The sequence below is a fragment of the Oryza sativa genome, chromosome 5 (assembly GCF_034140825.1).
Source record: "Oryza sativa Japonica Group chromosome 5, ASM3414082v1".
NCBI classification, from domain to species: domain Eukaryota; kingdom Viridiplantae; phylum Streptophyta; class Magnoliopsida; order Poales; family Poaceae; genus Oryza; species Oryza sativa.
The window spans coordinates 13356889-13427475 of NC_089039.1; the positions used below are offsets into that span (position 1 = coordinate 13356889).

At 47.5% G+C, this 70587-nt stretch overlaps 4 protein-coding genes and 1 pseudogene across 7 annotated transcripts; 3 read left to right on the forward strand and 2 right to left on the reverse strand.

The window, feature by feature from the left end:
* Positions 1-2354: 2354 nt before the first annotated feature.
* Positions 2355-6070, forward strand: LOC4338334 (uncharacterized). Its single transcript, XM_015782378.3, has 8 exons — positions 2355-2497; positions 3091-3203; positions 4574-4645; positions 4784-4819; positions 4939-4984; positions 5128-5215; positions 5303-5360; positions 5618-6070. Exons 1-8 carry the CDS (start codon positions 2419-2421, stop codon positions 5666-5668), a joined length of 543 nt encoding a protein of 180 aa, XP_015637864.1. The 5' UTR covers positions 2355-2418; the 3' UTR covers positions 5669-6070.
* Positions 6071-27994: 21924 nt separating this feature from the next.
* LOC4338335 (uncharacterized) lies at positions 27995-32372 on the forward strand. 4 transcript variants are annotated; one of them, XM_066310608.1, is made up of 3 exons: positions 27995-28021; positions 29284-30075; positions 30754-32372. In XM_066310608.1, the coding sequence occupies exons 2-3, from the start codon at positions 29326-29328 to the stop codon at positions 32014-32016; spliced, it is 2013 nt and encodes a 670-aa protein (XP_066166705.1). In that variant the 5' UTR covers positions 27995-28021; positions 29284-29325; the 3' UTR covers positions 32017-32372. The 4 variants fall into 4 exon arrangements, with proteins under 4 accessions (XP_066166705.1, XP_015639835.1, XP_015639836.1 ...); XM_015784349.3 differs by lacking the exon at positions 27995-28021 and adding an exon at positions 28131-28348; XM_015784350.3 differs by lacking the exon at positions 27995-28021 and adding an exon at positions 28595-28882.
* A 2981-nt stretch (positions 32373-35353) lies between these two features.
* On the forward strand, positions 35354-36364 carry LOC136356636 (uncharacterized; annotated as a pseudogene).
* Positions 36365-40137: 3773 nt separating this feature from the next.
* LOC9270647 (uncharacterized) lies at positions 40138-42313 on the reverse strand. Its single transcript, XM_015782284.3, has 3 exons — positions 41816-42313; positions 40741-41700; positions 40138-40642 (listed from the first exon to the last, which is right to left on the reverse strand). The coding sequence occupies exons 1-2, from the start codon at positions 41872-41874 to the stop codon at positions 40824-40826; spliced, it is 936 nt and encodes a 311-aa protein (XP_015637770.1). The 5' UTR covers positions 41875-42313; the 3' UTR covers positions 40138-40642; positions 40741-40823.
* Positions 42314-48012: 5699 nt separating this feature from the next.
* LOC4338337 (endo-1,4-beta-xylanase 3) lies at positions 48013-50261 on the reverse strand. The gene is made up of 2 exons (XM_015783415.3): positions 49606-50261; positions 48013-49234 (listed from the first exon to the last, which is right to left on the reverse strand). Exons 1-2 carry the CDS (start codon positions 50194-50196, stop codon positions 48110-48112), a joined length of 1716 nt encoding a protein of 571 aa, XP_015638901.1. The 5' UTR covers positions 50197-50261; the 3' UTR covers positions 48013-48109.
* Positions 50262-70587: the final 20326 nt, after the last annotated feature.

Here is a 70587-nt window from a genome sequence, read left to right on the forward strand (position 1 = left end):
ATCTGTTGCAGCTGCTTGACGATGACTAGATTAGACGAAGAACAGACGTGGAGATCGATCTCTCCAAGACGACGACGACAGCGACGAGGAAGAAAAAAGAAAAAATGGGTGGCCACCCCCGGGAGATCGCTACTCTCGGGGGCAGCGGCGGCGGAAGCGTGAGAGCGGCGCTAGATCGCCCGCTCTGATACCATATTGGATAGTATAGGGAGAGAGGAATACTGCATAACGTGGGACACATTTGTATTGAGCCTCAGGGGTCGAAATATATAAGAGTACATAGAGAGGAGATAAGAAAGGATTACAGATATGAAAGGAATCTAAACAAACCAATTCTATCCTAATATAACTCTAACTACTATATACTTTAACATCCTCCAGCGCCGACCGCTGCTCCGCGTCTCGGAGCAGCCGGAGCAGCGCGTTGACGGACTCCAGCGTCGTCCGCATCCCGTCCAGGTCCCTGGTGAAGTTCCACTGCGCCGTGACCTGGTCCCTGGCGGCGGAGCCCAGCTTCCTGGCCACCTCCCTGAGGACTATCGACGTGAGCACCTCCCCTACTCCGGCCATGGTGCGGCCCAGCCTCTGCTCCTACTTGATACTCTAGATTCTTCCCAGAACGGCAGAATGGACTGGCACTATCCGAATCCATTGCAGCGAAGTGAGAGGAATATCTTCGAGGAGGATAAGTCAATGAGCATGCGCGTGCCGCCGGTAAGATTGACTGGTAGGATCCCCACCCGGCCACCCCACCACGACGGCGACGACCACCACCACCACCGACGGGGCCCGGAGAGGGGAGGAGATCGCAGTCCGATTATATGCGATTACACTAACGGCATTTAGCGGCTTAGCGCTTGTTGATTGCGCTAAGCAAGAACAAGGACACCCCGGTGCCAATCCTCCTCACTTAAAACGGAACAAACGGTCCGTTTGGTTGGAGGGAGTTTTTAGAAGGGATTGGGAGTTTAGAAAGATGAGCCTATTAACTGCTTTGTTTGGTTGGGATACATGGAAATTTTTGCGGAATGGGGATGGGGAATTGTGAGAGGAACTCTCTCCTTTTCAATACTTAGGTAGGAGATGGTAATTGGGGGGAATTCCTCCTTTACTTTGCCTAAACAAAACTCAGCCATCCGTTTTCATTAATGAACTAATCTCTAACTAAACTCCCTATTAATTTCCATCACCTCTACCAAACAAGATACTGGGATTAAAAATTAAATTCCCATCTTAATCTCACCATCAATTTTCTCGTGTAAACTCTCAATCTCAGGATTAATTAAGTATTAGCTAAAAAATTTTAAAAACAAATTAATATGATTTTTTTAAAACAATTTTTTATATAAACTTTTTTAAACGCGCACCATTTAGTAGTTTGAAAATTGTGCACGCAAAAAAAGAGTGAGATGAGTTGGGAACTCATGAGAAAGAACATACTATTAAACTCGCATTTTTTAAAAAATGTCATAATCGCACGTACGATTGTTATGTTTGATTCTCTCGTACGATTGCTCACGGATGGTAAACGTTACTTGTTGCGGACAACGTGACTGGCTTCCGTCGAAAACGTTACATTGACGAGCTTCGTACGTAAAATATTGTTCCTATAGTAGCTCTCTAATCATAATCATAAGAATATATAGTAGTGTAGTACAGCTTAGAGCAGGTTTATTAGTACCACGAGTTACTGGTGACGTGTGTCACATCATCTATAAGAAAATTAATAGCTACACTATAATTTTGGTTATGTACTGATATAAATGACGTATCTATAGGAGAGACTATGATCAACGGTAACATTCATCTTCTCCCGCATATCATTTCATTTCCTACCGTTAATTTCATACTACTTGCGTCCCAAAATACAGTAACTTTTAGTTATAAATATAGACACACACTTATCCAGATTCATAGCTAAAAATACTTATATTTTAGGACGGATGGAGTATTTTTGTTTCACGTAAAATGAGATGTTAAAAACGTGTGATTTAATTATTACAAACTTAAAAAATGGATTAATCTAATATTTTAAAATAACTTTCATACAGAAAGTTTTCACGCGAAACGTACCGTTTAGCTATTTAAAAAACGTATCATTTTAATTCAAAAGTTTATCCTCCACTTTCATTAGAAACGAACGGGCCAATGGCACATTACACGAGAATATATCCAAACTCTGTGAGCACAATCTGCCATTTCATTGCCGCACCATTTCCCTAGCCGTCCGATCCACATCCGTCGATCAGAAATAAGCCCAGTGACGTGATCCCAACGAGAGGGGCATGAACGTAACTACCGACCATTCGCGGGGTGCTGTCCGAAAAAAAACAGAACGCAGTACACGCAGATTTGTTTTCCTTTCTTCTCCCAGCGTTGAGTTCGCCGCCGGGCGCCGGGAGCCGAGGCCCGAGAGAGATGGGATTCATCGGCGATACGGTGGAGTCGATCCGCTCGATACAGATCCGCCAAGTCCTCGCGCAAATCATCAGCCTCGGTGACGCCCTTCATCTCATCCCCTGATTATGTTCGTCGGTTTTAGAGTTTTTCTTTTCGGAGTCCTTCCCGTTCAGATCAGTGGGTTGCGGGGCGCCGCGTAGTTCTTGATTTCAAAGGTAGTGATGGATTTACCGCGCGATTATGCGAAAGCTTCGGTTCTTTGAAGCGTTTGGGAGGTTACGCCTGCAGGATTTGGGGAGGGAGGCTTTAGGGGTTCTTGATCTGTTCCTGTGAGGTTATTAAGGTTTTCCTTTTCTTGAAAGAAAAAACGAGGAATATCTGCATTGTATATGAAAGCCTTAGAGGAATGGATTGTGATTTTTCTGCTCTCGTGTAATGTGGGTTGTGACTTTGGTGAATGCCTGTAGATGATTGTTTTAAACTTAGGGGTTAGAGCTAGTTGTAAATAATAATACTGTTCCCTGCTTAAGATTAGATTGTAAAGTTGTGATATTTAGGGAGGGGAAAAGAAGGGTATTGGGTTTTATCAGTTAATCTGCTTTTTTGTTTGTTTGTTTGAGGTTTTAGTGCTCTTGGATTTGTTGTCTCTTTGGTTGGGGACTCGTTATTGAGATGTTTTTTACTTTGCAGGTATGATTGTTACCTCGGCACTGATCATATGGAAGGGATTGATGGTTGCAACGGGGAGCGAGTCCCCAGTGGTTGTGGTCCTTTCTGGTAGCATGGAGCCTGGATTTAAAAGGGTTAGTTTCCACCTAACAAAACTATGAAATTTGCTTATTTTAATTACATTTATCCTCGTCTTGTCCTGTGGACATAATTATTCGCCTATCTTGTCCTGTTAAGATTTTGCATATCTGCTTTTTTCGAATAAAATGCACTTGCTCCACTTTATATTGAAGCAACATAGTTTAGGGTCACCAGAGCAGGGAAATGGAAACACACAGAAATGAGAGAAACCAGGGTGCAAAATATATCATCCAAAATGCACAGTAATGGACTGTAAAGTGGCAGATATAGTGAGAGCAAAATAGAAGAAAGGCTAACAGAGTTATTTCTTAATTTTCTCGCGAATGCCGCAGTCTATCCATCACCAGCTTTAAAAACACATTCCTTTGCTGCATGGAAGAACCATCCTGGACCTGGAAATAACCACAACAGGCTGCCTGATCCATTTTCCTTCTATCTCCATTTTATTTGTTGGTAACCAAACAGGCCACACAACTGTGGCCAAGCCTAAGATCCAGGGCCCAGCCTCTCGATCAATCTTCATTTGAACCCAGATGTGGATAACTTTTCCAAGCCATAGGACTGCACTCCTAACCAAGGGCTTCATTTTCATTGATGCTGCACTGAAGCCATAATATACCTAAGAAGACACAATTCCCATCTTGTATCAAGCCACACAGAGCATATTTATCCGAGCCACCCATTTCTTATGCACCACCTTTTGGTAGCTTACTCGATAGTGCTTGTGGTAAGTTTAGGCCAAGGAATCCACCACATGGAGAACTGGTCTGGCATTGATTGACGTTCTCTTTTTCTTTTTGATTTTGTCTGTATTAACTAAATAAAAACATAATAATCAAAGGAATTTTAGCTTTCCAGAGATCTTGTAGCTGACATTTTACTCAACCCAAATTGAGTTCTGCGCAAGGAGCTAACTGTGAATTCACCTGATTTCTCTAGCACCCATTTAATTCCATTAGTTCGATCTTCCAAGTCTTCCAAACACGTGATAAAAGCCAATCTCTAGTTTTTTCTAAAGCAAAAGACCTTTGGAGTCGACCTTCCCTCCTCTTCTGAAATGCAGTTTGGAACAAAACACCGAGGATAAGAATACACATTGTATAGTTCTTTTGCATAAGAGTAGATTCCGTTTCATAGTTCGGTTAGTTTGTAACTAGTTGCTGCCTTGTCCTTTTCCCTTCCTTCCATCTTTAACTTGTTATTTCCCAGTCATCACTTTTAAAGGATAATGTTACGTCAATCTGATAATGTGTTAGTGAATATTGTCTATTTAGTCCCCAGTGTTTTCTCCATGTTTCATTTTTGCATCCTTTGATCATCTTTCACACTAGTAAACCTGAATGATGTATTATCTTCTTTGCAGGGCGATATCCTTTTTCTACACATGAGCAAAGATCCTATCCGCACAGGAGAGATAGTTGTTTTCAACATTGATGTAAGTCTTACTGAGTCATTGTAACTTATTATCTGTACATTACTCGCTGAATCATGAATTTATCAATTGGCCCTATAAATCATGCTTACATATGCTCCTGAAATCATTAATTTTAACATTTGGTTGTACCGTATGTAGGGCCGTGAAATTCCAATTGTTCACCGTGTGATTAAGGTAATGAACTCTGAAGTTTTCGTCAATCAATCTAATTTTTTATTAGTTGATGTTAAGTCACCTTTTATTTCGTTATTTTTCCTGGGTATTCATTTGAGTTTACTCTTATCTGTGTATAGGTCCATGAACGCGAGGAAAGTGCTGAAGTTGATATCCTCACGAAAGGTATTAACCATATTTCCTTTTGCTCCATATGTTTCTCTTTCTGGTCAATTTGTGTAGTGCTGGTTGCAATGGACATCTAGAAATGTTTAATGTACAATGGGTGCCAATGAATGTTTTGTCTTAACTAGTAAACTGCTTCTCAGGTGATAATAATTTTGGGGACGACCGTCTTCTTTATGCACATGGGCAGCTTTGGCTTCACCAACATCACATTATGGGACGGGCTGTAGGGTCAGTATGCTCAATTTGAGAACATTAATCTATTGTCATTCCTGGTGAAAATTAACTTGGCCAACCTTATTTTTCTGCTGTCTGCAGCTTTCTTCCATATGTCGGGTGGGTTACAATCATCATGACTGAGAAACCATTTATAAAGGTATGCTCTTCCTTGTTTACTAACCTGGAGATTAAACTACGGTTACTCTAATCCATTATCCATGTGGGAATAGTTTGTAAGATGTTGATAAAAGTTTTAGTCCTCGATTATTATTTCCAATATTGTAAATAGATACTAGGTAGGTCTGTCAGTTATCTATTCCCTAGATAGACTATAACTCAAATTGAGAATATTATTTGTAGCTTAATCGATCTATTGCTGAGAGTATGGCTGACATTTGTTATCTGTTGTTGCAGTACCTGCTCATCGGCGCTCTGGGCTTGCTGGTCATTACATCGAAAGAGTAAAACATCAACTTCACCCAAGAATTTAGCGCAAACATTAGAGGCCAGTGGCTTATACACTCCTTAGGGAAGATACCTTTTGTTTCACCATGTTATTGGGAACAAAAAGACATGCTTGCACCAATGGATGAAAAAAAAACGTTTATTCTGGATCTGATGTAACATCTCCTATAGTCCTAGTTAAAGATTAAATATGATTTATTGCGTTGGATGAAATTTACTTATAAAAAATTCCTTGTATGACACTAAACTAGTACTATGAACTATGAAGTGGTCAATGGTTGTGACCAGTAGGGCGCCTCAGGCTTTTTCACTTGTGGTAGATGTTGACAAGTAACTGATGAAGAGAGATGAGCTCTGTAGCTATTGACAACTGAAGAGTAAAGTTGAGTTTTAGTCACTGTATATCACTGTCGTCTGCAGCCATTACTGACCTGGCATCACTGTACAGCCTTGTCGTCTGTAGCAAACTTGCAATTTAGCAGCCTGTTCTCCATGGACCTTTTGAGATTTAAGAAAGGATTGGCGATATTTTGTAGTATTAGCTTGGCACCTGTCCATTTCAAATAAATACCTGTAAATCGAAAATCCAAAAGAATTGTCCACAAATCCAAATAGTTCATTGAAAACCCAAAAAATTGTCCACAAATCCAAATGGGACAAATAGTTCATTGTAGACTACATGGGAGTTTGAGACAAATCCACTGCCTCATGTGCGAAGTTAAATATTTTGGAAAACAAAAATCACCATATTTCATATTTAAATATATAGAATATCTAGAGCCCGTGGCTGAAAAACTGGAGATAGAGAGTGAGCCAGTGCCTGTTTGTAAGTTCATATTAGAGCAGCATATTAGCACCATGTAAAACAGAGCGGCTCATTAATTCATCATTAATTAAGTATTAGCTATTATAAATTTTAAAATTAATTTATTTCTTTTTTTAAGATACTTCTATATATATATATTTTTTTTTTAATAAAATGCATCGTTTACTTTGGAAAGCGGTGCTAAAGGAAAATGAAATTGTAGTTTGGAGTCTCGACGAGAAGAATACAGGGCCGTTTTGGTTTGCTACCAAAACTGCAAAACTGGGCCATACCAATATTTTGGTTATTGGAATAGTAAACTCGTAGGTTTGGATTGTGACCTAATCAATGGTAGTGCCCAGATTTAAATTGGGAAAATTTTGCTACATGGCACTGCTTATATGTGGTTTTAGCCCTAGGACACTGTCCAAACTCATATTTGGGCGAAAACACTCCATAAACATGGTAATTTGCCTATGGACACCGCGCCGATTAAAATAATAATTTCCGGTTAAAGAGGAGAGAAATCACGTGAAATGTCAAAAATGCCCTTGGGCCCACATGTCAGCTCTCCATCTGTCTTCCTCTCTTTCTTTTCTTTCTCCCTCCTTCTTCTTCCTCCCGGTCGCGACTTGCTCGGTGACGGCGGCGACGCCCAGAGCACGCGCGGCCTACTCGGCACCAGTGGCTGCTGGAGGACCTCCTTCTTCCTCCCATGCCGCCTCCCTCCGTTCCACCTTGCCGCTGTGCTCCACACCGCGCCGAGCCGGCCAGCGCTCAAGCACGGCCGCGCCGCGCCATCGCCGCCCAACACCTGCGCTCCACGTCGTCGGCGAACTTGTCCCACCCGGGGACGCGGAAGAAGCCCGGGGCCTGCGCCCGCGTGACCTCGATCCTCCTCGCCAAGCCAGGCACGACCACCGGCGCATTGTCGTCGGCGACGCCGTCGTAGGCGCCGAACCTCTCGACGTTGTGCTGGCAGAGGAGGCAGAAGGCACACATGCTGAAGAAGGTGAGCCGCGGGACGGCGAGGCCGGCGGCGAGCTCCGATGCCCACGGGTGGCAGAAGTCCACCACAAGGCACGTCGGGCGAGCGTGGAGGAGGAGGTGGCGTTGTCGAGCGGGAACTCGGTGAGGCGGACCGCCGGGCCGAGTCAACGGTGGGGCACACCCTCGCCACCGTGGCCGGCGTGGCGACGACGGTGCAGAGCGCGCCGTGGGTGGTGTCGAAACAAGATTTCGGCAATACTAAAAGGGGGTGGCTATCAAGCTAGAAAAGTGGATGGGTTTGGAGACAAGGAAGTTTATACAGGTTCAGGCCTTCTTAATAAGAAGTGATACCCTACTCCTGTCTGGGGTTTGATCCGCCGAGTGTATTATTGATCGTATGATCTGAGAGTAGAATCTCGTATCCCAAGAGGCACCCGGACCCCTCCTTATATAGGAGAAGGAGTCCGTATTACAAAATACAGCCCATATCCCTAACGGAATAGGTAGTTACAGATATGACCTAATCGTAACCAACTAGGATCCTGGGTACTTCCTTAACACACAAGTTTGGAACTTAACCCGGGCCTCATTAAAGATATTCTATCTATACATGGCTCCCTATACCCAATCGGATTATACATGCCGTGTAGGTATGGGGTATCCATAATCTCCATAGTAGCCCCTGAGACCTTTACAGTCGACGAAATAGTCTTCTCTCGTAATCCGAAGCAATAATCCGAGTGATCCAACTCCTTCTGCTCTGGCCTCCCGAGTACTAAAATCAAAGACTGTGAAGGGCTGAAAATAAAAGAAGTTAGGTGCATCGACTAGATGCACCTAATTAGCTGTAGCCCCCGACTATGTGATTAGTTAAAAACTAAACATATAGTCAAGGTACAAATTACATCCAACCGAGTGGTCTTTCAACTGAATCATCAAAAGTATCATACAGCTAAGCATATGCGACGCTGTGTAAAACATCTAGCCGACTGTTTTAGCTTTAATATACCAAAAATGAAGATATAAAGAAACCCGAGTAAGAAATACTCTAAAGGTCCATAAATCAACACATATGACAAGAATCCGAGTAAAAACTCTCAAAAAGATCCATCAAATGTGGTTTAAATCATGACAATTGACGAATCCAAATAGCCTAGGCTATGACTCACGCCATAATAAAAAATAAGCATATAACATGCCGAGAGAATGACCATTCAAAAACCAGTCATCTCAACAAAACCCAAACAGCTTTTGCAGCCTAAAAAGGCTTACAAAATTAGTATAACACTTTTCCGTTGGGCACCTTTTTATTTGCATCGTAGTAATTCCAAAGAATTATTTAACTGCGTCAAAAAGGATTTTAGCAACATTGGGCTATATTGTTGTGAGCAAGTATTGCCGAAGCAAAAATGCCCAAGTCCCTAAGGATCACAACTTAGCCACGCCGATAACCAAATTGGGCTAAAGTACTGTTTAGGCCTAGGCCCATTAGTACTCCCGAAACCCTAATGAAATAACACCAAAAACAAAGCATCGCTTCGTCTTCCCCGCCGAAACTCTCGCCACTTTCCCCATTCTCTGCTACAGTGCGAAACTTCTTTGTTTTTGGGGAAATTGGCGAGAGTTCTTCCGGCGAAAGAGATCATCGGGTGGCGTCCAGCATTCGGCGAAGCGTTTCCAACCCCCGACACACGAGGTGGTGGTGTTCTCCCATTTCTTTTATGGCGGGTCTTCTCTTTCGACTTCAAGTTTCTTCCGGGAGATTTTGGATTTCTATGGGATCAGTTTGCATCACCTAAACCCCAATTCCATAGTCCACATCGCCAATTTCATCCACGCTTGCGAGGCTTTTCTGGGGATCAGGCCGCATTTTGCTCTATTCCGCGCGTCTTCTTCCTCAAGCCTCAGCCAAATAATAGCAAACCGTGCGTAGTTGGGGGAGCCGGATTTCAACTGAGGGGGACTTTGAGCCAAAAATACTTATCCATGCCATTCAAGACCTCGAACAAAGGTTGGCATGCGAACTGGTTCTACGTGCAAAACCCCGAGCCAGCGCTTCCCGGGTACTCCTATCTTCCTCCAGTATACCGCGATACCTGGAACTCTTTTCCCATGGGAGAAGAAGCTGCTCAAGCGCTTGACCTATTGGATCGCATGCTGAAGCTTAAAGAACAGGGTCTACAAGGGGAGCAAATCACCCGGCACTTCATCAAGAGCCGGCTGGCACCAATCAAGGAGAGATCCCGAACAACTTTTGAGTTTGATGGCAAGCATGACCCCAACCGAGAGGACCCAGAGTCTCTTGAGTTCAAAACTATGTAGGAGAGAATGCACAAGATCTTCTCGAATGCCATCGTGGTCAGCTATTCACACTTAATGCCAGTTGTGCCATACAACGCCTTCAACCCTCCTCCACCGGTACGTATTATACACCTCAGCCTTTCTCAAATCATACTTGTATCTTCTGTAAGGTCGACTGAAAAACTTGGAATACCGTGCACAGGAATTCGCTTTGATGAAATCTGATCCTCCGATTATTCAACGCCGCTCACCTCGCCGGCACACTAGCCAAGCTAGTGGAGGGCAGAAGATCCAGTCGGATGTCCAACCCAACCCCTCGAGGTCAACTAATCAGCCAGATTCTCATGAGAGGAAGTTGGTTTCAAGTGACGATGAAGGTGACGACGCAAAAAAGACAGGCAAAAAAGAGGGGACTGAGAAACAGCCAAAGCAAGCCAATCCGAAGAAGAAAACATCCAGTCATCCCATGCCAAAAATAAGGAAGTCATCCAGGTATGTGTCATCTAACAATTTCCCCTGTTTCGCTAGTCACTCACTATTGAAGCAAAGCTGATAGCATATCTCAAATTTGTAGGAAACCATCTGACATAGATCCCTCTGGAAAAGACCCCACGCCGATTGGCACGGAGACTGGTCCTTCAGCAGAAACTGGGCCGACTGCCGTCCGGGTAATAATCAACCGGCATCCGGCAATGTAGATACCAGCAACGAGCCCCCGACTGGGAATCAGTCGGCTGAAGCTGAAGTTGGTGCTGATCAGGAGCCCCCGACTGGAAACCAGTCGGGTACAAAACAAAATAAAAATATCCCAGAAGTGGAAACTCAAGCCAACAGCCCTCACAGGACGGACATTGGTGCTGACCCTGGAACTAACTCTCCTGTCAGGATGCAAGGACCTACTTGTCCCCGACCGGAAATTATAACAGGTAAACTAATCCTCCAAATCTGTCTTGATCCGACAAACTTTTTTCAATTGCTTCACCATTATTCATGAATGTATAAGGCCCAATGATTGGCGACGAAGAGGAGGTCCTTCGGATACGGTCGGCTGAAGACTCTCGCCCACCCATATTAGTCAAATGGTGGGATGATGAAATGCAGCCACAAGGAATTGTGATACATAAACATAAAGAAGACGAAGAAATATCTTTGCTGGCCAAAACGCTTAACCAAGCTACTCGTCTCGTAAATGTAAGTCTCTTTGCTCATAGCTTTACCCATCCTGTCGGCCACTTTACTGAATGAAGATGAATTTATAATGCAGAGAATCCACCTTAGGAATGAAGCAAAAACCACAACACTTGAAAAGCTGGTCCCCCATCTCGGAACCCTAGACGCAACCAGAGCCCAGCTTCATGGAGTCAAGGAGCTTGCCAAAAAAAAAAATGAGCATGATCTCAGGGACCGGATCACCGAGCTTCAAGATTTCAACATTGAGCTAAGCGGTTCATCCAAAGGTAATCCTTACTCTTGTCTGACTTGTTTGAAGTTGCCACCTATGTGTAATTAAACAGTAGAAAACAACACAGTGCAAGCTGCCAAGATATCCGAGCTAGAAAAACGAATCAAAGCTCTGGAAAAAGACAAGGGCGAACTAGCCAAACAAAGAGACTCGGCTCTGAAAGATGTCGAAGGTACATATAGCTGAAACTTCAAAACCTTTCTTATCTTTGCATTCATTCGTCGACATAGACCATTTGTGCAGATCGCAAAATCAAATCCCAGGCTCAATTCAACGTCTTGGTCAACAAAATCAAGAAGCTTGAAGGGGCTAGAGATGAGGTCGCCAATGCCGCTACACCACTTATTCAAGCCATGTTTTTCAATAACAGTGGTCCGAGTTCGTTTGATGCTGTTGAAATCTTCGACAAGCTAAGAACCGGTTCGGATACATATTTTAAGAACATCAAAGAGGCCGGAAGTATGGGGGCGAGTCTGGCATTGGCGATGACCAAGTCCTTGTACCCAAAGATTGACATTGATGCTGTCGATGGCTTTGCAGACGGGACAAGTGAAGAAGCCGCCCTCGACCTCATTAGTGATCACAAAAAGCTCCTGACAAGATAGCCACCGATGTAGTCGAGAGATTCCAAGAGACCGACCTCAAGCCGACTGGATCCAATAACTCTAATGATGAAAAGACTGATTGACATTGTATTTTGATGATGATGCAGGCACAATTTGTACAATATTGATAAATCTATGTGTCGAGGGAAGGCCCTCGATAGCGGGAGGTCGTGAGATCCCCCTTTCGTGAGTTTGGCCGGGGGAAGAGGCTCGCTTCTCAGAAATCACGTATCCGCCACTAAGGCTCCTGGCTATCTTACACACAATCGAGTTATACAGGTTCGGGCCGCTGTGGAGCGTAATACCCTACTCCTGTGTTTGGGATTATGATTAAGTGTTACAAGGATCCCTTCACTCCGGAGAGCTCTCTTGCCCTTCTTCTCCTAGAGTTCAGGTTTTCTCTCAGTCGTCCCCCCCTTTCGGTGGGCAAGGTCCTCCTTTTATATCTCAAGGGGATACCACATGCACCGTTTCTACCTACTCTTCTTTCGGGTGGAGACCCACCCTCCCTTGACCGGAACCCATCCCGTGCCTTCGCCTGGATGCAAAACCACAGCTTGTCCTTGAGTAGGGCCCAGCGCCGTCCCTCGCCTGACATGGGGGACATCCCTGTCATTCCCCCATTAAGGGATGAAGACTTGTGGTGGCCGCCGTCCGAATGACCCTCCGATGGGATGGGTCATATCTACCCCCACTCCGCTAGAAGCAAACGCGACGTGGGAGCTCGGTCGTCGGTCTAGTCAGACGTGACCGGCATCATGACCGGTCACAGACCGGTCATTCTTCGATTATGGTGCGTCAGACCCGCACGCCGCACGTCTGCCTCACTGCATTAAATGTAGCAGGGGGCAGTTGGGGCGTTGTGCGCATTAATGTAATATCATCCTGGGCTCCCTCCTCGCTCGCTTTTCCCGCCACATGGTGGCTGGGCGAGGGCCTCGGGGCAAAGCGGCGCAAGGGCCCGAGGGGCGTGCCGTGGCACCCCGAGGCCCCGAACCCCCTAGCCGCCCCCGCGGTTCGTGGACGGCGGGGGGCAGGAGCAAGTCACAGGGACACGTGGCAGGATGTGAAGGCGGATTGCTCATGCTTCGCATACCCCCGGGCCCATATCTCCGACAGTATGCTGTGCTTGATGATTTAGACTCAGCTCCTGATTTCTTAAAAGTTTTTGTCGAACCTTATTGAGCCTAGAACCTGCAAAAGTTGTTAAAAACTTTCAGTCCTTATTGACTAAGCCAAAAAATCAAACAAGGCAATGATAAATCAAGTAAGCAAATTGAATTGATAAAAATCACACTCCATTAATATTGTAGTAGCCCCCGACTGATAACTTCAAGGAAAAGCTTGGTGTTAGCAGTCAAAGAGGAAAATACAAGAAATAATGCCTAAGCATAAAAACGACGAAAATGCTCGATATTCCAAGAGTTGTCAACATGAGTACCATCTTCACGCTTGAGTCGGTATGAACCTGGCCGAGTAACTTCAGAAATTATGAACGGTCCTTCCCATAAAGGAGATAACTTGTGCCGATCTCGTGTAGTTTGAATTTTCCTTAAAACCAGGTCTCCGACTAAAAAAGCTCGTGATTGAACGTTGCGGTTGTGATAACGTCGCATCCCTTGTAAATACCGAGCCGACTGGATCAAAGCTGTTTCACGGGCTTCCTCCAATCGGTTGAGATCATCCACTCGGTTTTCTTCGTAGCGCTCCTCTCTGAAGTTACGAAATCGTAAAGACTCGAATTCTACCTCGCTTGGCAACATTGCTTCCGCACCATAAACCAGAAAGAATGATGACTGGCCCGTAGCCCGACCGGGCGTAGTGCGCAAGGACCAAAGTACAGATGGCAGTTGATCCACCCGTTTGACAGCGTAGGGACGCAGTCGGTCGAAAATTCGTGCTTTTATTCCTTGGAGTACCATACCAGTGGCGCGTTTGACTTGTCCATTGCTCATGGGATGCGCTACGGAGGCGTAACAGATCTTGATACCAAAGTCTTCACAGAAATCTTTAAATACTCCGCCAGTGAACTGAGTACTATTATCGGTGATGATCCGATTGGGTACTCCAAACCTGTGCACAATGTTGATGAAAAAATCTCTAGCCTTGTCTGCTGTGATCGTGATGACTGGTTTGGCTTTGATCCACTTGGAGAATTTATCTATGGCCACAAAGAGATGAGTATAACCACCGGTAGCCTTTTTGAACGGTCTGACCATATCGAGCCCCCAAACCGCGAACGGCCAGGATAACGGGATGGTCTGCAACTCCTGAGCTGGTAGATGAGTCTGTCGGGCGAAAAATTGACAACCCTCACACGTCCGCACAATCCTGTCAGCATCGGATACGGCGGTAGGCCAGAAAAAACTCTGCCAATAAGCCTTGCCAACAATGGTTCGCGCAGCAGCATGATTGCCGCAAATGCCCGAATGTATGTCCGTTAGCAATTGCCTCCCTTCCTCCAAAGACACGCAGCGTTGCAAAATCCCTGACGGACTTTTCTTGTACAGTTCAACCTCATGCATGATGTAAAGTTTGATTCGCTTGGAGATCCGCTCGGCTTCGTCTTTATCTTGAGGGAGTTCTTGCTTGGTTAAAAATTTGATGAAGGGCTCTCTCTAGTCGGCTTCGAGCATATTCACCTCTTGAGTGTCTGTGGCCTCGGTCGTTTCTTTTCTTGGTACGGTCGGCTCATAAAGATGTTCAACGAACACATCGGAAGGAGCTGCTTCTCGTTTTGAACCGAAGTTGGCTAGTCGGTCGGCTGCCTCATTATTGTGTCGGAGAACATGAGTTAGCTCAAGGCCATCAAACTTATCTTCTAATTTGCGTACCTCTTGTCGATAGGCAGTCATATTATCATCAAAGCAGGACCACTCTTTCATGACTTGATTAACAACCAATTGAGAATCTCCGCGAACTATCAGACGTCGAATTCCCAAGGAAATCGCGATCCTTAATCCATGAAGAAGCGCCTCATAATCCGCCACGTCATGGGACGCAGAAAAATGTATCCACAACATGTAGCTCAGCCTTTCTCCAGTCGGGGAAATCAGGACGACTCCTGCTCCGGTGCCTGAAAGCCTTTTTGACCCATCAAAATGCATAGTCCAGTATTCCATCTTTTCCGCAGGCGTGTCTTCCTGGCACTCGGTCCACTCGGCGACAAAATCTGCTAAGGCTTGGGACTTGATTGAAGTTCGTGGCTTGAAGGAGAAATCCAAAGGCATCAATTCTAAGGCCCACTTTGCGATTCGTCCATTTGCCTCACGATTATGAAGTATGTCTCCGAGTGGGAACGATGTGACCACCGTAACCGAGTGACCTTGAAAATAGTAAGATAATTTCCTAACGGTAATTAGAACACCATATAACAGCTTTTGTACCTGAGGGTATCTGGTCTTGGAGTCGGCTAAAACTTCACTGACGAAATAAATTGGTCGTTAGACTTTTTGAACATGGCCATCTTCTTCACACTCAACAACCAGGACCGTGCTCACAACCTGAGAAGTTGCCGACACGTATAACAACAGCAGCTCTTGTGGATGCGGTGAGGCCAAAACTTGTGGAGTAGTGAGAAGTTTCTTGAAGTCTTCAAAGGCTTTTTTGCACTTCGGGTCCCCACTGGAAGCTGTCGTTTTTCTTCAACAGCTTGAAAAAAGGCATCCCCCGCTCGCCGAGTCGTGAGACAAACCGGGTGAGCGCCGCCATGCACCCAGTCAGCTTTTGGAAATCTTTCTGGGAACTCGGCGATTTCATGTTAAGGATGGCGTTGATCTTCTCCGGGTTGGCTTGTATGCCCTATGGGATACCATAAAGCCAAGCAGCTTCCCTGACGGTACTCCGAAGATGCATTTTTCAGGATTCATCTTCATCCTGAAAGCGCGGATGCTCGCAAAGGTCTCTTCTAGATCCGCAATCAGATTATCCTTCTGCTTGGTCTTGACAACTACATCATCAACATAAGCTTCAACGTTGCGACCAATCTGACTTGAAAAGCATCTCTGGATCATGCGTTGATAAGTCGCTCCTGCGTTCTTTAATCCAAAAGGCATGGTGATGTAGCAGTAGGCCCCGAAGGGTGTGATGAATGAAGTCTTCAAGCAGTCGGACTCCTTTAGTCGGATCTGATGATATCCCGAGTAGCAATCCAAAAAGCTGAGTAACTCGCAGCCGGCCATTGAATCAACCACCTGGTCAATGCGAGGTAATCCGAAGGGATCTTTGGGATAGGATTTGTTGAGGTCGGTATAATCGACACACATCTGCCATTGTCCCGGCTTCTTCCTATTTACAATCTAACTCAGCACCTATTACAGCAGTCTTAGTAGGATCAAAGGGATCTAGAGGAATTTTCTTGGTCTTGGCGTTGCTTTCTCTGCTCTTTGGCATCTTGGTTGCAAGCACTTCTCCTTCGGTCGCAGTTGACGCGGCTAGTCGGATTTCTTCTCGAGCGAGCGTGATCTCACGGGTCTGGGCCATCTCGCAACTTTTCTTGTCGTAGGTGACGGCTTGCTTGATATCGCTCCCAGGGATATAACTCCTCGAGGACCTGGCATCTTCATCATCATATAGGTATAATGTGGGACAACCATGAACTTGGTTAACGCGGGGCGACCGAGTATGGCGTGGTACGCTGTCTCAAAATCTGCGACTTTAAAGCAAATGTTCTCTGTGCGAAAGTTCTCCCAAGTGCCAAAGGTGACTGGCAGAGTGATCTGGCTGAGTGGAGTAGCAGATAGCCCGGGGATGACTCCATGAAAGGGCACACTACTCGGCTTCAGCTCCGTCCGAGGGATCTGCATGTCGTCCAGAGTCTTGGCGAAAAGGATGTTGAGTGCACTGCCGCCATCGATGAGAGATCATCGGAGCTTGACGTTGCGAACCATTGGGTCTAGTACCAGGGGGTACCGCCCCGGGTGGACCACTCGGTCAGGGTGATCCGAGCGGTCAAACTTGATAGCTGTCTCTGACCACCGAAGGTACTGGGGCGTATCAGGCTGAACGGCATTGATCTCTCGTTCGGTGAGTTTTTGCTTCCACTTGGATTCGTAAGCTAGAGGTCCGCCAAAGATGTGGTTAAGTTCCTTGCAGGAGTCCTGAAAACCAGTTGGGGCATCATCTCCATCGTCCTTCTTTTTCGACGTGCCTTGGTCTTCGTCAGTCGGCTTGCGTGCGCTCTTGGCATATTGCTCTGCGAACTGTTTGTAGACGAAGCAATCTTTGGCCGCGTGATTGGAATTTGGGTGATGGGGACATTGGGAGTTCATGATCTTGTCGAAAGTGTTGACGCGTGAACGTTGTTGGGACGATGGTGTGGTAGTTGCTACAAGTTCCTCGGGCTTACGCTTGCGATCCTTGTGATTGGTACTTCCACTCCCCCCGTAGTCGGCGCATCTTTCTTTGGCTTCCAGGTGTTGCCCGACTGCTTGGATGCGATGACCGCGTCTTCGGCCTTGGCATACTCATTAGCTTTCTCAAACATCTGCTTGACCGTACTAGGAGGTTTGCGGCCTAATTTGCCGACTAAGAGCTTGTAGCGCCCGTTCCGTCGTGGCACCTAGCGGAAAAAATTATCTCTTAAAAATCCTATTTGCGAAATATGTTTCTTTGCTTGTTGTCTAGTGTCCGTGCCTTCTCAGATCTCAAATCCCCGATCTATCGTCGAGTTCAATCCCGAATCCAAATCCTTCCCAAATCAATTCCTCCGCAAAAGTCTATTTTGCCTCCCTCGGGTTCGATGGGCCGAATCTCTCTCGGCCCATCTTCCCCTCCCACCCCGGCTCTCTCTCTCTCTCTCTCCCTCCCTCTCTCCCTCGCTCTGCCCGCGCGCCGCGCGCGCGTGCGCGTAAGCCGCGCCGAGCGCCCCCTCCCCCTCGCTCTCCCTCTCCCCGCCTCCATCCCTAGCGAGCTCCCCGCCCCAAAATCGGCCCCCGCGCGCCGTTGCTCGCGTGCGCGCGCCCGCGTGGTCGCCGCCCGTGCCGCGCCTGCGCCGTCTACGCCGCCCGGCCCCGCTGCCCTGCCGCGCAGCCGCTCGGCCCCGCGAGCCAGCGCGCGTGCCCGAGCCGCGCCGCTCAAACCGCCGCGCCGCCCGCTGCTTCCCGCGCGCGCGTGCCGTGGTGGCCGACCGCCTGGTCGCCGCCGCCGTCAGCCTCTGCCGCGTCTGCCCGCGCCTGCCGCCCATGTCGTCGCCCCGCTCCAAACCGCGCCGCCGTCACCGCCGTCGTCATCGCCCGGCCCCCGCCACTCCGCGCGCAAGCTGCCAAGGGACGGAGGCAGAGCTCCTCCTCCCCCTGCTGCGTCGCCCCCGCTCCCTCCTCCTTTTCCCAAAGAGGCAAGGGACAAGCCCCCTTTTCTCTCCCTCTTTTCCCCTTTTTCCTCCCGCCGGCGTCATCCTCCTCCCTCGTCCCTGTCGCCGCTTTGGCCGCGACCGCCGAGCGCTAGCCCTCTCCTTTGACCGCCTTAGGTCGGTTCCCAAACCGACATTGTCGCCCCTATAAACCCAAGCTTCCCTCTTTCCCTTCCTCTCCCATTCGCCTCCACGCCATTGTCGCCGCCTCCCGTGCTCTGTTCGCCGTCGCCGTTCGTCGTTGCGCGTGTCGGAGGAGCCGGCACGAGCAAGGACGCGGAAGGGGACTCCGGGCGCGCCCTCCCCCTCCTCTTCCTCGGCCCGAGGCCGGAGAGATTACTCCCGCGCCGTCGGCCTCTCGTCACTGCGCCCGCCCGCACGGTAGTGCATCTCCCCGTTCTCCCTCCTCGCTCCATCTCCTCCCCTTAGACCTGGGTAGTAGCATGAGTAGCCTCCCCGTAGCTAGCCGGCGCCGCCCCGACCGTTGCCGCCGCTCGCCGTGTGCTCGCCGCCGTCGCCGCCCGAGCTCGGAAGCGCCGCTCGTCGCCGGCCTCGCTCGGCGCAGCTCTGCCCAATCCAACGCTAGCATCGGATTCCCATAGCCGCGTAGATGCTCTCGCCGCCGGGAATCGGCCCCTCGTGACCTCGTCGCTGTTTCCCCCTTCTCCCGCTGCCGGTTGCCGCCGCCGCAATTCGCCGCCGTCAAGCTCCCTCCGGCGAATCCAAGCCGTTGGCTCGTAATTGTTATATCATGTCCCCTTGTAACCATCTAGTTGCGCCTCGATATTCGTGCACCCTGTGCGAGTATCGACGGTCGCCTTCAAACTTAAAATCTGAAAAACTTCTTGGGTAAAACTTGGGTTTTACAAAAGGCTTGGAAAACCCAACACCTGGGTCGGTGCTTGCGAACTAAATGAATTTCCAAAACCGCGGACCGGGGAATGTACCGGGTGTACGGTTTCCCGCTCTCGCACTTAAGGACCGTTTCCTTGGAATTTCATCCGAACATAAGACAAGTACGAACATAAGACTAGCTTATCAGGGGAGCCTTGATGCCGAGAGACACGTGGATTCGCCGGGGTGGTGTCGGGGAGGACCCCCGGGCTTCCTGGCACAGTATGGTCTGGGACCTAACCTGTTGTTGGTCTGGGACCCCTCTTGTCGGCATATGGTAAACCTGTGTCGGCTTTGGAAATGCCTTGTCATGAAAGCTTGGAGGTCTCCCGACGTGGCTGATCCCCACGGGCTGGGTGATCCAGGTTAGTAATGTCGTGTGGGTAAAGTGTACCCCCTCTGCAGAGGTTAACAAACTGTTCGAACAGCCGTGCCCACGGTCATGGGCGGATGTGAGGTGATTCCTAGCGTAGTTTTGTTTGACTACTGCCTTGTGAAATTGCTGTTGTGAAAAGGGGATCGATGTTTGGAAAATCTGCAGCTGATGGGATCAGCTAGGCCCGGGTGGCCGTTTGAAAGTTGTTGGCCCGGGTGGCCGTTTGAAAGTTGTTGGCTGGGTGCCAATCTTGAACAATTCAAAAGACTGATACATTGTACATACTCCGACCGGACGAGACGCACTGTCTCATCCGTGTCGTTTGAGAAGCACTCACTTAGTTGTTTACAGAAAAGAGTTCAAATAAAATCAATTGCAAAAACAACAGCCTTTCCTTGAAGCCTGCATTAAACACTTATTTCCCATGGCTTGCTGAGTACTCCCGTACTTACCCTTGCTCTATATAAATAATTCCCCCCCAGTTGCTGAAGAAGATGAAGCGGATCCTGCTGATGACGAGTTCTTCTAGGAGCAAGCCGGCTATGATGAGTTTTAGGGTTTCGGCCTAGTTCCCAAGTCGCGCCTGTGTTGTTTGGTCCAAGTATTGGCTTCCGCTTCCCTTTTGTAATGCAGTTGTGAGCTCGGGATCTGTCCGCAGCCCAACATGACTGTACCTTTACTCTATAATAAAGAGACCTCTGTTGCTGTGATAATCTGTCTTCCTGTGATACCAGCACTGTTTCCTGGGACTGGTATCGATTAACAGGTTAATTTGGAGCGTCACGGGCTAGTTCCGGTCGGTACTAGTTCGGGGCGTGACAGAGCTCATGACGAATGCCCTTGGTGAAAGCGGCGATGATGACATCATCGGTGATGTCGGAGATCTTGTTGCGCTGCTCAGAAAAACGTCCGATGTAATCTCGGAGGGATTGTCTGGGCTTCTAAATAACGTTGTAGAGATCAAACTGGGTGCCGGGGCGTTCAAAGGTGCCCTGGAAGTTGGCGATGAAGTGGTCGCGAAGCTCCGCCCAAGATCCAATTGTGCCACGGGGTAGCCCGTGTAGCCAGGACCGGGCAGAATCTGCTAGGGCCACGGGCAGGTAGTTTGCCATGGCTTTGTTGTCTCCTCCTGTTGCGCAGATGGCGAGACCATAGACGGTGAGCCAGGACTCAGGGTTAGTGGTGCTGTCATACTTCTCGATTCCAGTCGGCTTGAAGCCAGCCGGCCAATCCACTCGATGCAGGTCGCTTGTGAAGGCAGCAACTCCATCCACATCATCATCGTAACGATTTGGTGAATGGTGGGGGTTGTAGCCTCTTGCCGCCCGGCGCTGGTTGATAGTCTCGTGAAGATCGATGGGATGCCTACGGTGTGGGAAGCAGGGATGTTCAGCTCGACTCTCCTTGTGCTGGTCAGGGGGCGAGTGGACAGATCGTTTGCCATGATCCCTACTCCTGCGATTGGATCCCTCGCCGACGACACTGAGGCTTGGTTGGTGATAGTCTTGAGATCGAAGAGGTGGAACTCGGTTGCCGGTCGGCGTGCGGGTGCTCGTGGAGTTAACTGGGACCGAGGCGGCGATCATGGTTTTGGTCTGGTTCAAGATGTTGACGACGTAATCAGCCTGATTGAGTGTGTCTTCCGTGAGGAGGGTGTCGAGGAGGGTGATCGCTGCAACCGCGTTCTGTTGGGGGGTGCGAAAAACCGTCGTCCCCTCGACGTCTTGTTGCCCGATGAGCTCTCGTGCTCGTCGTCCAGATTCCAAGGCGCGCTGTCGTCGATCCTCAGCCTTCTTCGTAGCCTGTTCGCGATCTTGTTGTTCACGCTGTAGTCGTTCTCGCTCTTGTCGTTGTCGTTCTTCCTCCAGTCGGTAACGTTCAGCTTCTTGTCGTGTGCGTTCTTCTTCCGCTTCTCGGGCTCGGCGCTGTTCTGCCGTCTCGTTGTCGGCCATGAATACGCCGAAAAAGAGAGGCGTGTAGTCGTCCTCGTAGCTGTCGTCGAAGTCATCGAAGTTACCGTAGTCGTAGTAATAGCCGAAGTCGTCGTACTCGAGGATCTCCGTTGGTCGAGAACTGACACCGGGGGAGCTGAGGTAGCCGTCCAGTTCTTCCGTCGAGACCATCCCAAGAGGTTGGAGTATAACACCGACCTCCCTAGAGTTAGATTGGATCGAAGCCGAAGCTGGATCCCGCCTAGGCCTTCGGGGAGAAGATGCCTTGGTGGTGAAGACAGCGGCCAGATCATCGGGGAGTCTCATCAGGATTGAGGGATAGGGTCCATCGTCTTGATCAGGTCGTGTTGGAGTAGATTGGATTTCGTCCGAGTGGTTTGGGGCTGACTCAATCGAGATGATCTTGGGGTAGATCTCGGCCGAGTTCGGAATACCGAACGGGGTGGAGACCTAGCCTCTCCCCGACTGGTTCGGCTCCGAGTCGAGGAGAGAAATCCTGCCGAAGTCATTGGTGATGAAGTCGAGGCTGCCGAACCAGAACGCCTGCCCGGGTGGGAAGACGAAGTCGTCGATGCCGGAGACGAAACCCATCGCACTAGTTGGCAAAAAACTTGACGCTACCCCTACCTGGCGCACCAATTGTCGAAACAAGATTTCGGCAATACTAAAAGGGGGTGGCTATCAAGCTAGAAAAGTGGATGGGTTTGGAGACAAGGAAGTTTATACAAGTTCAAACCTTCTTAATAAGAAGTAATACTCTACTCTTGTCCGGGGTTTGATCCGCTGTCACATCCTGATTTTCGTTTTAGGATTTATAAATTATTATTAGAATTTATATTAAATGTTCATTAATTTACATGTGAAGTTAAATGTGGGAAATAAAATTTCCTAAATATAAAGCATGGCTGGATTTAATTTTTATTAAATTCTCCGTGGTTAATTATACTCTCTGAAATTTTCTCGGATTTTTCGGAGCTCAATTCCTAATTTTAATCATACAAAGAACATTTCAGTAATTACCCACAAATTAAATTAATCATTAAATGGTCTGATTATAATCTTGTTAAGTACTTTGAGTGTCCAAGTATTTTCAGGATTTTTCTTGAAATTATTTGAGCATTGGAAGTATTTTTAACAATTGAAAGATCATTCAGTGATTAATTTAATTGGAAAATTAATTAATAATTCTTTCCTTTCCTTCCTTTGGTTGTCAATCCTTCCCGGTTCACTCTCCCCGTCCGCGGTTCATCGTATCCGCCGACCCCTTTTGCCACCGCGGTTTCGTTTTGTATGACGAGCCGAGTCCTATTCTCTTTCTGGTTTCGTTTCCTCTTCCTTTCCCAAAACGGCACCGCATCTGTTTCCCCCACCTTTCCTTTCTAGGCAACCTTCTCCTCCCGTATCTTTTTCCCTTCCTCCTCTCGGCCTCCTCCCAGCCGTGCGCCTCTCCCCTCTCCCAGCCGCGCACGCCTTCCCTCCCCTCCCCCCTCTGCCGTGCCTCCCTTGGCCCCACCTAATCCTATTCAATCTTCCCCTATATAAGCCGTCCTCTCCCCTCCTGTTTCCTGTTTTTTTTTGTGTTGCAGCCGCCCCTAGCCTCCTCCTCCTCCTGTTTAGCCGCCTCCTCCAGCACCCTAGCCGCCGCTGCCCTAGCTCGCCGCCGCCGCTAGCCGTCACCCCTCGCCGTCGTCATCTTGGTCGTCGCCGTCGTCTTCTCCGGTGAGCTCTCCTCTCTCCCATGTCATTTACCGGTGTAGTTTATCCCTAGGGACTTAATCCAATTTAATCTAATCTTATTTGGCCCTAGCGTCGAGCCGGTCATTGCCGTGCACCGCACCCGCTGTTGTCCGCTGCTAGCCGCCGCGTAGCCGCTGCCCTAGTGCACGTACTGCAGTCGCCGCGCCGCTGTCGTGCATCGCTACCGCTGCCGCGTTCCTGGCTTAGCAGAGCCATTGCTACCGCTCGGTAGCCGTCTTGCTAAGTCGTTGTTGAGTCGCTGCCGCTGCTGCGCCTTGCTGTCGTGCTGTGCCGTCGCTGCTGTGCCGTGTTGTAGCCGTGTGCCGCTTAAACCTAGCCGCCGCTTTATCCCGTTGCTCAGTAGTCGAGTTATCTAGCCGTAGGCAAGGTTGTCAAGATCGGGATACTATGTAGTATCGTTTTGCTCAAAGTAATATCGTACCGTAAGATCGTATCGTAGTATCGAGATACTATGATATTTTCTTTTTTTAAGTTTAATTAATATTTATATTAATTATATATATAGCCATTCTATATAAAAAATGTAGTAATGATATATGTCATGCAAATAGAGATATTTATCAAGAGAAACCACGCTGGTTTTGATATATTTAACTGAATTTTATATAAATTTGAGCATATTTATTTACATTATTTTCAAACCATGTTATTTTAAATAATATTTTGTAGTATCGTAGGGATCGTAGAATCGGGATACCACCTAAGATTTCGTAGGATCGTGTAGTAATGAATAGTAGGATCAAGATACTATAAAAATTAGGATACTAGGTGGGATCGGTATCGTTTCGGCTTAGTAGGATCGTAGTATCGTAAGATACTTGGATACGAATCGGGATACTGACAACCTTGGCCATAGGTGCAACTCTAGGTTCCTACCGGCCTATCGTTTGCCGTATCGGGGCTTTATCGTGAATCGTTTCTAGCCCACCGGTTTAGCCGCAGCCGTTGTTGAGTCGTTCGCTCGTTCGTTGGAACGAGGTGTTCCCCGTGCTTCGTTCGTTCATCCGTGTGGAGTCGTCCTTTAGTTTAGAGCTGTTCAGAGCCACCGGTTCCGTTCGCCGGTTTCGGTTGATCATTTGGGTGATCCCGTGTCACGTAGAATTGACTCGTTGAGTCGGTATCTCATGAGGCCCGCTTGCCAGATCAATCCAAGCCATCCAATCTTCGTCGACTCGGTCAAGATTAATCTCAGCAATCCAAAATTGATATAAATCCGTTCTCTTTTTTCAATGGCATATTATTCCTTTTTAATATATGTCATCTACCAAATATGATCTAATCTTTTCCGGAGGTTGCTTTAATCTTTTATCTCCATTATAAATCATTTGTAAATGATTTAATTAATTTGGAATAGTCTTTTCTTTAATAGGTTTAATTGGAATTAAATCTTGTAAAATTTGTAATTAATTCATATGAAGTTGGAATGAGGCAGTTCAAGTCTCATAATTCATCTAAAATCATGATCTACATGCTTGTTTACTTTTCATGTACTGTTTATTTGGTTTTTATTAGTCTTTTTCTCCGTTTTGCGTGTTAGCTTGTCGTTTCCGTCGTTACGAAGGTTCGCGAGTGCGCCGGAAGCATTCAAGAAGATTAATTGAAGAACAATTATTGCAAGGCAAGTCACACAGATCCCAAACACAATTCCTTTGAGCATGTTGATTCTATATTTAAATTCTCTATTTATTTTAACTGTGCATTTATTTTCGAATGTCACCGGGTGGTGAGCCTTTCCCATTTAATTATGGCCGAAGATGACTTTATTTTCCTATGGGTTATAATTTGATTAGCTAGAACCTTATATATTGGTTTGATCCAGCAAATGTTATATATATATAATTGCTTAGCCATGCTTAGAAACATTAGCTCATTAATGGGATAAATCATGCTTCACTATTACTTATGGTTATATTTAATGGTAGCTCACGATGGTTAATCGTGTTATGTTAATTAATTGATAATTAAAACTTGTCAATGGTGGGTTGTGAGCACATGGTTTTGATGGTCGTGCTTATGGCAATTAAGGACCGGTTCGCGAGCTACTGTTGTGAGACATTAACCGTACCAACCACAAGCCAGCGTGGGCAACGGCTTTACCTTTTGTATAGCATGGTTCATTACGGGGTGTCAGACTGTGAAGCGGCGAGAAGTCCGTGGGGGTCGCTGGGGAGTCCATGCCTTTGGTTATTGAGGGGGTGATTATGATCCAGGAACGGTGCACTGTGGTGAGTTGTGTTGTGCAGAGGGTATTGTCACAGCCTCTATTCGGATACTTTCTAGTATCCGCGACGCATAGTAGACATGATGTTTAGGCTGTGTCTTGTGGGTACAGTGGTACACCTCTGGCCAGAGTAAAACTATTCGAATAGCCGTGCCTGCGGTCATGGGTGGGTTGAGCAATGTTTTTCGTGATTAGTCTCACATCTCTCACAATAATTATTGATGCTATAAATGGTAATAAATTGCTTAGCTCCTGGTTTGGAGTTAGATCTGTACAGCCAGGTATGGTTGTTCAGGATGGTTGGGCCTGAGCAGTATGGGTGTGCTATTCAGTGTTTATTAAAAATGATTAATTACTCTACTGTTTTACTATTCTTAAATATTTGCTAAATGCTGCTTTTGCAAATGAGCCTATATTATGCCATCCTTTGGTATTCTTGTGCACTTGCATATTTGCTGTGTGGTTTGTTGAGTATGTCATATGCTCATTCTTGCAATAATCAATCAACCTCAGTTGAAGAAAAAGGATCCAGAAGGAGAAGACGTTTGGTTTATACCCCAGTTGAGCTGCCTGTGGGAGTGGAGCTAAAGCCATCGCTAGACGTTTGGTTTATACAATTTCTAAGTATGTAACGTTATTATTATGATGGATTTGTATATTAAATTGTCAGTTTGTGTAGCTCGGCTGATTCCTGGACGAGGGTTTTATGCACAAATAAGTTCGGAAATTACTAGTGAATTTCTGGGCGTGACATCCGCCGAGTGTATTATTGATCGTATGATCTGAGAGTAGAATCTCGTACCCCAAGAGGCACCCGGACCCCTCCTTATATAGGAGAAGGAGTCCGTATTACAAAATACAGCCCATATCTCTAACGGAATATGTAGTTACAGATATGACCTAATCGTAACCGACTAGGATCCCGGGTACTTCCTTAACACACAAGTTTGGAACTTAACCCGGGCCTCATTAAAGATATTCTATCTATACATGGCTCCCTATACCCAATCGGATTATACATGCCGTGTAGGTATGGGGTATCCATAATCTCCACAGGTGGCCAGCAGCAGTGCGGTGTCCACCGCCAGCATGAGGTGGCCCTGCGCCATGAGCGAGACGAACACGAAGTGCGCCACCGCCATCGATGCAGATAGTTCGTGTTCTCGCTGGCGATGTATTTCTATTGCTTGTGCAGATAGCTGCTGATCCATCCATATGTGTGTGTGCGTGCTTTAAAGAGAGAGACGTGACGGCCGGTGATGTGTTCGATCGTTTGTTTCCAGATGCCGGCGCGCGCCCCCGCCGTTGCTGCCGATGGAGCTAGCAGCGACGACGTCCTCGATCTCGTGTAGCCGCTGCTCGGCCTCGGCCGGTGGTGTCCCACGTCTCGTCGAGCACCACCCTCGCCTTGCCGCGCCGCCCCTTCATCGCCAGCCACTGCCACGACGGCGTGGATGGTTCGCAGGGCGTCGTGGAAGCGGGAGGTGCGGTCGAGGCCGTTGCGGACGAGCTGGAAGGAGGGGATAGAGAGAGAAGAGAGATAGGAGAGCTGACACGTGGGTCCAAGGGCATTTTTGACATTTCACGTGATTTCTCTCCCCCTCTTCAACCGAAAATTATTATTTTAATCGGCGTAGTGTCCACTGTCAAATTACCACATTTATGGAGTTTTTCCCCCAAAAGTGAGTTTGGGCAATGTACTAGGGCTAAAACCGCATATAAGCAGTGTCCTGTAGCAAAATTTGCCTAAATTGGGCAAATTTTGGCAATGCATAGGCTCAAATTGGTAGTAAATTGGTAGTGTCATCCGCCGGAAGTGCCCAGAAGCAGGCCACACAACTAACATTGTGCTTATTTACGCTACGTAATTGTCGTGATGAGCAAAATGAACCTAATTATGTATATTTCTTATCATCTTATTTGTGCTTATTCTGCAACAAATAGTACCAAAGCTATTACAACAAAAAAAAAATGGTAACCCTTGGTTGGTACATATCCAAATAGAAATTGACCCACAAAAAATTGGCACTTCATTGACGGTTTGACACTAATCCTAACATTCACATTTACTATGCTACCCTATCAAAATCTTGGTAGTACCCAAAGTTACCTAGATTTTGGCACTACTAAAATTTTGGTAAGGTACCAAAACAAATAAGCCCATAGTTCTCACTAAAGTGCTGAATTGGGCTTAGGAACAGTTATGGGCTTTCGACCCACTACATAATTTTTTTATTTCCTATTCCATTTTCTCACTCAGATGCCTGCTAAATTTGCCATAAATGTTACTACCCTTTTACCTAATATTTGTAGATATTATTACTGCCATAACATTATTTATAAGAATTCTTGTACTATTTATAAAGTACTCCTATTTAGGAGTAATTACTAATACCGCTCTAATTTGATGGTCTATTCTATACTCCTTTTTATCTCCCGGAAAGAGACAGAATGGGAACCATACTTAAATAAATAAATTATCTTCAGCGTCAAAAAGGAACAAAAAAAAGTGTTCTTCCAACCTTAGAACGTGACAAAGACAACGAAAAGAAAAATCAATATGTTCTTTTCAGCTTTGAGGTTATCACCAAAGCTTTCCAAGGATGACAAGCCGGGATGAACTTTGCGTCCAAAAAGCAGGTCCAAAAAATCCAAACCTTTTATCCTGGCCCCGTCTGCAATCCACTTCTCCCCCTCTTTTGCCTCTGCCTCAGACTATTCATTCGATGGCCAGCGAGTAATAAGATTCGCTTTCTGCTATCCTCTTCTGCTTCTGCACACTTCTTTGCATGTGAACCCAAGCTCACGCACGCTGACAGTTCATACAGCTACTGTAAAAAAAAAGTTTCCACCTGGGGCCAATACTTTATACGGACTCACAGTAGTACTTGTGAGTAGAACAAATGGTCTAAATTGTTCATTGATTCTGTTATAGATTGCTTAAGCCAGCAGCAAGAAAGAGTACTGGTAAGCAGGCCAAATATGTGGCTGGTTTCTTGTTTTTTCCCTGTAATTTGTACATAGATTAATGTTTCCTTGCAAAACTTGTGCCTGCATTCTTGGTTCTTGCCATAATTTCTTTGGGAGCGGATGAGAGGAGATGAGACAAGGTCGTCCTTGCTGGACCGTGTCTTTACTGCTATGATCTTTGCTGGTTGAGGCAGATGTGGTGGATGGCTTCTCTTGAAGAGGTCTTGGGTTCACATGGCCATTGCTTGCCTCCTCCTTTCTCCGTGACGTCTTCTTCCTGTGGGGTTCTTCCCTTTGGAGCTTGGCCCCTACCTACTCAGGACAAGCGTGTAGATGCAGGCGTGAATAGCCTTTGCCTGTGCTCCCATGTCAATCAAGTGTTCTGTGCTAGATTGGTCCCAGAGATGGTGCCTCTCTGGTGCTAATTTCTCTTGAGGGTGTTTCTGGTTTGGATTACTGAGTTAATGACGCCATGGCTGGGCAGAGTAGGATGAGGTTTCTTGCTTCTTCCTCTCTTGAGTTTGTTCTTGGGTAATTAATCCTTTTCCTGGGAGCAACTTGTGAGTTGTGACTGTTTCTTGGTTTCCTCCGCCTTGGTTTTACCCCCTTTTTTTGCGTTTTTTCGAGGCATCGATTTCTGAGCCGGATAAGTAGTTGAGCTGCTGGTGGCTGAATTATTAACAGTCCAATTAATTGCTGACATCCCAAGATGGGCAGTTCTTGATAACCCCAGTAATTTAATCGCTCGGTTTAGTAGCTCTGGTTTCAATTGCTCCCACATGGAGTAACAATTCATTAGTTAGAGGGATTTAGAGCTGAAACTTCTTCTCAAAATCGCAGTTCTTGGTTGTTGATTTCCCTCTGTTCATCGTGGAAACGTGTTAAGCTCAAGTTCTTGCAATTTTTCTTTGCTTTTTTTTTTTGTTTTGTAGAGGAAAATTTCTTGATTAGGAGATAGTACAAGGTTGGTGGCTATGGAGGAGGAATCCCAATCCCAATCCCATTTCCCGCTCCGGTGGGAGAGCACCGGCGACCAATGGTGGTACGCGACGCCCATCGACTGGGCGGCGGCGAGCGGCCACTACGACGTCGTCCGGGAGCTCCTCCGCCTCGACGCCAACCTCCTCATCAAGCTCACCTCGCTCCGCCGCATCCGCCGCCTCGAGTCCGTCTGGGACGACGACATGCGCTTCGCCGACGCCGCCAGGAACCGCGCCGCCGTCGCCCGCCGCCTGCTCCACGACTGCGAGCCCCCCAGGGGCGCCGCCGCTGGCGGCGGAAGCCGGCCCAACCGGCTCATCCGCGCGGGCTACGGCGGCTGGCTCCTCTACACGGCGGCCGCCGCCGGGGACGCGGCCTTCGTGCGGGAGCTGCTCGGGAGGCAGCCGCTGCTGGTGTTCGGCGAGGGGGAGTACGGCGTCACCGACGTGCTCTACGCCGCGGCCAGGAGCGACAGCTCCGAGGTGTTCCGGCTGCTGCTCAGCGCGGTGCTGTCCCCGCCCGAGTGCTCCGCCGGGGGAGAAGGCGACGGCGGCACCGCCGCCATTGCTGGGGGTTTCATGTTCCGGTGCGAGATGATGAACCGCGCGATGCACGCCGCGGCAAGGGGAGGCAACCTGGAGGTCCTCAGGGAGCTCCTGCAGGGGTGCTCCGACGCGTCGGCGTTCCGGGACGCTCAGGGATCGACGATCTTGCACGCCGCGGCCGCGAGGGGGCAGCTTGAGGTGATGCTACTTCCTGCTTCACAAATTTTTTATCTATGAAATATTCATGACAGGGTAATTCCATAGAAGAATTAGTTTTACTTTGTAGCTGCAACTTTTGTTAACATTTTGTCAGCTCTAATCTATGAAACTTTCTGATTCTTGAGGTGATTTGATCATATTTAATTGCTAATCTGGGGACACTGGAATGATATATATCTGCTACATTATTGTCTTTGATTTGACTGTCCCTGAAGTTGATCTTGTGCACATGCTAGCCAGATTTCCTTTCGTTTTACACATGATATGATTTCTTAGTGACACATGATATGGCATGTTCTAGTTAAATTAATAGAGATGGAAACTAGATGGCATTGACAGATATTCTCAACCTACTACTGAAATGTGGTGTGTTTAGCTGTCACGAATGTTTGGTGAGAGTCAGCAACTGAGGTTTAGTTGTAAACCATTGACCTAATAAGGAATTTTATAATACATCCATATATGCTTGTCATTGGAAGTGTTCACCGACACGCTAATGCGTGGTGAAGAAATAGTCTGTTCATCTGGGATGCCATGACAAGTGTCTTCCCACCATCTGTTCTTTTGTTCTAAATTTATATTTATTGATTAAAATCGTCGTGTGTTACTCTGTGGATGCATACTGAAGTATTAGCATGTTCTTACTTAATTCTACAGGTTGTGAAGGATCTTATTGCCTCTTTCGATATAGTCAACTCCACAGACGAGCAAGGGAATACGGCATTGCATCTAGCCGCCTTTCGAGGTCATTTGCCCGTGGTCAAAGCCCTCATCACTGCATCCCCATCACTTATATCAGCTACAAATGAAGTTGGCGACACGTTCCTTCATATGGCGCTGACTGGCTTTAGGACCCCAGGATTCCGAAGGCTTGATCGTCAGATGGAGCTTATGAAGCAATTGATTGGTGGAGTGATCATGGATTTAAGCAGCATTATCAATATGCAAAACGACGATGGAAGGACAGTTCTTCACTTGGCTGTGATTGGCAATCTGCACTCTAGCCTTGTTGAGCTCTTGATGACTGCACCGTTGATTGACCTTAATGTCCGGGACAATGATGGCATGACTCCTCTGGATTTACTTAGGAAACAGCCACCAACAGCATCGTCTGAGATACTCATCAAGCAGCTTATTTTGGCTGGTGGAATTGCAAATTCAATGGACCATGAGACCAGATCAGCCATTGCTTCTCAGCTAAAGATGCACTGTATCGTAGGCAGCCCGGGAACATCCTTCAAGATCCCAGATGCCGAGATCTTCCTCCATGCAGGTATCGATGCGTCAGACATCAGCGAAAGAACGAACTCATTCTCTAGCGTTGGACAGAGTGAGCCAGAATTTCCGGAATCCAGTCGTAAGAAGCTGAACTCTATGCAAAATGCAGCGAAACATCTCAAGATCCTACTCAGATGGCCCCTCCGCAAGGAGAAGAAATCATCATCCGGTGCCCGAAATGAACTGGACGACGACGCATCCTCTGTGGATTCAGTCAAGAGCTGGAGCCACGGGGAGACCCCGACACCGCTGAGGCAGAAGTACTCCAGGATGAGCTCCCTGTTCAACAACAAGCGGACCATGGCAGCCAGGATCGGCTCACCGAGTCCATCGATGAAGAAGAGCTTCGCAGATGGCCTCGCACATGGCGTGATGCAGCCCGAATCGCCTTCAGGCTCGGGCTCCTGGTCGTCGTCGTCCTTGGTCGACAGGATTGAAGCCGTCCATCTGGACAAGAATGGCCAAGCATCTCCTGATACCAGTGTGGTGATCAGGCGTACACCCAAGAAGCACGGGTCTTTGAACAGCAGGCTCATGAACCAATACTTCTGCATCGGAGCGCAGGGGATAGCTGTCGAGGACTCAACCACGGGGCAGCGATCAAGTCGGATGTTCAGAAGTTCACTTCTGTCAGCTGCCTGAATTCGTAATTTAGACATGGTTTGCTTTCCTTGACTTCACTGCTTACAAGTTACAGCTGATCTGTTAGTATGTGCGAGTGCATGTGAGAAGACTGTCATATGTTGTGTTTGTATTACTGATGCAAAATGGTGAGATCTACTAATGTAATGTAGTGCTGTTGGTAGTGTGTAATGATTTTGTTGGGAGAGTGAGTACAATGGAAGGCATGGTTTTCAAGTTCTATGGTTTTTATATCTTACAATATCATATGAGGTTAGTGAGTATAATTTGTAGCAGAGTAAATTACATTGGTGGTACACGAACTTGTTAAGTGGGTGCAATTTAGTATATAAATTTGTAAAATGCTCATTTTGGTACACGAACGTATCTAATCCGTGCGAGCTAGGTCCAAAATGGCTTGGCAAGGTTAATTTTACCTATCTGATGTTGATTATCTGATGTTGATTAGGATGTGACGTGTATACGCATAGTGAGTATGCATAAAACATGCTATATTTACAAATTTGTTATCTACTTTATCTTGAATTTCGTATGTTTCTAACCCCTGTATTACTGCTCGGTATTTTATATCTTTCTCTACAATCACTATATCTCATTCTATCTTTTTTATTGAACAGGTGTATGTCTAAGTAGTAACCTTCTCATATATATATGTTTATATAGTATCCTAATCAGCACCTAAATTAACAAAAATAATCATGTAATGTCCTTTTGACCTTAAGTCGCACGCGCAATATAAGCTCGTGTACCAAAACGAGCATTTTACAAGTTCATATACTAGATTGCACCCACCTAATAAGTTCGTGTACCGCCGATGCAATTTACTCTTTGTAGCACCTTTTGTATCTTACGACTATATATAGGTATACAGAGAGAGGTATACAGTTGCATAAAGAATATAGCGCCTCTTCAAATACCGTAACCAAAAAAGATTTAGCGATCTTTGTTCACGTCATCACGTGGGTCTTATCTCAATATTACATTTGAGTGGACATTTTAAAAAAAGCAAGGATGGACGAATGATCCGACATGCCAACTATATATGTAGTCGTGCTAAGAAAATATGCAGCAAAGGCTCATCAAATACGCAAAAAATCGCAAGCAAATGTAAACCTTGCTCCACTTTTCTAAATGACTAGCGACTAATTTCAGTCTTGGCTCCGGGTTTTTTTTTATTATTTTCAAAAATACGGGTAAGATTTGCGTACCTTCGTATTAAGACTAAGTTTATATTATAGCACAAGTGAAGACAAGTATGAACAGAAGAAAAGAAGAAAAGAAAGTTGCAAAATAATTGTGAAAGGCATGGCGATTTTAGATATCAATGTCATGGTGGTGGGTTTCTCCTCTGTTAGTTTTAATCTGCTTATCTATCGCGTGTCAAACTTCGCGGTTCATATGCTAACTCGTTTTTTTTAATATTATCATTTGTAATTACACTTTGTAATGATTTTCCATGATCAATAAAACACATCTTTCTCTAAAAAATTAATTGTGAAAAGCTATATCTTACGGCTGAATTGTATGACAAAAAAAACTCACACTAGACTAGCGTCTGGAAGGAGTACTAGAGTGTGGCTTCCTTTGAGGTAGCACTTGCCACCTCCATTCTTTTTTTTTCTGGCCGTTCGAAATACGATTGTTCTATTCCTTTCAAATTGACCATGACGTTAGAATTACAACAATGTCATAGCCTGCTATCACACTACTATTGGAAAAACAATTGCTTATTTGAAGGAGAGCATTTTATCTAACTGATTTTCTAGAATGATAAATAAAGAGTGCCTCTAGCCAACTAGATCGTCTTTTCCTGTTGATCACAAAGAACACAATGCTAGAGATGCTGCAGGCCACGTATGCTTGATCTATCTGTCGTCTAGCAACGGCGGTGGGCCACTAACCAGTAGAAATACTTGTAATGCAGTGGTGAGGTTTCGAGATCTCCAATGTCTTCATCAAGTATCAACGAAAGTCTCTAAATGGGAAGAACATATGTAAAGAATACAGCACAAGGATTTTTTTTGAGTTTCAAAACCATAGAACAAGTTGTGTATTTGACCATTGAAGAAGTTGCTCAACCATAATTTTCTGTGTAATTTCCGGATAGTACATATATTCAACCAACTGTTTAATTTTCAAAATTTTAAGCCTTTTTATTTACTTATTTTATTTATTACTCCCTCAATCTACTTTTGATAGACATATTTCCAAATCTGAAAAATTTATTTTTGATAGGCATATTTCAATCCAACAACTTATCATCTTAATATCTTTCTCAGATTTAATGCGTAACTCTCCATTCTTCCACACAAGATTGGCTACATGGACATCAAGAAATTTAAATATTAATGAATAGCTTATTTACGAGGAATGATTAGTAGCATACTTAAATAGATGATAAGTAGAATTATTTATCTTTGGTCTATGTGTTAAGATGGAATATGACTATCAAAAGTAGATGTAGGGAGTAATATTTCTTAATTGAAGCAGGAGTGTTGTAGTTTGGAAGACTAATAACCCAATACTTTATGGTTAGGGCATCCCCAACCCTCCACCTCAGATGGTGTCCATAGAATTTATTAGCCTGCCACATAAGTAAAATTCTGATGTGGCAAGGTAATTAAAGAAGTGAGAGAAGGAAAAAAAAAGAGAAACGGTGTCTCATGCACAAAACTGGATCGGCGCAGCCACCAAGATGCATGAAATGAGAGAAATCAGCGTTGGGGGCAACTCATCGTTTCTTCCGCCTGGATTTTTCTCGAGCTCCCGATCTGCTGTGCCGCCATGCCCGTCTCCGTCCAGCGCGCCAATTTCTTCTCGGCGAAATTTTTGGTGCGGCATCAATCCTCTTGGCGCCAAGTTCCTGCTCGCCTTTTCTTTTTCTTGCCGCTTCTATTTTTCCCCAATCACCTGTGTTCTTCAATATCTCTGCTTGAGAGCAAAAATCGCCAAAACTCATCTCTGGTGGCTTCCACATTCTGTCTTCTTCCCTATATCCTCTTCCCTCTTCCATACCATCATGTCCCACCAATCTGAAAATGATCCGCCAAGTGAATCCCCTTTGCATGATGATTCTTTGGATGAGGTGAGCAGCATAGATCCAATGGATCTGTACCCTTTAGATGAGGTGAGCAGTATATTGGGCGATATTGCTGATCAAGTGATTGTTGAAGTGAAGTCCGAAGTTGCAGCTCTACAAGACATGAGACCTACCAGGCGGAGTGGTACAAGAAGTTATATTGATAGGCCTTATGCAGAATCTGAACAGGGGCTCTTGAATGATTACTTTGTAGAGAATCCAGTCTTCAATGGAACAAACTTCCGTAGAAGATTTAGGATGAGAAGGCCCCTGTTCTTACGCATTGTTGAAGCCCTTGGTGAGTGGAATGAGTATTTTACTTTGAGGATGGATGCTCTTAACCGCCCAGGGATATCTCCAATAAAAAAATGCACATCGGCTATTCGCCAATTGGGAAATGGCAGCCCTGCAGTGGAGTGCTTGAAGATATTCGTGAAGGGTGTGATTGAGGTGTATGGCGAAGAGTATTTGCGACGACCCACCGTACAAGATGTTGAATGCTTAGTGCATACTAGGGAGCACCGTGGGTTCCCCGGCATGTTAGGGAGCATTGACTGCATGCATTGGCATTGGGATAAATGCCCAGTTGCTTGGAAGGGAATGTATACCCGCGGTGATCAAGGTGTTCCTACAGTGATTCTAGAAGCGGTAGCGTCGCATGATCGTTGGATATGGCATGCCTTCTTTGGTGTTGTTGGATCCAACAATGATATCAATGTGCTGAATCAATCACCTTTGTTCATCCAGCAGTTGAGAGGGGAAGGTCCTCAAGTTCAGCACCATGTCAATGGAAGGCAATACAACAATGGCTATGGCCTTGCAGATGGTATATACCCAGAATGGGCTGCTTTCATAAAGTCAATTCGCCAACCACAATCATAAATGCACAAATTATTTGCACAACATCAAGAAGGGGCAAGGAAGGATGTTGAATGTGCTTTTGGTATTTTGCAATCTCGCTTTAGTATTCTAGAACGACATGCACGTCTTTTTGATCAAGGGGATTTTGAGAATGTCATGCTAGCTTGTATCATTCTTCACAACATGGTAATCGAAGATGAGAAATATATGAATCAGGATATTCCTCTTGACTTGAATGAGACACCAAGCACGTCATCTGTTAAAGAAGCTACAATATCTCAAGGCCATAATCCAGAGATGGAACAAGTGATAGAAAGAAATGTCATTATTCGTGATTGTACTGCTCATAGACAACTTCAGTCAGATTTGATTGAGCATATTTGGCTAAAGTTTGGGAAACGAAGTTAATTAGGTGATCGTGCATCATTTTAAGTCTAGTTTACAATCTGTGTATTACATATACTACTTCATATATAGCTTAGCAGTAACAGTTGAACTAAATAACTACTTATTTTTTTCCGTAATGTGATTTTTTACCTTACATATACTGACATCTCTTCTTTTATTTCCTTCCTGCAGATAAGGTCATGTCTAATGTGTTGCTGCTCTACCTAATGGTTGAAGTGCTCCTGTCTGCTGGATAGATGAAATGCTCCTGTCTGCTGGATGGATGACCTAATGTCCATTGGATGAATGAATTTTTAATGTTGAATGTCATCAGGCTATCTAAGTTATTATACTTATGTTTCTTTATTTTGATGAACTGTGTCGACGTTTGATATCGCGATTCCGGTATTTGTATAGTATGGGGATCGTTGGTACTAGGATATATGCGAGATTGTAATAAAAGAGATGGGGACGAGGATTTTTATATAGGTTCAGGCCACTGAATTGTCAGGTAATAACCCTACTCCTGTTGGCCGAAGCCGGTCGTTGCTCTTATTCACCATAATCACACCAGTATAATATTTGGGGCAGCCTATCTAACTGTTGTCGACTTGGCGGTCTGAAGTGCTGACTCGTAGTCGACAACAGAGTAGCCTTCCTCCTCGAATCCGCATCCGGCGAGATCAAAGACAACGCTATGTCTCTCCTGACAGTATCCGTAGACACCGTAGGGGACTAGCCATGCTTATCTCTGAAGTCGATATCCGACATCTTGTCTTGGCGCATGTTGGCTTGTATGTTGATCTTGTGTCTTGATCTATTGTTCCGTGTCCCCTCTCCTCCTAGGGGGCCTTGTATTTATACCCATAGGTGTCCCCTTGTCCAAGTAGAACTAGGGAAACCAATATGGATACAATCCGAGTAGTCCTTGTCGTTTTCATATAGAACTCCATTCATTCTTCCTTATACGGAACTCCTCCTATATCCGAAGATTATTTCCATATAAGACATGGTATGTGGTGGGTCCTGCCGAGATTTAGTCAACTACTATTAGGTATGTGGTATCCATAACCCTGATAGTAGCCCCCGACTTCAATGCAAATGAACGAGTTCATATTCTCAATCCGAAGACCTCGGAATAACTGTTATCGAGCTCACGTGACCGTTCTCAGTAAGTTCAGAGATAACGATAGACTTCCCTTATCAGTCTCGTGCGGGCACAGTATAGGGTTTGTCTGAGTCAATCTCCGACGTCAACCAAGAAAGTACAGAGCATAGGACTAACTCTCTCGTCTTGCTGTAATCGAGAATTTGGATTGAAGTCAAGAAATTTTATCTCGGCGGGTACACCATCTCTTCATTCCGTATTCCTTGTCGAGGTCCACCAACCATTCTCGAGTGATCGAGAAGGCGCAGAGTCTGCGACGGAGCCTTGTCAACATTTGTCGTACTCGCCTTAGTTGATCTTGGTATAGAACCATAGAGACATGGAGTCTTCGACAATGTCGAATAGAATTTTCCTGAAATCAATACTTAGAAAAAAATATTAGATAGAAATAGCATGTTATAATATGTATGGAAAACTGAAAATGAATTAAATTTACAGACTAATGTTTTGTATATGAGCGTCTTCTCTTTTACCGACTTCGACCAGTCAGTTTGTTGAGTCATACACTCTCCCTAGCCCCCAGCCTTGTCGTCGGAGAATCGTTCTCGAAGGATAAGGCTCTTGGACCCTTGACCTGCTTTGGTTGAAAAGCGCTTACCCTAGCCCCCAGCAGTGAAGTTGAAAAACCTAATTTCTGATTACACGGCTTGGTTAATATGCATGGTGAGAACTTTTACATGACCAGATCTTACATGGTCGATCGTCTCTGCATTACCTGACAAAGCCTTATCCGCTCTGGGCGTCCCCAGCCGAAGTTCCCTTAGGTTCCTCGGAGGCCTTGCTAGGGCGGCGTAATGGGACAGTAGGATTGGTTTCAACTCTAGGTGTCGTCGTGGTAAGGGATCTCTGGGTAAAACACTTGGCAATATTGTGTACCTGATATCAACTTTGTTGGAGTAGAGGTAGTGGGAGAATCGCTACACCTCTGGTCGAGGACCAGGTAGTAGTCGTAACTCGACCACTCAAAGTAGAAATAGTGGGAGAATCGCTACACCGCTGGTCGAGGACCAGGTAGTAGTCGTAACTCGACCACTCAAAGTGGAAATAGTGGAAGAATCGCTACACCGCTGGTCGAGGACCAGGTAGCAGTCGTAACTCGACCACTTAAAGTGGAAATAGTGGGAGAATCGCTACACCGCTGGTCGAGGACCAAGTAGTAGTCGTAACTCGACCACTTAAAGTGGAAAGAGTGAGAGAATCGGTACACCGCTGGTCGAGGACCAGGTAGTAGTCGTAACTCGACCACTTAAAGTGGAAATAGTGGGAGAATCGCTACACCGCTGGTCGAGGACCAGGTAGTAGTCGTAACTCGACCACTTAAAGTGGAAATAGTGGGAGAATCGCTACACCGCTGGTCGAGGACCAGGTAGTAGTCGTAACTCGACCACTTAAAGTGAAAATAATGGGAGAATCGCTACACCGCTAGTCGAGGACCAGGTAGTAGTCGTAACTCGACCACTTAAAGTGGAAATAGTGGGAGAATTGCTACACCATTGGTCGAGGACTAGGTAGTAGTCATAACTCGACCACTAGAAGTAATTGTACGAGAGATCGCTACGATTGACTGGTTGAGAACTAGTGAGTAGGTGTCTCTCGACCATTTGGAGTCGTGGTACGAGGACCGCTATGCTGTCTGTCGAAGATCAGTCATAGCTGTTCCTCAACCATCTGAAGTCATCTGAACTCGTGGTGCGAGGACCGCTACGCTATTGCCGTAGTCATACCTCGACCATCAGAAGTTAAGGCGCGAGAGATCGCTACGTCCTACTGGTTCGAGAACCAGGAGTAGGAGCCTCTCAATCACCTATAGGGGTGCTAAAGTTGGTTTGTTACATGTGCACCTCATGTGGCCAGCATGACTCACATACCCAACTTATAGCATATCCGGATATCCGCTCGCAATCATATCGGGTGATCAAGCCGACAACGTTCACGAGAATTTATCCGTTAACAACCTTTTCTCGAATAGCCCAGCCATGGTCGGCGCTATGAGATAGGTCGTCGGTCTTCGTTGGTAGGTTGGGTGCGACAACTCCGCATTTGTCGAGAATGTTCTCGATAATGGGTGTACTCGACCACAACCTACTCGAGTGCTCAATTGTTCCTGAAAAATATTTTCTAGAAGGCAAGACATATAGAAGATAATATCGAGTATGTATTCAAAAAACTACATGGATCTTCTAGTATTATCAGGATATAACGAGCATATGAAATATCAGGCATTATATAAAGAGAGAATCCCTTATATGCCATTGAAATTTGGTCTGATCCCTGATATGCCACACAAAATTGGCTCTTCCCTTATATGCCATTGGGTCAAATTTGAGCACCCTCTCATGCCACTCACGTGAGTTGACTGTGTGTTGACTGTTAACTTGATAGTGAAAAGACGAATTTACCCCTGAGTTGTTAGGCAGGCAGTACCATTACTTGGCATTTTTTTTTAATTTGGTTGACATGTACATGTATATACAACATTTCAGCATTATATTGATTATATGAATAATTTTCAGCATTATATTGATTATATGAATATTGTATATACAACATTTCTACCACTACCATAGCATATATTTTTCACAAAGACATGAATTAAACAAGTAGTTCTCCAACAAAAGCTTGGACATGCAGTATACCAAGGTCTCTAAAATATTACATGGTCATGTCATAAAGGTTCAAATGACCTCACAACACCAAAATACATATTGACGGTACCAAAATACATTATAGTGCATCAGCACTCATCACAGTGCATACTAACACAGTCCTAACATGCAAATTAACTAGAGCAGTACTCCAAGATATTACAGTACCAAGCTAACTTCCAAATATTACAGTACCAAAATAATTCAACACATGCTTAGTATAAATTAAAATCTAGAGATTTCTTCTTTTTGCTTCTTGTCCCCATTGCTGGACTATCTGGAGTCACGGGAACAACTTTTTTTCGCTTGATTTGAGCCAAAGGTGTAGCATCAGTGCTATCTTCCTTGTTTTTCTTAGTGGCTACCTTGGCTTTAGTCTTTGTCTTGGGTTTGGCCTTGGCCTTGCACTTGTCAGGTGCTAGTGCTGGTAGTGGCATCAGCACACTCAAAGGTTCCGGTTGGTTGGATCCTGTCACTGATCTTGATCTGAAGATTCACATAAATGTAAGACAATAATCTTTGAAAGGAAAATGTAACTAAAAAACAAAATGATCAGTGAAAATGAAATCTGAAAACCAAAATACCTAATTGAATCTGATGAAGTAATAGTATGTCCTTTTTTTCCCACTTTGGCAGCTTTTGGTTGGTGGGTATGACATAGTTGGAGCTAAGCAAGGATTTTGGGCTGAAGATTCACTAGGAACAGGAATAATGCTAGTTTCACAATGTTCATTAGTAGCCTTCTTTTGCCTTTTTTTTGGACAGGAATAAAATCTTGAACAACCCAATCCTTCTCATCTCCCTCCTCTTCTTCCTCCCCCTCACCTTCTTCCTCCCCTTCCCCTTCTTCCTCCCCCTCCCCTTCTTCGTCCCCTTCCTCCTCCCCTTCCCCTTCCTCCTCCCCCTCCTCTTCTTCCTCCTCTTCTTCCTCTCCCTCCTCACTAACCACCTTAGGCACATCAGTACGCTCATGCTCACCATCAGCAGTAACCACAACAATTTCATCATCGGAGTAGATGCCTTCATCATCAACACCAACATGTTCATTTTGTTTAAATGGATTTGCTAAGTACTTATCAACAAGTTGTGTGCTACTGCTAGGCTGAGATATAGTAGCCTGAGATGGCACTGCAAGAGATGGAGTGGATGGCACCTCATGTATGTCAGCCGCATTATGTACTGTCCCACTAGCTATCTTTTCAGGTGTTGGCCAATCAGCAAGTGGAAGAGCTACAACTGGCTCATTGTTGCTATGAACTTGAATCAACATAGATATTTCCTTGGTGGTGGCATTCTTGACAAACATTTCTAGCATACATTGGTCTGAGCACACTTGAGGATAGTTTTTGTTTACTGAATCATAGTAGTTCACTGTTATAAATTCATTCACCCCCCATGGGTACTTCTCCCTAATGTCATCAATAAAGTCCTTGAAGTTTGTCCTGTCACTGTCTACCACCTCCTCTGTTTTATAGGTGAAGTTCTCTCTACTATGATGCCCTTGGAGCCTGATTTTCAACAAATATGTTGTACCAGGATCCATCCTATACACGATGCATGCAACAAGATTACTGTATGCCACAAAACTACACCTAACCAGTGCTACCACCATATGCAAAAATCTGAACAATCACAAGAGGGGGAAAAATTGATACATACCCTTCAGGAACCCAAGATTTGGGAGTACATTGGCTTGCCTTCTCTATTTTCCTTGTCATTTTCGTCAAGTCATCGCGTGCGCCTACCTCTTCCCGCCGCCGGCCTACTCCAGGCGCCGCAGCTCCTGCGCGACCGGCCGCGGGCCGCAGCCCTTCCAGCGACCGCCGCCGCGGCCCCTCACCAGCGGCCGGCCGTCACCCCCGCTCCAGCGGCCGGCCGTCGCCGCCGCCCCAGCGACCGGCCATCGCCCCTGCTCCAGCGACCGGCCGCCGCCGCCGCCCAAGCGACCGGCTGCCGACCTCACCTGCCGCCTGCCTGCTCTGACGCCGCCGCTCCCGTGCCACCCATCCAGCGACCAGCCCTCCCGCGGTCGCCCCTCCCGCAACCGGCCGCCGCCTCCCTGCTCCGGACTGCCGCCCTCGCCGCGCCGCCTGCACAACCGCCGCGCACAAGAGAATCGCGCCGCCTGGTCAGGGGAGCCGCGCCTCCTCTCGTCCTGGTCAGGCACGATCTAGGGTTTCCCCTATTGAGGAGAGGGATGTTGGACTTGGGCCACTTGGCATTGGGCCATTTTCTCAAGTTTGGGTCAAAGGCTATTTTTGTCATTTCTGCAAAAATCTGACAAGTTATTAGATCCTAGCAACAGTCAACACACGGTCAACTCACGTGAGTGACATGAGAGGGTGCTCAAATTTGACTCAATGGCATATAAGGGAAGAGCCAATTTTGTGTGGCATATCAAGGACCAGACCAAATTTCAATGGCATATAAGGAATTCTCTCTTATATAAACCGTAGACAAGCATAATTCATACAGAAGAAAATAGAGCGAGCCCCCAGCGTTAGACCGTAGTTGGCCTAACATCAGAAATGCTCGCACAATAGATATTGTATAAAAGACATGCTCTAGGTAAACATAATAAATTATTGATATGACAATATTGTATAATCTTGAAAAATAGGTACGATAAATTTCATATAAAATATTGCGTACCTTTGTAGATACATGCCGAATGTATCTATGAAATTAGTAGATTAATTTAGAAATCAATCTCACTAATTACCTTCTGTGCACGTGTCCGAGTAGCATAGATGTCTTACCAAACCAATTTGCATATGCACTGTGCAGAAACACGTTGGCTGGTCCACGCATGCATGCATGTTCTCGGTCTTAACCTAAGTAAACAGTGCGCCGTTGATCTCGGTATGAATTGTGCCGATGTGTCCGAGGACACCTCGTCGGGAACATGACCAACTCATATTTAATCAATCTCACGTGCCGTCGATACCATTGGTTTTCCGCTGCGACAAAATCTTGAACTAGGGTCAATCTTGATGGTTCCGATCTCGTCGGGGCACGTACTCTGGTCGGGTTAGACTTCTCGGATCCAAAGTAGTTGAAGTATCCCTCGTCAAAATATCCATAGTGACGATGACTTGGTGAAGCTTGACGAAGATCCCGATCCATCGGAGAACGCACTTCGCTCAGGTCGTATCACCCAATATACGAAGTCGTTGAGTAGTTTGCTGGCGAAGAATCCATCTCTTGAACCCATCTCGTCAAAATCCTGAAGCACCAAAATCCCCCTACCTGGCGCGCCACTATCAACGTTTGATGTCGCGATTCCGGTATTTGCATATTATGGGGATCGTTGGTACTAGGATATATGCGAGATTGTAATAAAAGAGATGGGGACGAGGATTTTTATACAGGTTCAGACCCCAAAATTGTCGGGTAATAACCATACACCTGTTGGTCGAAGCCGGTCGTTGCTCTTATTCACCATAATCACACCAGTACAATATTTGTGGTAGTCTATCTAACTGTTGTCGACTTGGCGATCTCAAGTGCTGACTCGTAGTCGACAACAGGGTAACCTTCCTCCTCGAATCCGCATCCGGCGATATCAAAGACAACGATATGTCTCTCCTGACAGTATCCGTAGACACCGTAGGGGACTAGCCATGCTTATCTCTGAAGTCGATATCCGACATCTTGTCTTGGCGCATGTTGGCTTGTATATTGATCTTGTGTCTTGATCTATTGTTCCGTGTCCCCTCTCCTCCTAGGGGGCCTTATATTTATACCCATAGGTGTCCCCTTGTCCAAGTAGAACTAGGGAAACCAATATGGATACAATCCGAGTAGTCATTGTCGTTTCCATGTAGAACTCTATTCATCCTTCCTTATGCGGAACTCCTCCTATCTCCGAAGGTTATTTCCGTATAAGACATGGTATGTGGTGGGTCATGCCGAGATTTAGTCAACTACTATTAGGTATGTGTTATCCATAACCCTGACAAACTGATGTTATGAAAGACTACCAGTTTGAGTGCTGCTACTTTGTTATTTATGGGTACCTATTTATCTTTAAGTTAATTGGTGTCAGCATAACCTGCTCATGTGCACATGATCTCTTTTTTATTTTAATGAGATGGATGGATTGTCATCTGTATGAATTGCATGATTGATCAAATTAATTGCCTAGGTCAGAGGTTATATATTTGGTTTGTTTTTGACACATTCATATATCTGCTCATTTGGTATGTAACATTTGAATTACTCTACCAAAACGGTGTAGGTTGTTTGCTTGCCACAGCTGATCCTCCTGTGTTAATGTTACATGCAAAGAACTATTAAATTTTCTTCCCCCATGGAAACTGGTATAGAAACGATGCAATGGGGATCTAGTGTCCATATATGCATTTATTGATTTCTCACTGCTCTAGACACTACCCATGGATACCATGGGTTGAGAATGCCCTTAGACTTCCGATTTGCTATTCTGGGGGATAACAGTGAGTCTCATTTTGTTATTAGATTAGCTGTGTTTAGCATTCATCTCGATGTATTGCATGTCAATCTGGCATAAGTCCATAGGAAAATGCAGTTGCACCAATCATTTCTTCACAGTAAATATGCTTGCATTTCCATTTTCCAAGGCCAATATCAACCCAGAAACTATCAAGTAGTTTCCATACTGGTCATGTCATATAAGAAACTACTCCCTCCATCTACTTTTGATCATCATATTTCATCTTGGCACACAGACTAAGTATAAGTAATTCTATTTATCATCCATTTAAACATGCTACTAGTTATTCCTCGTAAACAAGCGATTCATTAATATTTACATTTCTCGATGCCCACGCAGCCAATCTTATATGGAAGAATGGAGAGTCACGCATTAAATCCGAGAAAGCTATTAAGAGGATAGGTTGTTGGATTGAAATATGACTATCAAAAATAAATTTATCGGATTTGGAAATATGACTATCAAAAGTAGATGGAGGGAGTATATGCCTAATGGATGGTGTTTTCAAATTAAATTATCATCCAATCGTCTTTTTTCTGTATCCATTTATCCACATATCCCCTTGTTTTAATCCTTAGTTCCTGTGTAGAGACAGTTTCTTGCATGAGAAATGATTTCTTTATCTTTTTACCCTTTCTCCTCATTAACTCTATTGCCACATTAGATTTTTGCTTATATGACAGTGGATTTAATGTTGTAGACACTAGCTGAGATGGAGGGCTGGGATGACCTAAAGGAACGAGATTTACCTGTGTTTTCCTGATGAAAGCAAAAATGTGGTCCACTGTTTCACGTGTACTACCTGCTGTTGAGAAATACGCCTATAGACTCCTTGATTTTCAACAACCCATTTTGGCTGCCAATTAGGCTATACAACTCCCTTAGATGAAAACATGGTTAATTTAATTGCCATCGACGGTGAGATTCAAGCCCATATCAAGTTGAGCACAAGATACAATACTCCCCATTTGTAATATACAATGCTTCTCAACCCAAGGGAATAGTTACTGCTCAAGTTTAGATATATATATATTTTAATAATGGATAAAAATCTAGCTTCTATTCTACAAATGGATATATACAGCTAAATTTTATAGGAATACTTAGATTCCACCTCTCATAACTGAGGCAAAACAACGACAAAAAAAGAACTAGAAAACTAAGCTTCGATCTTCATGCTGCTTGATGAGTACTACCGCGCCAAACAACCACACTGAGTCGATCTTGATTCACAACCTAAGGTCCTATACTCCCCATCCCCATCTGCATTCCATCCACCACCTTTGATTACCTCCTTCGTCACCACTACCCCTACCGTTGCCCGGATCAAATCGGCCTAGGTTCGACAACTCCTGACCTCTAGTGCGTTTGCTCGACAACGTCATTTATTGGAGGCAGAGAAGAAAGAAGAGACCTCTCCAACGCAATTCACATTGCACGAACAACTTCAAACACAGACACCTTGGATCCAGTGAGAGTTAGGCCCTAGATTTATCGTCACACCCTCTCCACCGCCTTCACCATCAACTCGCCGATGTTGCTCCTCACTTAGCTACCTTGCTCGCCAGAGAGATAGATCCAGACACCCCGGTCGTAGTTGGCACCACTAAAGGAGCCCGCCCTCATCCTCTCGTTGCTCGCCAAAAAGTTACTTGATCTAGCCATTAGATTGTATCCATCCACCTCGGATGCCACCAGCTCCGCCTAGCTAATCCTCCATCCTTGCCACTGCCATGAGCCCACTGCTCAAGGGCATCAAGGTCAGCCTAGTGCATGGTTACCTCCTTGTTGGCCCCTTTGCTCTCAATGATCTGCTCGGTAACATGCCGATGCACGATGATGCCAGTGCTGTCGGCACTACAGTCTCATCACACCACCGCTGATGCTCACCAGCCACAAGAAGAAGGCTAACAAGTTGTACACCATCAACGGCTAGCCGCAGTTCACTAGCGGAGATGCGAGTCTAGCCCGCCCTGCCGCCGTTGTAGCCACTGCTCCTCTATGCCATGCCATCCTGTCGCTGCCCCAATCATTCCAAAACACTACTAATGCACAACCATCGATATCACCTTAGATCTACTTAGATGCGGCCCTCGATTTCCCCAGCAAAGTCCTATTGTGCCAACACCATGCCTAACATGGAGTGGCTGGCAGCTGCCGCACTTGCTGTCATCGGATCCAGACACAACTCTAGGTCCAACGAGAGATACCTTGGCCAAAACCATCCTAAGCGCCAAGAGGGACCTGAACGAGCCCCGTCACCACCATTCATGCGCCCACGCAAAACTCCAATGGTGTGCTCGGGCAGCGGTGAGGTGAAGGATGGGATCGGAGAAGGCGAAGATAACCCTATTATAGCTATTACGTGTAATTTCCATCCATGATAAACATCTACTCCATTCATACTTTAATATAGTAGATGTTGAATTTATTCGGTCTTTGATATGTATGTTAAAATATAATAACTTATCGTTTGAAATATATCATACTCTATCCGTTTCATATTATCAGTTGTTTTTACTTTTCCTTACTAAGGCCCTGTTTTTTTCAGCTTGGGATTATTATAATCTAGATTATTGAGTCAGATTACTATAAGCTAGATTGTTATAATCTGTAGTAGAATAAGCGGTTAGTTGTTTCTTTTCTAGATTATTAGAGCCTAGATTATTGGGTTTGCAAGTCTAAGGGCCTGTTTGGCACAGCTCCAGCTCCAGCTTCACCCCTTCTGGAGCTGGAGCTCAGCCAAACAGTTTCGGCTCCACCAAAACTGGGAGTGGAGCTGGGTGGAGCCCTCTCACAAAATGAACTAGAGTTGTGGAGCTGGGTTTAGGCAGCTCCACAACTCCACTCCAGACTCAACTCCTGGAGTTAAATTTAGGAGTTGGAGCTATACCAAACAGGCCCTAAAGAGGGAGTGGGGTGGCATGGTGGGTAATTTTTCACCCAATAATCTGGAAAAAGCTCACCTAAATGAGTTTATCAGATTATAATAAGTTGGACTCCAGATTATAATAAGTTACTTCAATAAGTTGTCTGTTTCTTTCAGCTTACTCCCAATAATCTGGATTATAATAATCCCAAGCTGAAAGAAACAGAACCTAAGTTTATAGAAAAGATTAACAATATCTACAACAACAAATTAATTTCATTAAAACTAACATTTAATATATTTTGATAATATGTTTGTTTGTGTTAAAAGTATTGCTATATTTTTCTATAAATTTGATCAAATTTAAAGAAATTTAAGTAGGAAAAACAAGTCAAAAGCGACCAACAACTTCTCGTTTATAAATTTTATATCCAATCGTATCATTTTTATTTACTGAACTAATTAATCCATGTTCCATTGTTCCTTCACAATAATGTATCAAGCGCAGTAGTATATGCATGCACGTCATTATTCAGTAGTCCAGCACGATGGAGATGAACTTTAAGCTCACAGTACATTACGACTAGGACGATATCATCACATTAAACCTTCAAATTTCGATATCCAAATCCAACTCGAGAGAATTATCCCCTTTCTCCACGGTGAACGTCTTGAGCATCTTCCCCGTCGCCGTCGTCACCTGCGCGACGTACGTGCCGTGGAAGCCCCTGAACTTGAAACGGCCATCGCCGTCGACAATGCCGCGCGCGTCCGACCTCCACTCCCTCTGGAGCTGGAGGAACCTCTGCCCGGCCTCGTTGACGGTGCCGTCGGCGTCGACGAGGTAGGCGTCCCGGCGCCACATCTGCCCCTCCATGAACCCCCAGAGCACGACGCCCTCCACGGCCGGGTGCGCGTACGCCTCGCGCAGCACCACCTCCAGGTCGTCGGCGCGGAGCCCCACGTCGGGCTCGCTCACGTCCAGCTCGGTGATCCAGATGGGCGCGCCGCCCGCCGCGGCGAGCTTGTCCAGCGCGGCGCGGATGACCTGCCCGGCCACCGGGCTGTCCATGTGCCCCTGCACCCCGATCCCGCCCACCGCCGCGCCGCCGCGCCGCAGCGCGTCCACCAGCTCGACGTACTTCTCCGGCGTCGCGTTGGGGTCGTTCCCACGCAGGACGTTGTAGTCGTTGACGAAGAGCCGCGCGGCCGGGTCCAGCCGCGCGGCCTCGCGGAACATGAGCGGCGCGACGCCGTCTCCCAGCCGGTCGCGGTAGAAGCGGCCGTGCAGCATCTCGTTGTTGACGTCGTAGTGGCGGAACCGGCCGGCGTAGCGGGACAGGAGGCCGTGGAGGCGGCCCTGCACCGCGGCGGCGAGGTCGTCGCGGCCGAGGTCCTTGACCCACTGCTGCACGTCGCCGTCGACGGCCCAGAAGATGCAGTGGCCGCGCGCCGACTTGCCGTAGCGGTGGCAGAAGTCGAGCAGCTCGTCGGCGTCGCGGTAGTTGATCTGCCCGCGCTGCGGCTCCGTCGAGTACCACTTGAGCTCGTTCTCGAAGACGGCCCAGTCGAAGTTCTCGCAGAAGAAGTCGACGAACTTGGGGTTTCGGATGGCCGTCTTGTTGATGCAGGATCCGAACGGGAAGCGATTCTCCAGCAGCTGCGCCACGCGGATTGACGCGCCGGCCATGGTCGCGCCGCCGCCCAAGTTGAGAATCACGTCTCGCTTGCGAACCTGCATGAGCGCATCCAGGGAATGTCATTTTACTTTGGGCTTGCTAATTCATCACTTAACTGGAGTATTTTTTTCCCCCTAAATATCAGTCACTTTCTTAAACGGCCATTTCATTTAGAGGTTTTTTCCAAAAAGTCATTTGACTTCTTACCGCGAATTAAAAATCCAAATAAGTGACATGTTACGAATGATTTTGTTCTTTTCAGAAATTGTGATCAAATGTAATTTATATTGCCTACATGGATTGTTAAACGACACTTGTCTATATATGACTGGAGGAAATATTAATTTAGCACGTAAAGCAGTAACGAAGAAGTTGATCATGCAAACGTGCGCGCGGAGTCGGAGTGAGCTGATGATTGCTCACTCACCTTGTCAGTCTGCTCTTTGAGCTGCGTCAACCGCGCCTTGCGGTCCGTCGCGTAGACCTGCAGATCCATCACCTTAACATCAACACCGGCAGGCGCGCCATGGACGTGAACAGCCGCGACGCGTGGGCTCGCCCTGAGCCGGAACGCGCCGTTGATCTCCGCCCACCCGCCGCCCACCTCGACGCGTGCCGCGCCGCAGTCTAGCCAGCTGCCGCGCTCGTCGTCGCCGCCGTCGCCGTCCACGCGGAGGCCGACGCGCACCGCATGGTGCCTCCCGTCGCCCTGGCCCTGCACGCTGACCCACCCGACGACACGGTACGTGACCCGTGGCACGAGCGCGCCCGCCGGAACCGCGCGCCGCAGCCCGTCCTCCTCGTCGGCGCGGCGCGACGCGACGATGTACCGTCCGCTTGATCGTCTAATACGCTCATTCGGCTCCGCGGCCGACACGGCGCCCGAGATCAGCATGGCCGTGTCGCGCTCGGCGTGCGAGGACAGCGCCGTGCGCGTGCCCACCGGCGCCCAGCCGGCGAGGCCGCCGTCGTCCTCGATCAGGTTCACCTCGAAAGCGACCTCGTGAGCTAAAGCCATGCTAGCTCTCTCGTCTTGCCTGTCGTGTCCACTGGCTTGACGTGGTGACTGACTGCAGCTAGCGATGATCTATCATGCACGGTGGCTGCCCTGTATTTATAGGTGAAATCATCGTCGCCGGATTAACCATATATCTTGTCGTCGATAAGTCGTGCCGAACTGAACTGGTGGAATGCAATAGCAAGGAGTAGAGAGTAGAGACTGGAAGCAACTACCAGATCGATGATATCTCAAATCTCATTCCCTGTGCGACTCTGCGTGTATTTATGAGCAACTGTGTAGCTTGGGCGACGCAACAAATTCTGACTTGTTGGGTTCAGATGCCGCTCTGACTTGTGGCATGAATGGATCGGATCGAGCTGAGCTGACATGGGCGAAATGCAGTAATTGATGCACACGTCGTTTTGGCATCGTCGTCGGTCTGAACTCTGAAACCGGGGAATGTCAGCTTGGCTACTTGCTGTTCGTTACTCGATCAATCGATCTGGGACGACATATATCCACTATGGGTTAAAAGCGTTGGCAGCACGAAGGGCTGAAGGCTCTTCTATTTGTTTCTCTTTTGGTGGACGCTTATAGTGTTCATGTCTTCTTGTTAGTGGCACATAGTAGGAAACTAGGAAGTGATGAGAGGAAGAAGGAATGGATATAAGAAACTTCGGCTATGGTTCATTGTTTCGTCATATTCATGTGGACCAAGAAATTCTCTTTTTAGGTCATTTTTCAAATTTTTGATCGGAACTAAGTTTTTGCACCGATTTATATGAAAAGTTTAATCCCCGCAAGAAACATGAAAACATGCCTTGCCAGTTTTTGGGCCAAGCTGGATGTTCATCTTTCTAAGCATCTTGCTCTCCGCTCATAGTACCTGTTGGAAGTATAGTCATAATTCATATGTTGGAAGTATTTTAAACTAGAAAAACAAAATACTAAACATGAGATGTGAATAAAAAGATGATAGAGTAACATGTTTAACACTAAAGTGAATAGAGTGACATACCCGGGATCCAGAGGCGGTGTTGGTGTTGGGGTTGATGTTGGTGTCACCGTTCCCGTCGTTCTCCCCTCCGTTGCCATTCCCAGTCACAATGATGAAAAGGAAACAAAAAACACTTGGCGCATAGGAAGCAGTGGAGACGTAGCAGAGCAATCGCGCCAAAGAAGCACTTGCCAAAAACTTGATGAGAACCAGAGTATCAGGAAAATGAACAGAATAGAGAGTTCTATGTCTATCTCGGAGATGGGAGATGAAAACTATGACATCCTGGCCCAATTAGGATGAGGCCTGTGCGACCCATGTGAGTTGTATACGCATGTTTAGTATACCACCTTACTAGTTTATCAAGGATGGAACCAACTTATAAGGGCTTGTCCCTCCAACCATGCCACTCCCGGATTACCCTTTTACCCGAAGCGAGGACAAAAGTGTAAATGATTTGGTTTGTGTAAGTGGGCCCACCCATCAGATGGGCTGGCTACGTGGTTCTAGAATTACTAGAATTATATTGGGCATATTTCATTTAATTCTAACAGTACATAGAGTCAAACCAGAACAAACCAACAGAGCCTTGGCTAAATGAGACCTTTAACAATGCTTGGGAGGTATGCCTGGTACCTCCCAGTCTACCGTACAGAGGGATAATCTGGAAAAAGTTCAATGTAAATAGGGGTAGTTTACTACTTATTTAGCCAAACCATCGCTAACTCATCCCGTACCTTTTTGACGCTATACTCTCGAGCTGATCCGCTTAATTCTCATCTCCTGCGCACTTAGCTCACATCAGTGTATTTCTTTTAAGTTCCTCTTCTCCCTCTTTCTTGATCTAGTTAGAATGGGCGTTTTCTTTTTTTTTTTTTTGCTTTGATAAATGTTCAATGATGATCTTGGACATCTCAAATACCCATATAGCTTCCCCGCCAAAAAAAAAAAAAAAACATATAGCTATACCCCCTAGCTCATGACGATAGTGTGTGAACATTCATTTCCATCGCTGGACGTTTTCATGCATTTTTATACTTTTTAAAGAAAACAAAATCATTGCATCAGGACACAATGAATTTCCGAAGTTTAAACAAAAGCGTCACAACTGCTGCATCTTGGTAATTTTGTCGGCCATCCATAACTTATATGTTTTATTCTCCTGTATAATTCCATCCGTCATTAGCTGCGCAGTATTCTTTCTTGTTTAGTTTGACATAGCTAAAAATGGAGTATATTCTATTGATATATAGTTCGTCTGATGAGGATAGAATATAACCGGCAGCAGCATGAATGAGCAAAGCATAGCGATAGTGAATGTATATATACTATTTACAATGAATTTGTAAATTACGTGAAATTAATTTAGTAAAAGTGGTTATAGTCCAAAGTGAAATCTACTTATTGTTTCTTCATAATATTTAATTACTAAACAGAATGCCTCATAACATGTTAAAGCACATCTTGCGCCTCCAATTTATAAGTATAGATCCTCGCGAAATACAACACAAACGTGAAAGCTCATATACACGAGCCACACTTATTCATATAAACATACATACACATCCTACTTCTACGACCACCTTCATTAATGAAAGTTATAACGGATGCCTTACTGATTGATGAGTACTTCACTTATCATCGAAAAAATAATTCTATAAATACAAGTACATGTCTCAAGTCTAAAACTTAAACCCATGTGAACAAATTTCACCACAAGAAATCTAATAAGACGAGCCATCACATCCTTTTCCATATTTGAATTAGACACGGACACTTTGACTATAAATTCTACTATAACATATTCGCAAAACACAACAATAAATCTTAAAGCTTAGTATTCCTTCATTTTATTGCAAATATAATAGCCTGCAAATTCTCACAAGGAAGAAAAAACATACTACCTAGATAAGGACATGGTGCTCAGGTGCTAGGAATAGTTTACTGGGCTATTTTCAGGATAGTTGGTCATAAATTTGGCAACTTGCCGAACTGACGTGTTCCAACGCCAATTGAAATGTTGCTTGCTTCGACTGGTCGGTCCATCCATCAAGTTTGTTTGTGCCGTCTAAGAATGATGGGACGTCAAAGATATCCACAGCATGATTCGACATCAAAATGGCTCTCACGTTCTCAGGAGCTGATTTTGGTAGCTTGACGCATGCAAGTTGTAATATCAAGCGTTTCAACGTGGACTCAAAGCTCTAGGCTCACTTGAGCCAGGCGAAGCCTGGAAATAAAAGCCCACAAAGAGCTAGTACAAATTAAGGTTGGTCAAAAGTTCACATTAGGTCCCTCAAATATGGGTTGAGTTCCATTTCATATCACTCAATTACAAAACCATGTATAAAGTATCCCCTAACTTCTAAAACTAATGTAAATTACATCATTCGGAAGTATTGTGGATGTTATTAAATGACTTGACTTGGTTTTCATCTCACATGGCGCATACGTTGCACTAGATGAAAAATAATAAAAAAATATCAGTTGGACCCATATGTCCAGTGGGTGACCAGCTAGAAAAAGTATAACAATTATGTGGAGTCCACATATCATCACCGACCTTCCTCGTGCTGAACGCCACATCGCTTGCTTCCCCTTCACTCCCACTATTTCCACTCATCGCCAGAGAGCGACAATCTTTGTATCCCGAACACGAACCCTACTCCCATCTCCATGACTCCTACGAACCCTAGCCTGCTCCTCCCCGTGCCCCAACCATTCCCTCCCCATCCACTACTGTTCCCGCCAGCAGCTATCAGCATCACTATCCACCGGCATAACCTCTATGCTAGACTGATTCCAACCTAGAGCACCGCCTGATGTGAATCTATCAACATCTAGCGGCCGCATCATTGCCCGAGATCCCTGCATGCACGTCAGGGCCAAGGAGGGTGCATAGGAGAAGAAGGGGAAGGGGAGGAGGACATGGTTTAGACAGGTGGTCAGGGGACAAGGAGAGCTACCTTGTCGACAACGTGGAGCCACTGCCGATACTGTTGACCGTTCTGGAGACCAAGCCAATATTGCGCAAGGAGCTTGACGGCCACCTCAGCTTAGTGTGCAGGTGGTAGAGAAGATGGGGGAGAGATAGAAGGTCGGTGATGATATATTGGCCCAAGATATTTGTTGGCTATCACCTGATATATGGGTCACACTATTGTTTTCATTTATTATTTTTCTTCTAGTGCCACATAAGCATTATATGGGATGAAGACCAAATCAAACAACATATGTAGGCGCTACGTCGGTTAAAATCGCCTACAATACTATCGTGGGACACAATTTGCACGATTTTAGAAGTTCGGGGCCGGGTCACTATATACCCGACACTACTAAAATAAAGTTTTTCCAAAAAGCTAAAGTGTATTTTCGTAGGCGGGGGTATATATAGCAACTGCTTGCTCCAAGGTGTATGTGAAAATAGGAATTTTTGCGGGCAGCAGCACAACCTCGTGCGAAAAGGGATTTTCCCAAGTGAGCACGTTATGTCGTTTGCCTGCAAAAGGAATTTTTGAAAAAAAAATCAAAATTCCAAAAAACAAAGATTCCAAAAACCTAGAATAAAAAGGGATGGATGCCGCTCCTGTGCTCTGCGGCCGTCGTCACCACACTGCTCCCATTCCCGATGACCGTCATCACTGTCATCACCGACGCCCTTCCCGGCCTCCCCCCGCTAACAGACCCTCACACGAGGAAGTGGAGAGACGATAGGATCCACGTGGGTAGGGGAGAGCCCACTAGATCTGTCCCTCCCGTTGTCGCTACTGCTAGATCCATATGCGAGGGAGGTGGGAGACGTTCCATGCATGAGGGAGGGGGAGACGGTGGGATCCAAACCAGAGGGGGAGAGCCATGCCGGATCTGCCCCTCCCATTGCCGCCACCATTGAATCTATGCATGAGGGAGGGGAGGGAGAGGTGGTAGGATCCGCGTGGAGGAGAGCCCGGCCTGCTAGATCCATGTGTGAGGGTGGGGGAGGCGGCGGGATCCGCATAGGAGGAGAGCCTGCCGTATCTGTCCCTCCTGTCATTGCCGCTGGCGGATCTGACTAGCTCTCCCACTGCTGCAATTGTAGCTGCCGCCTCACTCGTTGTTGCCCTAGCCATTGCTGCACTTTTCAACGCCCTAGCTGATACTTAGAGGGTATCATGTCTGATATCCCAAGTACCAAATCCGATACCTACCTATGGTATCATGCTAATATCAGCATGGTACCTATGGATATTATGTCTTGTACTGGAGGTACCGGATTAGGTACCTATCTGATACCTACGATATCGTGCTGACATCAGCATGCAATATTTATTTCGTTGGAAAGGTATACCGTTCTATAGTATTTCCTGTTCAGTCATTGATATAACATAAATATATTATATTCTTTTAGAGATAATAAATTTTATATCATTTAGAAGGTATGGATTTTATAATATACCAGTGGAAAAACCGAGTTATATTATATAACATCGAATAACTTGTTTTCTTGCTTATATACCATCCATTAAGGGCGAGAAAATATCCATTTTACCCATAGGGTATAATGGGTACCCATGAATTTCATTTGCCATGATCCACTATTTTTTCTCATCGATGAAAAATAGGACCACTTGTTTTTCTGTTATCCAAGAAAATTTAGTGCGACATGGCATTGTGCAAAATCTCAATTTTATCCACGTCGCACGATAAAATCTCAATTTTATCCATTTTACCCATAGGGTATAATAGGTACCCATGAATTTCATTTGCCATGATCCACTATTTTTTCTCATCGATGAAAAATAGGACCACTTGTTTTTCTATCATCCAAGACAGTTTAGTGCGATATGGCATTGTGCAAAATTGAGATTTGTGAAAAGTAATCTTTTTTTCTCCCTTAACGGTTGAGTAATTGTTGACTTAATGATGATGGCATATAAGAAAAAGAGACAAGTTGTTCGAAGGTATTGTAAGAATCAAGCTTTGTTGATGATATATTATAGAACACGCACTTTGTTGGTACCATTTTATAAAACCCGCTTTCAGAAGTGCCTGAGCCAATATAAAATTTCTCGCTGAGTCTCATTGGCTAACTTGTCTGCCAAAAACGGATGCATCTAGCAAAAGGTTCCTCAAACAGTCCTTGTATGCACTGAACGTACTGGTGCGGCTTGCTTGGGCAATCGTCAACGGTCAAGACGTACTAAAGAGTGGATTAACAAAATGAATGTTTTACTAACTGTATAGTGAACACAAGCGGGCACCTATAGTCGTAACGACCGCCGCCAAATTGCCCAGTTGCGTACGCGAGAATCGATCGATCGAGCCGATCCGATCAGCTAGAATATTCGAACGGAATAAAGAGAACATCTCCATGTCCTGATACGTGTGTACACACACGTACGTACGTGTATACGTATACGCGCGTGTGTATGTGTACATATGTATATATATATATATATATACATATACATATGTATGTATGTATATATATATATACATATGTATGTATGTATGTATATATATATACATATGTATGTATGTATGTATATATATATATACATATGTATGTGACGGAGCTCGTGGCTCCTCACCGGGAGACCGCGCAGGCCCCTCTTTGCCGGTTCGGCCGGGGGCTTAGGGTGAGATCTCAAGCTCTCTCTCTCTGTGTGTGGAAAGATCGTCTGCTAGCAAGAAACGCGAGACACCGGCGATGTATACAGGTTCGGGCCGCTGAGAAGCGTAATACCCTACTCCTGTGTTTTGGTGGATCTGTGTATGAATGAGCTACAAAGTGTGAGCCCACCTCTCCCCCGTTCTAAGCTCTGAATCTGGCAAGAATCAACCAACCCCTTCTCTATGGGCAAGGTCCTCCTTTTATACTTCAAGGGGATACCACATGCACCCTTCCCTTTCCAAACTGGACTTTTCTTCTCTTTATGAACGGAGATTGGTATGGTTGCCGTCCGAATGACACTTCGATGGGACAGCCCACACCTACCTCCACTCCCGGCGGAGACGGGCGCAACGTGGGATCGTGGCTGCCCGTTGCTGACGCGACCAGTGTCAGACCGGTCATTCTTGTCCACCACGCGTCAGTTTAACAACGTGCATGTTTGCCCTTCTTCGTGTAACACCTTGCCTGTAATGGTTAGGATGAAGCCTGGTATTCATCTAATCAGGGCTAACGTGCCATCTCTAAGAGATAACACGCTAGCTCCGGCTTGAGACGAGTGCCTAGAGGCTTTCGTCTTGACGGGATGGGGCAAGGCGTGCGTCAGACCGCCAGTCGCCACCTAACCCGTGATCTGACCGGTCTGTGACTGGTCACAGACCGGATAAAGGAACGCGCTGTACTGCGTTGCATGCAGCGTGACACGCTTGACCAGACCGCAATAAATGCTGTTAGGTGAGCACAGCTTGTGCTCACTTATCCCATATATGCGGCGCAGACTTCCTTAAGGGGTCGGGGTGCCTCGGCCCTCGGGGTCGGGGCAAGCGCAACCCGACCCCCCCTCGGGGGGAATCAGAAGGAGGGCGGACACCTCACCCTCGGGCCCGACGTCCCCGAAGGTGCCAGGCCACGTGGGCGATTGTGTCTGCCTCAAGCCTCTGGTCATGATACTCCCGGTCCCATATCACCGACAGTAGCCCCCGGCGTTATGCCAGAGCAATTTCCCTTCCCAAGGGAAGCGGTCAGGTGTGACGCCACCCCTAAAGCCTGGTGACAGGTGGGACCGGTCTCCGTAGTTGGGCAAAATACCCAACGGTCTCAATCCATGCACCTTGGTATTGGTAACTCTGGTTGTCCATAATGGGCGGTCTATTCAAGACCGCCACACCACTTGAGCAGCGCGCGAATCTGGGTGAGCAGATTTGTCTCGCCCGGAGATACGGTAACGCCGCTTCGGTCGGCGAGCGTAATTAACGCACGCACGATACAATCCATTTCGATTGCCACAACCGCATATCCACTTCATGCGCCGTAAGCGGGCGAATGGGATTAGTGGAAGCGTGGGCACGGGAAACGAGGGAGCGAGATAGCGAGATACGAGGGAGCGAGGTAGTGGGCGCGAGAAACGAGGAGCCAGGCCCAGCGATGGCAAGGGTATAAAAGCATCGAGAAAAGGATTTGCTTCCTTCCTTTCGCCATTGTTCCTCTTGCCTTCGCCGCCTGAGCTCTAACTCTTTCTCTGCTACGCCCTACTTTCGCCACACGCGCTCGTTCTCAATCATCTCTTCCTCCACCGCCATGGCACGGGGCTCTGCTCTGCTCGACGGCAGTGTACTACCGCCTTCCCGCATCGTGATCGAGAGGCACGCCGGACTGCCGCGCCGCTTCATGCCGGAGTCCGCCACCGGTCGGGAGATAGTGATGCTGGGCGAGGGGCGCCCGGCACCAGACTACCCGGGGCGGTCCATCTTCTTCCTCCCCTTCGCAATGGCTGGGCTGGTCCCGCCATTTTCTTCTTTCTTCATGGATGTCCTGGAGTTCTACGATCTCCAGATGGCGCACCTCACCCCCAATGCGGTGATGACTTTGGCCATCTTCGCGCACCTGTGCGAGATGTTCATTGGGGTGCGCCCCTCTCTTCAGCTGTTCCGGTGGTTCTTCACCGTGCAGTCGGTGTCACCGCCGTCGGTGGTTGGCGGCTGCTACTTCCAGCCGCGGGGGCCGGTGTTGAACCGCTACATCCCCTGCGTCCTCCGCAAGAAGTGGGACGACTGGAAGAGCGACTGGTTCTACACCCCCCTCGCCAACGAAGCGCGCCTCCGACTTCCAAGTCAGCCCCCGGCGCAGGTCTCCAGCTGGCGGGCGCCGGTAGATCTGGGGGAGGACTACGACGCCGTCCTCGACCGCCTGGCGGGCCTGCGATCCCAGGGGCTCACCGGGGCCATGGTGTACGGCGATTACCTCCGTCGCCGGATTGCGCCGCTCCAACGGCGCGCCCGGAGCGCCTGGGAGTACACTGGGCCTGAAGACTACATGCGGACCCACCAGGGAGCCAGATGGGATTGGGCTCCCGAGGACTTCAAGATCGTGGTCCAAAGGGTGCTGAATCTTAACTCCGCGGAGGCGTCTCGCATTCCTCAGGAGATCCTCCCCCTCTGCAGCGATCCCGACCGCGCCTCCATTCTAACCATTATGATGGGGGTCGGGGCCTCAGAGGAGAGAGCCCCTAAGGGCCACGACGGCGCGGGCGAGCGCCGCCGGGGGGAACAATCTGCCCCAGGAGGGGGTCGTGCTTCTGGGCCCCGCGTCGGGGGCTCGGGGAGCAGCCGCCCTGCCGACGCCCAGGGGAAGAGGAAGCTGGGAGGAACACCTCCCCCATCTCCTCCCCGAGGGGGCGGGGCGGCACGTGCCAGCAGTCGGCGCCCGGAGGGGGCCGCGCCGACGTCGCAGCCCGAGGGGGAGCGCAAGAAGAAACGGCTCCGCAAGACGGGGGAGACGGAACCATGCCGGGGAAACCTGATTTCCCCTCCAAGGTGGTCATTCAACCGACCCCCTCGCAGGTTCGTCTCACTCTCATTGCAACCATCTTTCTCCCAAAAAGAAGTTTTTTCTTACTCATTTTGTTCGTCTTCTGGTTTTTTCTTCTGCTTCAGCGATGTCCCGTCGCATTCCTCCCGCCACTCCAAGTCCGGCCAGTCCGAGGCCGAAGATCCAGCGGCCGCAGAGGAGCGGAGGCGAGAATCTGACCGGCGTGAAGCCGCAGACCGCCTTCGGGAAGCTGAAGAGGCCGCCCGGGAGGCCGCCCGGATTCGCCAAGCGGAGGAAGCTGCTCGGGAGGAGGCCGCTGTCGCGTCCCAAATCGACTCTAAAATCTATCCTCAAAATTGTGCAAAAGAATAAGTAAAATTCAATGTGAAAGCCTCCAACAATTAAAATGTGCAAAGATAAAAGTCAAATGAGGCTTGGAGGATTTTTGTATATTTCCTAAAAGCCTAAAATGCTTAAATAAATTTTAGTGGAATTTTCAGAGCACAAATAATAATTGAAAAGAAATGAACAAAGTTAAAAAGGTTTATAAAAAGAAAATCCTAAAAGAAGTCTTTTCCCCCTCCCCCTTCCTTCTTGGGCCGGCTCGGCCCATTCCCTCCCTCTCTCTCTCTCTTCCCCCCCTCGGCCCATCGGCTCCCCGCGCGCGCGCGCGCCGCTGACAGGCGGGCCCGCCCGCCACTCTCGCTGACGGGTGGGGCCCACCTGTCATCGCCCTCCTCCCGCCGCGCCCGCCGCCGCGTCCGTGCCCTAGCGCCGCCGCCGCCGCGAATCCCGCCGCTCCCGTCCGCCCCGCGTGCAATCAAGAGGGGGAAATTATTCCCCGCGTTTCCCTCTCCCGATTCCCCCTCTTTTCCCTCTCTCTCTCCCTCGGATTCGTTCGAATCGTGCCCGCATTCATCGCCGGCGCAATCAATGGCGGCCGAGATCTTCGCGGCCGGTTTCCTTCCTCCCCGGCCGCGCTCTCCCCCTCCCGTTGCTATATATTCGTTGCCCGAGCTCCGCTCTTCCGTTTCCGCCGCTCGCCGCTCGCTCTCGCCGTCGGAATCGTGCTAGCGCCGTGCTCCTCTCTCTCCGCCGTCGCCGTCGACCTTCGGTTCGCCGCCGCCGTCGCTCCGGTCTTCCTCCCGGCTCGGCGCCACCTCCCTCGGCATCGCCGCATCGCCGTCGACCTCGTCCGCGCCTCCGTTTCGCTCGCCGACCGCCGGAGCACCGTCGCCCTCGTCATCCCGAGCCGCGCCGCCGTCTTCCTCCGCTCCGTCCGCCGTTTCCGCCGCCTTCGCCGTCTCGGGGTGAGCCGTGGACCGTCCCCTTCGTTTCCCCCTTCCCTCCTCTCTCTCGGGTGCCACTCCGCCGCGCCGTTGGTCGCCGGCGGCGACCATCGGGGCGCGGGTGCGCGCCGCTCCCGTCGGCCGCGCCGGCGAGGCCGCCCTCGGGCGCGCCCTCGCGGCTGCCAAGTGGGCCCGGCCGTCAGCCGCCCGCGCCCGCGGGTGCGGCTGACGCGCGGGACCCACGGCGCCGACCGCCGCCAGCCGCGTGCGCCCGGTCCACCGTGGACCGAGCGGCTGACGCGTGGGCCCCACTTCCTGTGGACCCGGTCCGCGCGCCCGCCCCTCGGCTGACGCAATAATCCGAATTTTTAATTGAAAATTAAATGAAGAAATTCGTAAATATCCATTTAAAGAGCATATAAACTTCAAATGGCCATATCTTGGCCATTTGAACTCGGAATTGGACCGTTCAAGTCTCTAATTTTTCCTTAAGATGTAAAGAACCCATTTTTGTGCTTTGTTTCTGCTGTTATGTGGAGTTATTTAGTGTTAAAGCCTTTTTCTTTTCCGTTGGTCGTGTAGACGCTGCAGCTTCGGAAGATCCGCTCTTCATTGAAGTCGAAGCCGTCGATTGGGAAAACGAGCAAGGCAAGACACATCATCTTGATCATATTGAATCCCAGTTTATAAAATTATGTTGATTTAAATTATTGCATTATCGCTTTATTTAAATCCCCGCGTTATCACTGTTTTACTTAGCCATGCCTATTTACCTTTGTTATGACCATATTATTATTGTTATTGTTATTATTATTACCTTGTTCACCCTAGATTAAACAAAACCCCAACTAGTGGACACTCTACTCATGGTATCCCTAGTATAATTCTAGGTAGATGCTTCGCAATTTAATTAGGCAACATTAGGTGGTTTTATAACTATAGACTTTGGGAAATTCTCATATCATTTGGACACTTTGGAATGGTTGGCTTATGTTGGAATTGGACACACACCTCTCTTCCTCTTTCAAAACCCCTAAAACCTGTTTTCGGTGGGGTTTGGGTGCATGCCAGTTGTGGGAAGTAGCACCCCGGCCACTATAAGGACTAAAGCTCGGGCCTCTGTTGCAAAGCACTACCGTACTTCCACATGTCTAATGGGTAAGGCTTAGTTTGTGGCTCAGTCTAGTCATAAACAAAAGTACACGGATTGGAGATGGATGAAGTCGGGGGTCGATGGACATTCTCCAGGGCAAATGAAGGCTACACGAGCTGCGGCCCGGTAGTCGAGATGTCAAAAAGCACAGGGTTGGTGCCCTGCTGCGAGGGGCTCAGTTCCGTCTGCCTGTCCCGGGGGTTCCGGCCGTAGGCGGGATTGGGTCGGTACTCTTGTCTAAGGCTAGGATGGGTTGGAAACTATGTCACGTCTTCCGTCTGTATACCGTGGTGGTATGTGGCACGTGGTAACACGTGAGGAAGATGTGTCTTGTGGGTAAAGATGTACACCTCTGATCAGAGTAAATCTATTCGAATAGCCGAGCCCTCGGATATGGGCAAGCCGAGCAATGTACCCAAGTCAGTGTTCTAATTCTTAAAATTTGCTCAACAACTAAAATGTGGAATGGTTGGCCTGGGTTGGCTTAGGACGAGCTGGGACCCAGGGTCGGGTTGCCAGTTCGGTCTGAATCATCATAGGCCTTGGGTTAAGGCAGGTTCGTGTGGGTTCACGGCCTTGATTAATAATATTGGATAGTTCTAGGATCGTGTTTACAAAATGGCCTTGAGCAACTAAATGTCTTTAAATGCTGTTTACTGCAACCCTAACCCTTTATGTCATAATTCCCTTGTACTCCCTTGCATTTATTCTGCATTTGTGGGTGTGTCTTGTTGAGTACGGTGGTTGTACTCAGTCTTGCTTAATTTTCCCAAGCCCAGATGAGGAGTTCCTTGAAGATGAAGGCTTCGGTGTCTAGCTCGTGCCTGCCGTCAAGTGCCTGTGGTCGTCGCCCTAGTCTTCCGCTGTTTTTCGTTGTCTTTGTGTGCTGGGCCGTTGTTGCCCGTGTAATAATTATATTTACGCTTCCGCTTGTTAAACTCTGAATTGTATCAACTTTTGGTGTACCTTGCCTCCTGGGACAAGGAATAATACACGCACGTCAGGAACGCCTGTTGGGTGATTTCCGGTCGTGACAAGTTGGTATCAGAGCCTTCCTTGACCCTAGGACGAGCCGTAGATCCCAAGCCTTAGCAATATTTTCAAAAATAAAAATCCTTTGTTATTTGTGAAAACCGCTATTCTCTCTCTGTCTTGCTGCTTCATTTATCGTCAAAATCTGACCTTTGAAAATGTGGCTTTTCTTTTTGTTTTTGCTTGTAGATGGCCGGCAGCGTTACCCGTCGTGGTTTGGACATGACCGGCTTCGTCTTGGAGCTGCGAGGCATGTGCGTGGTCTTGGAATATCCACATGGAGTGGATTACCAGGCCAGGCCGCTCCCGGAGCAGGAGGGTGAGGATGCAGAGCCTCACGCTGGTTGGGAGGTCACTGCAGTGATCCTCTCCGGCTCTCCCGAGCGGACTTCGCTGGCAGTCACAGCGGGTGGGGACTCCTTCCCCGCCGCTTGCCAGAACGCCGCTCTCCTCGCCATCGGCACCCTTCACCAGCGCTACCCGGACGAGTTGCAGCACTCGTCCTACCGCTACCACCCTCGTCGCGGAGGAGCCCGCGACTTCGCCACCTTCCGAGACGCCAGCTCGGAGGATGACGCTACCGTCGTGCATCTGGCACGCATGGTGGAGGCGTACGACGCGGCTCGTATCGACTTCCACCAGATGGTGCGTCGTGGCATGGTGGAGAACAACATGAAGATCCTGGAGCTGCGTCAGGAGAATCTGCAGCTCAAGAAGGACCTCGACGCGTTGGAGGCGCAGCTGCACCAGCTCAAGATCGCCCAGGGAGAGATCAGCCGTCCCAAGCGTCGCCGCGTCTGCCGCAGCCAGAAGATCACCGCCCGCAAGAGCACCTCCAGGCCCGAGCTTGTTCGTCAGTCCCTGGCGTGGACCTGCTTCGTCGAGACCCCTCGTGCCGAGCCTGCGCCCGTGGTTCCCCAGGAGGGGGAAGCCTCCGGCGTTGGTAGCTCGGAGGGTGCGCTGTTGCTCACCTTCCGTCCTGGCCCGTCGCAGCGGTAGACGAGCAGTTAGTAGGCTTGCGCGTGTGTTTTTCCTCGTTTGTCTTTTTTGAGTTGTGTGGGGCATGGTTACGCCGGTGTGTGGTGTAACTATGTCGGAGCCTGTCTTATTTTGTTTGCCTAAGCAACTTGAACCTTAATGAACCAATTTAATAGCAGTGATAAATTTAAGAATAATGGTAGTCGTGGGTGGTTAGTTTTAATCGTCAGCTCTCCTTCTCTGTTTGCTGGTTCTGTGTGGGGTTTCCAGATGGTGACGACCAGGAGAAATGTTAACACCGGTGAAGGCAACCAACCCGAGGGCAGCAACCCCAACCCCCAAGGCAATCCACCTCCACCACCACCACCAGACACCAACGCCATTCTCACCCAGATCCTCGCCCAACAAGCCAACATGATGAATGCTTTCCTCCACCACCTCCAAAACCCGCCACAACAGAATGCTCCACCACCACCTCCCCAACACTCCAAACTCGCCGAGTTCCTCCGCATCCGCCCACCTACCTTCTCTAGCTCCAACAACCCCGTGGATGCGTTGGATTGGTTGCATGCCGTGGGGAAGAAGCTAGACACGGTGCAGTGCAGTGATGAAGAGAAAGTCATCTTCGCCGCCCACCAGCTGCAGGGGCCCGCATCTATCTGGTGGGACCACTTCCAGGCTACGCAGCCAGCGGGACAACCGATCACTTGGGCTCGCTTCACCTCCGCTTTCCGGAGAACCCATGTGCCCGCCGGAGTCGTGGCTCTCAAGAAAAGGGAATTTCGGTAGTTGAAGCAAGGCAACCGCTCCGTGATGGAGTATTTGCACGAGTTCAACAATCTGGCCCGGTACGCTCCGGAGGATGTGCGGGAAGATGAGGAGAAGCAAGAGAAGTTCTTGGCAGGAATGGACCCTGAGCTGTCCGTTCGTCTAGTCTCTGGGGACTATCCTGACTTCCAACGACTGGTGGACAAGAGCATCCGCTTGGAAGCCAAGCACAAGGAGCTGGAATCGCACAAGCGCCGCTTGGCGAATTTCCGCAATCAACAGGGTGCTAACCAGAGGGTTCGCTACACCAATCCCTACCCAGGGGGATCCTCCTCGCAGCAGCAGCAGCAGCAGCAGCAACCTCGCTCCGCGCCTCGACCTCAATTCGTGGTGCGCGTCCCACAGCCGCAGCAGCAGCAGAATCAGCAAGGGACTCGTGCACCCCGTCCTCCTACGCCAGCCGTGCAGCCCGTTCAAGGCCGCAGGGACGCTCAAGGTCAGCAGCGTCTGTGCTTCAACTGTTTCGAGCCCGGGCACTTTGCGGATAAATGCCCGAAGCCAAGGCGTCAGCAAGGCCAAGCGCCTCCCCGCTCCAACAACGGCGGGAAGGATGTCATTCGAGGTCGTGTGAATCACGTGACGGCCGAGGACGTGCTGACAACTCCAGACGTCATCGTTGGTACGTTCCTCGTCCAATCCATCCCTGCTACTATTTTGTTCGACTCTGGAGCTTCCCACTCGTTCATATCTGTGCCATTCGTGGGGAGAAATCAGTTGGGGGTAGAAAGGCTTAGAAACCCTCTGCTCATCACCACCCCTGGCGGGGTTATGACAGCAAAGTATTATAGCCCTGCCGTTCCTATAGAAATCCAGGGGATTCCTTTTCCCTCGGATCTGATTCTGCTAGACACAAAGAACTTGGATGTGATCCTTGGGATGAATTGGTTGGCTCAATTCCAAGGAGTAGTGGACTGCGCGAGACGCACTGTTACTCTGTACCGAGGACCAGAACAACCGGTTGTTTTCTTTGCACCCCCAACCTCTGTCAGAAGTTCAGAACTGCATCAGATAGAACTGTCAGAAATCCCCATAGTCAGAGAGTTCGGAGACGTGTTTCCGGAAGAACTACCTGGTATGCCGCCCAAGCGAGAGATTGAGTTCCGGATAGATCTTGCTCCAGGAACCACTCCTCTGTACAAGCGACCCTACCGTATGGCAGCAAATGAACTGGCCGAAGTAAAGAAACAGTTGGAAGAGTTGAAAGAAAAGGGGTACATACGTCCGAGTACTTCCCCATGGGGTGCTCCTGTGATTTTTGTGGAGAAGAAAGACAAGACGAAAAGGATGTGCGTCGACTACAGAGCTCTCAATGAAGTCACCATCAAAAACAAGTACCCTCTTCCCCGGATCGATGATCTGTTCGATCAGCTTAAAGGTGCCACCGTATTCTCCAAGATTGATCTCCGTTCCGGATATCACCAATTACGTATTCGTGAAGAAGATATTCCGAAGACCGCATTCACTACGCGATATGGACTGTATGAATTCACGGTGATGTCGTTCGGCTTAACCAATGCTCCTGCCTTCTTCATGAACTTGATGAACAAAGTGTTCATGGAATACTTGGATAAATTCGTTGTGGTTTTCATCGATGACATTCTGATATACTCACAATCAGAGGAAGACCATCAGCACCATCTCCGTCTGGTGTTGGGAAAGTTGCGGGAACATCAATTGTATGCCAAGCTTAGCAAGTGTGAGTTCTGGTTGTCCGAAGTCAAATTCTTGGGGCACGTGATATCTGCTAAAGGAGTTGCTGTGGACCCCGAAACAGTGACCGCCGTCACCGATTGGAAGCAACCCAAGACAGTCACTCAGATTCGCAGTTTCTTAGGTTTGGCAGGATACTATCGGAGATTCATCGAGAACTTCTCCAAAATCGCTCGACCCATGACACAGTTGTTGAAGAAAGAAGAAAAGTTTGTGTGGAGCCCGCAATGCGAGAAGGCGTTCCAAACTCTCAAAGAAAAGCTGGTTTCCTCGCCAGTGTTAATCTTGCCGGATACTCGCAAGGATTTCATGGTGTACTGTGATGCTTCGCGCCAAGGATTGGGGTGCGTGCTCATGCAGGACGGTCATGTGGTAGCCTATGCTTCACGTCAGCTACGACCTCATGAGGGCAACTACCCTACGCATGACTTGGAATTAGCCGCAGTGGTTCATGCTCTAAAAATCTGGCGGCACTATCTCATTGGGAACCGCTGTGAAATATATACTGATCATAAAAGTTTGAAATACATCTTCACTCAGTCAGATCTGAATCTTCGGCAAAGGAGATGGTTAGAACTCATCAAGGACTATGATGTGGGAATTCACTATCACCCTGGTAAGGCCAACGTGGTTGCCGACGCTCTAAGTCGAAAGAGCCATTGCAACACTCTTAACGTCCGTGGCATTCCACCCGAACTTAGTCAACAGATGGAAGCCCTGAACCTAAGCATAGTTGGTCGCGGATTCTTGGCTGCGTTAGAAGCCAAGCCCACCTTGCTCGATCAAATCCGCGAGGCTCAGAAGAATGATCCGGACATGCATGGACTCCTCAAGAATATGAAACAGGGTAAGGCCGCTGGTTTCACAGAGGATGAACACGGAACCTTATGGAACGGAAAGCGGGTATGCGTTCCAGATAGCAGAGAACTTAAACAGCTGATACTTCAGGAAGCTCACGAAAGTCCTTACTCCATTCACCCGGGCAGTACCAAGATGTACTTAGACTTGAAGGAGAAATACTGGTGGGTCAGCATGAAGCGGGAAATTGCAGAGTTTGTGGCCCTATGTGATGTGTGCCAGCGTGTCAAGGCAGAACACCAACGACCGGCCGGACTTCTCCAACCTCTCCAAGTGCCGGAATGGAAATGGGATGAAATTGGGATGGATTTCATCACCGGCCTCCCAAAAACCCAAGGTGGATATGACTCTATATGGGTAATAGTGGATCGATTAACCAAGGTAGCTCGATTCATTCCTGTGAAGACCACCTATGGAGGGAACAAACTAGCGGAGCTCTACTTCGCTAGGATCGTGAGTCTCCATGGCGTTCCCAAGAAAATCGTATCTGATAGGGGAAGCCAATTCACCTCTCACTTTTGGAAGAAGCTCCAAGAAGAGCTTGGTACCCGACTAAATTTCAGCACCGCGTATCACCCGCAGACAGATGGACAGACCGAGCGTCTAAATCAGATCTTAGAAGATATGCTCCGCGCATGTGTCCTAGATTTCGGGAAGACTTGGGATAAGAGTCTCCCCTATGCCGAGTTCTCCTACAATAACAGCTACCAAGCCAGCATACAAATGGCACCCTATGAAGCGTTGTACGGGCGCAAATGCCGGACACCGCTATTGTGGGACCAAGTTGGAGAAAGCCAAGTGTTCGGGACTGATATCCTGAGAGAAGCTGAAGCTAAAGTCAGAATCATTCGGGATAATCTAAAGGTGGCACAGTCTCGGCAGAAAAGTTATGCAGATAACCGTCGCCGTGATCTGGAATTCGCAGTGGATGATTTTGTGTACCTTCGGGTCACGCCATTGCGAGGTGTGCACAGGTTTCAGACAAAAGGGAAGCTCGCACCTCGGTATGTGGGTCCCTTCCGTATCATCGCTCGACGTGGAGAAGTTGCTTACCAGCTGGAGTTGCCCGCCTCCTTGGGCAACGTGCATGATGTGTTCCATGTGTCGCAACTCAAGAAATGTCTTCGAGTGCCATCCGAGCAGGCCGACTCAGAGCAAATTGAAGTTCGCGAAGACCTGACGTATGTGGAGAAGCCAGTGAAAATCCTGGACACCATGGAGCGCAGGACCAGGAACCGTGTAATCCGTTTTTGCAAGGTCCAGTGGAGCAACCACGCCGAAGAAGAAGCTACTTGGGAGCGCGAAGACGAGCTGAAGGCAGCCCATCCCGATCTCGTTGAAGTCGAAGCCGTCGATTGGGAAAACGAGCAAGGCAAGACACATCATCTTGATCATATTGAATCCCAGTTTATAAAATTATGTTGATTTAAATTATTGCATTATCGCTTTATTTAAATTCCCGCGTTATCACTGTTTTACTTAGCCATGCCTATTTACCTTTGTTATGACCATATTATTATTGTTATTGTTATTATTATTACCTTGTTCACCCTAGATTAAACAAAACCCCAACTAGTGGACACTCTACTCATGGTATCCCTAGTATAATTCTAGGTAGATGCTTCGCAATTTAATTAGGCAACATTAGGTGGTTTTATAACTATAGACTTTGGGAAATTCTCATATCATTTGGACACTTTGGAATGGTTGGCTTATGTTGGAATTGGACACACACCTCTCTTCCTCTTTCAAAACCCCTAAAACCTGTTTTCGGTGGGGTTTGGGTGCATGCCAGTTGTGGGAAGTAGCACCCCGGCCACTATAAGGACTAAAGCTCGGGCCTCTGTTGCAAAGCACTACCGTACTTCCACATGTCTAATGGGTAAGGCTTAGTTTGTGGCTCAGTCTAGTCATAAACAAAAGTACACGGATTGGAGATGGATGAAGTCGGGGGTCGATGGACATTCTCCAGGGCAAATGAAGGCTACACGAGCTGCGGCCCGGTAGTCGAGATGTCAAAAAGCACAGGGTTGGTGCCCTGCTGCGAGGGGCTCAGTTCCGTCTGCCTGTCCCGGGGGTTCCGGCCGTAGGCGGGATTGGGTCGGTACTCTTGTCTAAGGCTAGGATGGGTTGGAAACTATGTCACGTCTTCCGTCTGTATACCGTGGTGGTATGTGGCACGTGGTAACACGTGAGGAAGATGTGTCTTGTGGGTAAAGATGTACACCTCTGATCAGAGTAAATCTATTCGAATAGCCGAGCCCTCGGATATGGGCAAGCCGAGCAATGTACCCAAGTCAGTGTTCTAATTCTTAAAATTTGCTCAACAACTAAAATGTGGAATGGTTGGCCTGGGTTGGCTTAGGACGAGCTGGGACCCAGGGTCGGGTTGCCAGTTCGGTCTGAATCATCATAGGCCTTGGGTTAAGGCAGGTTCGTGTGGGTTCACGGCCTTGATTAATAATATTGGATAGTTCTAGGATCGTGTTTACAAAATGGCCTTGAGCAACTAAATGTCTTTAAATGCTGTTTACTGCAACCCTAACCCTTTATGTCATAATTCCCTTGTACTCCCTTGCATTTATTCTGCATTTGTGGGTGTGTCTTGTTGAGTACGGTGGTTGTACTCAGTCTTGCTTAATTTTTCCAAGCCCAGATGAGGAGTTCCTTGAAGATGAAGGCTTCGGTGTCTAGCTCGTGCCTGCCGTCAAGTGCCTGTGGTCGTCGCCCTAGTCTTCCGCTGTTTTTCGTTGTCTTTGTGTGCTGGGCCGTTGTTGCCCGTGTAATAATTATATTTACGCTTCCGCTTGTTAAACTCTGAATTGTATCAACTTTTGGTGTACCTTGCCTCCTGGGACAAGGAATAATACACGCACGTCAGGAACGCCTGTTGGGTGATTTCCGGTCGTGACAGCCGCCCGGGCTGAGGAAGCCGCTAAGGAGGAGGCCGCCCGGGCTCGCCAGGCTGAGGCAACAGCTGCTGCTGGCGCGTCAACTGGGCCCACTCCCTCGGGCAACCCTCAGGCGACAGCCTCCGGGGAGGCACGCGACGTGGCCGCGGGCACATCGCCTGGGCCCACCTCCCCGGGCGACGCCCAGGATCAAA

Excerpts from the sequence above, each read along its gene's own strand:
- LOC4338334 (XM_015782378.3), top strand. The coding sequence starts at position 2,419 with ATGGGATTCATCGGCGATACGGTGGAGTCGATCCGCTCGATACAGATC. Across the intron at positions 2,498-3,090 it reads CGCGCAAATCATCAGCCTCG|GTATGATTGTTACCTCGGCA; the intron begins GTGACGCCCTTC and ends TTTACTTTGCAG. Across the intron at positions 4,820-4,938 it reads TTGTTCACCGTGTGATTAAG|GTCCATGAACGCGAGGAAAG; the intron begins GTAATGAACTCT and ends ATCTGTGTATAG.
- LOC4338335 (XM_066310608.1), top strand. The coding sequence starts at position 29,326 with ATGGAGGAGGAATCCCAATCCCAATCCCATTTCCCGCTCCGGTGGGAG. Across the intron at positions 30,076-30,753 it reads CCGCGAGGGGGCAGCTTGAG|GTTGTGAAGGATCTTATTGC; the intron begins GTGATGCTACTT and ends TTAATTCTACAG.
- LOC9270647 (XM_015782284.3), bottom strand. The coding sequence starts at position 41,874 with ATGACAAGGAAAATAGAGAAGGCAAGCCAATGTACTCCCAAATCTTGG. Across the intron at positions 41,701-41,815 it reads AAATCTTGGGTTCCTGAAGG|GATGGATCCTGGTACAACAT; the intron begins GTATGTATCAAT and ends CATCGTGTATAG.
- LOC4338337 (XM_015783415.3), bottom strand. The coding sequence starts at position 50,196 with ATGGCTTTAGCTCACGAGGTCGCTTTCGAGGTGAACCTGATCGAGGAC. Across the intron at positions 49,235-49,605 it reads TCAAAGAGCAGACTGACAAG|GTTCGCAAGCGAGACGTGAT; the intron begins GTGAGTGAGCAA and ends GCGCTCATGCAG.